Source organism: Adiantum capillus-veneris, chromosome 11 (genome assembly GCF_014529385.1).
Source record: "Adiantum capillus-veneris isolate H3 chromosome 11, ASM1452938v2, whole genome shotgun sequence".
NCBI classification, from domain to species: Eukaryota; Viridiplantae; Streptophyta; class Polypodiopsida; order Polypodiales; family Pteridaceae; genus Adiantum; species Adiantum capillus-veneris.
The window spans coordinates 65128702-65200790 of NC_140941.1; the positions used below are offsets into that span (position 1 = coordinate 65128702).

At 44.2% G+C, this 72089-nt stretch overlaps 1 protein-coding gene across 1 annotated transcript; it reads left to right on the forward strand.

The window, feature by feature from the left end:
- Positions 1 to 15217: 15217 nt before the first annotated feature.
- LOC147447361 (SEC12-like protein 1) lies at positions 15218 to 59017 on the forward strand. The gene is made up of 10 exons (XM_086523184.1): positions 15218 to 15552; positions 56873 to 56964; positions 57165 to 57300; positions 57465 to 57556; positions 57634 to 57739; positions 57844 to 57916; positions 58007 to 58127; positions 58211 to 58327; positions 58425 to 58495; positions 58580 to 59017. The coding sequence occupies exons 1-10, from the start codon at positions 15337 to 15339 to the stop codon at positions 58759 to 58761; spliced, it is 1206 nt and encodes a 401-aa protein (XP_086379310.1). The 5' UTR covers positions 15218 to 15336; the 3' UTR covers positions 58762 to 59017.
- Positions 59018 to 72089: the final 13072 nt, after the last annotated feature.

The window sequence follows — 72089 nt, forward strand, 5'->3', positions numbered from 1 at the left end:
TTTTTGAAGGATATTGTAATGGAATTGATATTTTACTATATATTGCAGCTGATAGGTGGAAAAGGCTTAACCGATCTAGGCCTATATGAACGGATATATCTTTTATGTACATTTTATTATTCAAGTGCTCTTTTATGAGCTTTGGCCATTTATGACCAGCCAGCTAGTTTTTACTCACTTTGACCATTCAAAAAATCTATAAAGTAAATACGTGCAAGAGGGAAATGGTCACTCTTGCACAAGGGGAGATTGCACCCAGTGTTTGTTTCATTCTTCTCTCCTCTCCTCTCTTCTCTCTCGTTGCGCCGACGTAGCACTCCGCTCTAGGAGGTGCGCTTGTACGTGCCTTCTCGCTCTCTCCCTCTGTGTGTGTGTGTGTGTGTGTGTGTGTGTGTGTGTGTGTGTGTGTGTGTGTGTGTGTGTGTGTGTGTGTGTGTGTGTGTGTTTGTGTACATCATTGATTATGTGCTACAGGATTTGCGAGGTATGCATATTTGCTAGTTTTATGGCTTGCAATAGATTCTTCTCATTATTTTGTAGGGACACAGCGCCTCCGTTTGTAGCAGTGGTATCAGAGCATAGGCTACGCTCCAAAACTAAAGATTTTGATCAACAATGAGCTAAGTATTTTGCTTCGTATGTTTCTAGATTACATTAATTGCTTCAATTTGTAGTTAGTGATTTTTGGAATTAAAGAGAGTCGTTTCTTTATTGTCATAATATAATGATTGCTAGTGTAATTATGTTAGTTAAACATAATAATAATAAGGATTAAACTAAATCATACGGGAATATTCAATTACGAAAAAGAGGAATAGTACATAGCCCTAGATGGGATATTACGAAGAGAAGAATCCCGTTCAAGAAGACCGAGTACAATTCACCTCATAGGATGACGAGGAGGAGTTTAAAGATTGTAGAAAATTGAACCTAGATGAGAGTAGAGGGGATGAAAGAACAACAATTGAGGATGACAGGGTATCGCAAGAGAAAAAAAAATTAGCCTCCTTCAAACCATCCTAAAGGCAAAGAATTTCCATGGGAACGAACTCCAAAAGGGTTATTTTCAATAACCCTTTGTTCTGTGCATACTGTATCGCAATACATGTGGCACCCACGTCGACAATCCAGTGCAACGTGCAGGAGCAGGAGCAGGAGCACTGCAACATTGCTCATCACAAGCAATGTTCGATAGGCACCATTGAAGCGCCATCAAAACTTACCCATTTGCATGGCGGTGTGATATTTTTTACCCGAGCAGCAAATTGAGCACCAACCAACGAGCCCCCACCAAATGCACTCAACTTTGTTATCCTTTGTATGAACCCCTTACCCCTCGCGTATCACACTCGACCACTCTCGACTGCTGCATGACATCTCACCATGTGAGGCCAGTCATTGTAGCCGCCCAATGACTAAAGTTTCACTTTCCTTCTACATTCATGTCTATTACCACTGAATGTAACCAAGGGCCCGTCAAAGGCTGTTCACAACAGCCTCCCTTGGTCCACCCACCCAATCACCCAGTGATCATCATGCAGTGTTCGATGGCACCGTCGACAATTTTCTGCAGTTCCATCCAACTCTCTCTCTCTCTCTCTCTCTCTCTCTCTCTCTCTCTCTGTGTGTGTGTGTGTGTGTGTGTGTGTGTGTGTGTGTGTGTGTGTGTGTGTGTGTGTGTGTGTGTGTCTTTACACATTGTTCACTATATGAACTCCCTATGGTCACAACAAGCTCAATATCACTAACTCTAATTTCCTAGCTACTCTATGATAGGACCCCTTGCCAACCTTAGCTAGGCAACCTAAACTAACCTAGTTACGACTTACCAAGGGATTTTTGTATAAATAAAAAAAAATCAGGCTTGTCTTACTGTGGCTTTGTCTATAAGTGGCAAAAGCCAACTTGCCGAAACAGAATTTCTGTTTTGCAGTACAGACAATGCGTTGCAACAGCGCTTCTACCACCATTTTCTGTGGCTGGTCCATGCTCTGACTTGGTGGTCCCGCAATATCGAGTGGCGGTTGCTCACTGCGTCGGTTTCTTTCTGCTCCACCATGTCTGACGCGGACTCAATGGGGTGTATCTTACTATGTGAGGAGGAGGGTAACCTACCTGGCTATAAAAGGTGAGCCTCAGGCTTACTTAGCTTTCATTCAAATTTTTGCTCTGTACTTCTTGTTTGCTGCGTACTGTTTTCGTATTGCCCACAAGCATATTACAACCACCACTGATGGCTCCTCACAAAAAGGCAGTTGTTGAACCTTCTGAGGTAAGATGCACATCATATTTGGTTTGGCATTACTGGTATGGTAGAGATTTTGAAAGAGATAATTCTACAAGGTACTTGAGTAGAAAGCTTAGATACGGTTGGTTACTGTTTTGTATTATCAGAGCTAATCACTAATGGTTTGCCTGTATAGAAGTGACTCGCTTCGGTATGGGTCTGCAATTGGCAATAATCTTTAAAGGGCTTTTATATATTTGTTCTTGGGTTGACCTTTCTTTCTCACAGTACAAAGCCTTGCCATGGCTTGTTTTCCTGACTCACACATAAACATTGTCCTCAATAAGTTGTTTGACTGGATATAGCTGTCTAGATCTATACTGCTAAAAATGGTCAGAATAGGATGATTAGTTACCTACACTAACTCCTCTGATGGCTCATAACACTTCAAGTGGGTAGAAAGGTTAAACCTGCTATAATCTGCTTACGGGTTGGTGTGATTCCTGGCACTAACATCCCACTGTAGATTCTTATCTTTTCTCGGGTTACATAACTGTATATTTTGAAATAACTTTGTTGGTCATCATAACTGATTCAGGACAGCATGCTAAAAATAGTTAAAAAAAAAGAAAAACACTAACAGTATCTGTTTGATTGCATAAACTCTGAAATATCTGACTGGACACCAGTGGGGCTAATAGATTATTGAACTGCGAAGTAATATGACTTCCATATGTGGTCTGAATTTGGTATGGTTATGGATATCTAACAGGCAGCAGACAGCCTCTACTTTTTCTTATCTTTCTTACAGCAAGTAGGCTCTGGCTATTATCTGTGATAATGGAAATCCTTCAAAACTATTGAGGTTTCTAAAAAGGACTTTACCTTGAAACTGGGTTGCAGTAAACGGTAAGATACGTATGGTATTTGAGAGTGCTCTTGGAAATATGTAACATAGCTCTATTATCTCACATTTTTTCCAGTAGTAAACTAGAATATAGACTAACTTACTCGTTTATTTCTAGATGGATGGTAACAAAAACAAGCTTGGGTTTGGGTTGTATGTATAATCACACACCTTTACTGACCTCTGACTTAGGCCGGGTGACTATGCTACTGCAAATATCATGAGTATGTCTTTGTACTTATGCATACTCCTTTCTATTGATTCACAGCATAGTGGTAAGGCTGGGAATGCTGAACCTGGTACATGCTGGATTGGGTTGTTTTTCTGGGAACAAACACCCGGATTTTTTCTTTTTCCTTTCTTATGCTACAACACCTGTTGTTCTAGTCTGACCTTTTTCTTCCTTTTGCTGGTTCATGACAGCAGGACACAAGTTCTTTTGGAACTATACTAACTTTCTCTGATCTTTTGCATAAAACAACTGAACTATTTAGACTTACCAACAAGGGGGTTACTACACCTTTGCCCTACGACTTAGTAGAGTTCACATAAGAGAATGCTTTCTTGTTTGGCTGAAGGTATCTGACTCCGGATACCAGACAACGGCTGTTGGTCTTTTTAGTTTTTGTATAAAATTCTGTTTATTCCTGAGATTAGAGGAAAGCGTGGAAAGGATTAGCACACACTTATATACAGAGTTGAGATAACTCTGGTAAAACAACCCTTTTCTATTTAACATAGTTTTAACATGTTGTATCATAGATTGCTAAGTAGTAGCCTGCTGGTTTGGGATGTCCGTATCTGCCACATCTCAACAAAGAACTGACATTCTGCTGGACAGGGTTTAAGAATGCTCAGTGTAACTTGGGACTAATGAGTTGGAATGAGGAGATTCCTAAGAGGACTTTTTTTCACTTATCACCCTTTAAAGAAAGAAAAAACACAAACATCATTTTTTTTCTTCTTCTGTTTGCTACCTTGGTGACATGGATGACAACTAGATCACCCTAGTTACCTGCAATGCTGTTTGGAAGCTAACCGCTAGGTTGTTTTCTTACCGTGGATGCAGGTAAGGGTGCTCTCTCCTTGGCTGCTGATTGACAAGAAGACATGCTGTCCTTGTTACTGTCTACCTTTTACAGGACCTAATTTTACTTTTCTCGGCCTGTAACTTTGATGTATATTTTTGGATAGATTGTCCAATGAATACATGACTGTCACTAAAACTGTAGTCTATGGTCTTTGATGGATGTCTAATGTGCTATGTATATTTTTTAAAATTAGAACTTTTTCTCCCTACGCACATGGGTGCTCTTAGGCCAATTTTTGACCTCAGACACCAAGACCATTTCTACAGTATTCTTGACCTTAGAGGAGATGGCTTATAGTTATATCTTCTAAGGCTGGGGGTTTACCACACAACTGTTATGACCTTTGTCTTGGTTGGTTTTAAGTTGGTGTACCTACCTCTATCTTTTTTCAGACTTTACTTAACTAAATTTATTGTATGCTACTTCAGATTATTCCTATATCCTTGGCTTTTGAACCCTCCACTCTACCCTTTTCTCCGGCTTCCCTTCTCGTGATTAAACTAATCCGAGATCCCTCAGCCATTTCCCTCCTAAATCTCTATTCTAAAGTGACGGAGACACATGACTCCATCATGAATCTACTGACTTTTAACGACTGGGTGCTGATCCTTGCCAATCTAGTTGCGGATTCGAAGGAAGGTTTGATCCATCTTCAGAAGTTAGCTTCTAACCTCTCTGCTATTGAATCAAGTCATAAAGTAGATCTGTAGGAGTTTTCAGCTAAAGGAGTTGACCTCTCCAACTTTATCAGGAAACTCTGTGGCCTTACCTCTTGCTTTGCCACCACTAAATCATTTGATCCTGCTAAGGCTCCTAAAGGCCTTTTTTGCAGGGATGACGCGGCTTTGGAAGTAGTTAAAAGCTTTCAACAGGGACTTAGCTCATCGAGTGAGACCTCCTTACTTGAGCTAGTTCCGAAGGTTTCCAAGTGCTTTCCCTTCCTCCCACCTAGGCAGATCGCCATTGAAGGAATCGAACTTGACCATCAGCTATGGGAACTTCAGAACAAAGCTTATGTTGCACCCATCTCGATTGAAACCTAGGTATTCCTTGCAGCTCTACCAGCCTCTACTAGTGAAGACTGTCACCTAGAAACCCTCAATGGGATTCAATTCTTGGATAAAGGTGATGTTATAAAAGACCCTTTTAGTATGCACTTCTTGGATTCTAGGAAATGTGCAGCTATGTCTGGCATTTATGTTAGAACCAAGGGAACGATGACCTTTTCAAAGCAAAGCAGTGAGTTCTACTCGGAGTCAATTTGGAACATCTACCGACCCTACATCAAGTGCACCTGCAAAGCTCTCGATGCTAAAGCTGATTGTGAAAGTAATATTCTCTGGTTTGATCATGCAATCTGGTTCTTACTCAACCATCTGGAAGACCTCTTTCCTTCTCGATCAGAGGAGCACTTCCTCCCTATGATCTGTTCTTGGCTTGGAGACCAAGCCAAGGAAGCCGTGCAAGCACACATCGCCTATCTCCATTTTAGGAATTTCATGTATGAAGCTCTGAATGAATTGAAATTGGAAGCACCTAGCCACTTATTATCAAATCTCAGTGCTGCAAAGGGTATCAAACATATTCTGTCCCTTCTCAAACCTTCTCTAGATGTAGAGGAAACTCCCACTTTGAAAAGGCCTTTGCTAACTAGTACCGCCTCACACTCTATCACCTCTTTTTTATCCCCTTCCTCTATACCTGGGTCTTCTGAAGGCCGTAATAAAGCTAGAAGCTATGTTAAAGGAAGAGGGAAGAATCTTTCGATCAAGAAAATGTTTAACTCTTGATTATCTTTATCTTTCAGATCAATCGAACTACTTCCGGGAAGCTGTTTTTATCCAAAGATGATATTCTAAAGAAGCGGATTGTGCACTGTCATTTTACTAATCGCATTTTTTATTTCTTTACTCCAAAATGTCTGATACATCATGCTTTTCAATAGGTGTTTGGCAATACTTGTAAGTTGGATGAACTAACTTTTGGATGGACCTTTGATCCACCACTAAAGAACTTTGTTTATTCCACCGACTTTCTTACATCGGACAAACAACCACCTTGTACGTGTTCTCTGTTTAGAAAATATTGCTCTGATTTTCATGATCTTCGACAACATGTAATTACCACTGACCTTTCTTTATTAAAGTCACCTGAAATCAAAGACCTTTTGGGAAAAGGCTTGAATCATATCCCACTTCAACCTCTAAACCCACACTTGGCGTTTGCCGCACTACTAGCTTGCTTGGCTGACATAGCCAAAATATTGGATTTAGACAGCCTACAACACGCTAGGCTTTCGGATTCATTGTCCTCCTATTTTCAATCATGCATTGAAGCAGTTCCCCCTACATGGATAAGCCAAGAAACATCATGGCTTTCCCCTTCTCTCTTTTCTTTGATTAGTAAAGTAAAAAATGATTGGTTTGTGGTAGGACTTGACAAAGCCCCACATATATCGACTTTCATCTGCAAATATTTAGCTAGAAAAGCGACTGACAATAGAATTAGGGGACCAGAATTTTTACTCTCTGAAATGGATCCAGGAGAAGCTATTCGGTACCTTGACGCTTCACTTAGCTTCTTTAAACTAGACACTCATAGCTCTAAATTACCGATACTCTTTCCCACATATAAGAGTCATAAGCACAAGTTCCGTTGGATTTCCGATGCCTCCAACTGTATTATGTTACATGCTACTGGTAATATCACTGCCTGTCTTAACCTCATTCTTACAGATTTCAGTAGCATCTGTGAAAAACGATTCATGGAGGTTAAAACCTTTACTGGACTTGAGGTCAACAATTTTTGGCTGGTAAAAAACGCTTTGGAGGTTTTTATTAATCTTCCAAAATACATTTTTTCTATGTTTACGGCAGATATTACTCAATGTTATGAAAACATCTCTCTTTTTGACTCTTTTGGACTTTTCTCTGTCCTACAACAAATTGGTAATATGGTGTTTGATAGGAGGAAGAGGATGGGGCAACATGCTATCTCTCTTACTAGAAGTCCTAGATGGATAAAAAACACGCTCAAGGGACCACCTACATACTATAACCTAAATACTTTAATGGATCTCATTGAATGGCTCTTTCAGAACTGTTTTGTCCAACTAGGAGACAAATGTTTTCAACAAATCCATGGCATCCCTATGGGTTTTTCTTGCTCACCTGTTATGTGCAATCTATACTTAGCTTTTTTTGAATTCAAATGGATACAAAAACAATTAGAGGTAACTGTTAACACTACTGATCTGACTCTTTTTTATCATACATACAGATATATGGACGATATATTAAGTCTAAATAACCCGGACTCTGCTCAAAGCCTTCCTCTTATCTATCCTGACAATCTTAAGATTGAACCAACATTCACAGAATGTATGCTGGTTGCTGACAACAACTTTGTGACTAAAACTAATTTTTTGAATTTGGAACTATCACTTCTCTCTCCCTTTTCTGGAGGTTTTGTCATTGAATTCTCTTGGAAATGGGATAATCTGCATTTAGGACAGATTGAATATGTCAAGAGGAAGAGTAATCGTCCTCATAAGATAGCCCTAAAAACCTGTCTTGGCCTGGTCTATCTCATTTTATACTCTTCCTCGGATTCTTTTATTGCATTCCGTGCTATTTGCCACCTTATAAAGAAATATAGATTGAATGGTTTCATACTAAAGAAACTACTTGGCACTATTAAGAATTTTCTTAGCAAAGGTTCTTGGCCCCTTTGTGTAGCTAATAAAGACACTATGATTGAGCTTATGAACCTCGTACAATAATTTACTCGTTGTAGGGGCGGTCTCATCACCTGGTGATGACCCCCCTCACCAAGTGATAGATCTTCCCTGGGTAAGGGTGGGTCTCTCTCTCTCTCTCTCTCTCTCTCTCTCTCTCTCTCTCTCTCTCTCTCTCTCTCTCTCTCTCTCTCTCTCTCTCTCTCTCTTTACACATTGTTCACTATATGAACTCCCTATGGTCACAACAAGCTCAATATCACTAACTCTAATTTCCTAGCTACTCTATGATAGGACCCCTTGCCAACCTTAGCTAGGCAACCTAAACTAACCTAGTTACGACTTACCAAGGGATTTTGGTATAAATAAAAAAAATCAGGCTTGTTTGACTGTGGCTTTGTCTATAAGTGGCAAAAGCCAACTTGCCGAAACAGAATTTCTGTTTTGTAGTACAGACAACGCGTTGCAACAGCGCTTCTCCCACCATTTTCTGTGGCTGGTCCATGCTCTGACTTGGTGGTCCCGCAATATCGAGTGGCGGTTGCTCACTGCGTCGGTTTCTTTCTGCTCCACCATGTCTGACGCAGACTCAATGGGGTGTATCTTACTATGTGAGGAGGAGGGTAACCTACCTAGCTATAAAAGGTGAGCCTCAGGCTCACTTAGCTTTCATTCAGTTTTTTGCTCTGTACTTCTTGTTTGCTGCGTACTGTTTTCGTATTGCCCACAAGCATATTACAACCACCACTGATGGCTCCTCACAAAAAGGCAGTTGCTGAACCTTCTGAGGTAAGATGCACATCATATTTGGTTTGGCATTACTGGTATGGTAGAGATTTTGAAAGAGATAATTCTACAAGGTACTTGAGTAGAAAGCTTAGATACGGTTGGTTACTGTTTTGTATTATCAGAGCTAATCACTAATGGTTTGCCTGTATAGAAGTGACTGGCTTCGGTATGGGTCTGCAATTGGCAATAATCTTTAAAGGGCTTTTATATATTTGTTCTTGGGTTGACCTTTCTTTCTCACAGTACAAAGCCTTTCCATGGCTTGTTTTCCTAACTCACACATAAACATTGTCCTCAATAAGTTGTTTGACTGGATATAGCTGTCTAGATCTATACTGCTAAAAATGGTCAGAATAGGATGATTAGTTACCTACACTAACTCCTCTGATGGCTCATAACACTTCAAGTGGGTAGAAAGGTTAAACCTACTATAATCTGATTACGGGTTAGTTTGGTTCCTGGCACTAACATCCGACTGTAAATTCTTATCTTTTCTCGGGTTACATAACTGTATATTTCGAAATAACTTTGTTGGTCATCATAACTGATTCAGGACAGCATGCTAAAAATAGTAAAAAAAAAAGAAAAACACTAACAGTATCTGTTTGATTGCATAAACTCTGAAATATCTGACTGGACACCAGTGGGGCTAATAGATTATTGAACTGCGAAGTAATATGAGTTCCATATGTGGTCTGAATTTGGTATGGTTATGGATATCTAACAGGCAGCAGACAGCCTCTACTTTTTCTTATCTTTCTTATAGCAAGTAGGCTCTGGCTATTATCTGTGATAATGGAAATCCTTCAAAACTATTGAGGTTTCTAAAAAGGACTTTACCTTGAAACTGGGTTGCAGTAAACGGTAAGATACGTATGGTATTTGAGAGTGCTCTTGGAAATATGTAACATAGCTCTATTATCTCACATTTTTTCCAGTAGTAAACTAGAATATAGACTAGCTTACTCGTTTATTTCTAGATGGATGGTAACAAAAACAAGCTTGGGTTTGGGTTGTATGTATAATCACACACCTTTACTGACCTCTGACTTAGGCCGGGTGACTATGCTACTGCAAATATCATGAGTATGTCTTTGTACTTATGCATACTCCTTTCTATTGATTCACAGCATAGTGGTAAGGCTGGGAATGCTGAACCTGGTACATGCTGGATTGGGTTGTTTTTCTGGGAACAAACACCCGGATTTTTTCTTTTTCCTTTCTTATGCTACAACACCTGTTGTTCTAGTCTGACCTTTTTCTTCCTTTTGCTGGTTCATGACAGCAGGACACAAGTTCTTTTGGAACTATACTAACTTTCTCTGATCTTTTGCATAAAACAACTGAACTATTTAGACTTACCAACAAGGGGGTTACTACACCTTTGCCCTACGACTTAGTAGAGTTCACATAAGAGAATGCTTTCTTGTTTGGCTGAAGGTATCTGACTCCGGATACCAGACAACGGCTGTTGGTCTTTTTAGTTTTTGTATAAAATTCTGTTTATTCCTGAGATTAGAGGAAAGCGTGGAAAGGATTAGCACACACTTATATACAGAGTTGAGATAACTCTGGTAAAACAACCCTTTTCTATTTAACATAGTTTTAACATGTTGTATCATAGATTGCTAAGTAGTAGCCTGCTGGTTTGGGATGTCCATATCTGCCACATCTCAACAAAGAACTGACATTCTGCTGGACAGGGTTTAAGAATGCTCAGTGTAACTTGGGACTAATGAGTTGGAATGAGGAGATTCCTAAGAGGACTTTTTTTCACTTATCACCCTTTAAAGAAAGAAAAAACACAAACATCATTTTTTTTCTTCTTCTGTTTGCTACCTTGGTGACATGGATGACAACTAGATCACCCTAGTTACCTGCAATGCTGTTTGGAAGCTAACCGCTAGGTTGTTTTCTTACTGTGGATGCAGGTAAGGGTGCTCTCTCCTTGGCTGCTGATTGAAAAGAAGACATGCTGTCCTTGTTACTGTCTACCTTTTACAGGACCTAATTTTACTTTTCTCGGCCTGTAACTTTGATGTATATTTTTGGATAGACTATCCAATGAATACATGACTGTCACTAAAACTGTAGTCTATGGTCTTTGATGGATGTCTAATGTGCTATGTAGATTGTTTAAAATTAGAACTCTCTCTCTCTCTCTCTCTCTCTCTCTCTCTCTCTCTCTCTCTCTCTCTCTCTCTCATTCACAACTGTCAATTTTCGTCCTTTGGTCCCCCAAGTAATCTAACCACCCATCTCCATCTCATTCCACAAGCCGCCCTCTACACCCGTGCCTACCTCAACCAACTTGTAGCTCACCATGCAGCAGTCAAAAGCACCCCAACCAACTCATAGCTCACCATGCAGCAATCGAAAAGCACCCCAACCAACTCGCAGCTCACCATGCAGCAATCAAAAGCAACTCACGGCTTGCCCATAAATTGTTTTTTTACTATTATTTCATTTTTGCTACTTTCGCTAGCATGGAGTGGTCGTCGTTGTGCCTTTTTTTGTGTGATTGATGTACCGCCTTCCATCTACAAAATCAACAAAAGCCTACTCTCTCGATACAGCTGCCATCAGACTCTCTCTTTCTCCCTTGTTTACAGTTGCAACACACACACATCTACACACACAGTCAGACCAAACTATATCACACTCTCTCTTTCTTTCTGATTGCAACAATCGTATGGCGTAACATCTACCATTCACTTTCAAATTCAATTGCCCTTGTTGCTCAATCTTAGGATCTTGGATATGAGACGTGAGCCATCCGCTTCAGCTTACAAGGGAGCTGCAACAAAATTTCTCTCTCCCCCTCGTCTGCTGAATCTGACACCCACAGAATAGTGATCGGTCCCCGACTACTTGCAGAATTGGACATTGACGAGATCTTTACTGACTAATGCAATACTTCCTCTGACCGCCTCCCCGATCCTCACGAGTTGCTGTTGTCGGTACTCGACAAGCCGGCCTCTTTGTAGTGATTCGGCTGTATGTGTGCTTCTAGCCGCCCCTTTTGTGGCCGCTATAGGCTACCTAGCTAGCCCACTTTCGGTTAAGCAGCTACAAAAATTCACTAAATCCAAAACAAATTTATCATGGCCCTACACGACATTTGGATTTCCATCCTACAGGATTATGCCATCCGCAATGACATATGTTGGGGTATCGAAGTTTGTCGATATTTTCCCAATGCCCGATCAAGTACATACTATTTGCTACCCAACACCCTACGTGCCTGGCATGAATACGTTGAACGGCAACCATAATTTTGTGGCCTCCAAACGTCGGCACACCCCGCCCAAGCAACATCGAGTGGGCTAAAGCAAAACTTCGCATGGGGGAAATACGCATCACAAATAAAATCCTTTACATTAATGCATTTGACCTACTGCACTCACCAACGGTCGAAACCACTCAGGCTCGTAAAGTACTTACCCTCAACCAACAATGGGACCGCTTTCCATTATTATGTTTAAAGTTTGGGACATGTCTGTCAAGAATAATGTATATCAGTCTTTTCATTTTGTACCACTTGACCACTTTCACAATGTATTTGGTAAAACTTTATGTAATAACCCCCACCATAACCTCATCATGTATGATAACTACCAAAAACCACGTATGTCTGCGGACTTTTGGGACGTCTACATTCAGAATCGATGGGATGACCAATCACCCTATCTATTTGACCATCTATCGGAGAAAAGGGTAGAAATCCATGCACGTGAACACATACCAACTACAAATCTTACCTTACATGATGCTTGGTACGAAGACCATAAACCTTACTTTTCTTGCCTCGAATATGGGCCGTGGATGTCTCAAGACCCACAACACACCCGCTCCGGATGGAAAGAGACGACTCCATTCGCTTTAGGTTACAACTGGGAGGCAGAGGTTCACCGTATCTATGGTGATAAAAAGCCCATATAAATATTTCAATTGCAAATTTTTAAAGGTTTTTTTTTAATGACCATAGAATAACAAGCATCAAAATGTCATTTTTAAAATTCTCGACATCGACAGCTCACGGGAAATGATAACCTTTTGCATTCGCATTTATCCGTCTCATGGCGATCCTAGGTACTTATTTTGGGATGCACTAATAACCACTACCTTTCATCACAATACAAGCACTTAGTATTCAAAACTTAATAAAAAAAATAGGGGACAATGTAAACAATCATGGGCAATCCAATTCAACATATAATACTTTATATGGTATCCCTCGAGAGGCCAAGTAGTACTACTATTCTTTTGACATAAATTGACTTATCTTTAACATGCTAAAATCTTATTTTGTTTTCGTACAAAATAAACACATTTGTTAACTATACTCCAGCATAAGTTTGACAATTGCAGCTTTCTCTTACTTGTGACTCTTCCCACACGCACACACTGGAATCAATATTTTCAAATGCAGTATACCATCCAGGTGCTCACATAAGCTGAAGTGCTTTGAGTTAGTGAACAACACTTTGTAAGTACTTTTGCTACTCCACTATACTCCAATGTGGTGTCACATAGGTAGTAAAATGTTTTGTTATGTCTTGTTGGTCACATGCACACAGATTTGCCGATTTAGGCAGTGTGTCGATGCTCATCGTGGTGTAGATTCGCCAATTTAGGCAACACTAGTTGTCCGTGCAGATCCGCTGATTTAGATAGTACACCGAAAAATTGCAGATTCACCATTTTCAACAATATTGTCGATCCACCGATTTAGGCAGCATTAGTGCAGATTTATCGATTTAGGAAACACGTCTTATTGGTGTAGATTTGCACCGATTTAGGCAACACCGATCATGAAATCATGCTACAGTGGCTAGCCACCGCTGTCCTTAGTATGATTTTGTTACCCGGGTATACAAAATGAAGTATATTTGGATTTGGATTTGAAATGGGTATATGTTGGCAGATATTTAGATTTGGATATGGAATATGATGCTTTTTTGTTGCGACAATATTTATGGGATTGGATTTGAGATTGATGAGAATTGATTAATGAATGATGAGTATGACCAATGATATCCTACTTCATCAGGGTATGACATATACTGCTTATTCTAGTGATATGGGACACTAGAATAGGTAGTATATGGATGAAGCCATGCATAAACAACATTGTTTAGTTTAATAGATTTGTTCTTTTATGAGATGTTCCTAACACAAAATACTATCACTATTTTTGACCAATATAGTTTGCACATTCTTATCTTTGCAACTGAGGACAATTGCTTTCTGACGGAGAGGTATGTAATGGAATTGATATTTTACTATTTATTGTAGCTGACACGTGGAAAAGACTTGACCAATCTAGGCCTATGCGAACGGATATATATTTTATGTACATTATATCATTCAAGTGCTTTTTTATGAGCTTTGGCCATTTATGACCGGCCGACCAGTTTGTACTCACTTTGACCATTCAAAAAATCTATAAAGTAAATACGTGCAAGAGGGAAATGGTCACTTTTGCATTGGGGGAGATTGCACCCAATGTCTGTTTCATTCTTTTATCCTCTCCTCTCTTCTCTCTCGTCGTGCCAGCGTAGCACTGTGCCTTCTCTCTTTGTGTGTGTGTGTGTGTTTGTGTGTTCGTTCGCGTACATTGTCGATTATGTGTGTGTGTGTGTGTGTGTTCGTTCGCGTACATTGTCGATTATGTGCTACGGGATTTGCGAGATATGCATATTTATTAGTTTTATGACTTGTAGTAGATTCTTCTCGATATTTTGCAAGAACACCGCGCCTCCGTTTGTAGCAGATATGTCCCAAACGGGAAGAGCAAAAGGTTTTGTGTTGTATTTAGGGGATGCAAAGTGAGGGCATCTATCCAAATGCAACCACCTATGGATCTTGTCGCCTTGGAATCATGGATATATGTTTTATATTTGCTCATGCCAAATATCTCTCATTACGAATTGATGGCCCCATTGCCTTTTACTTTGTCTTCTTTTGTGTTGTAGACTAGGATGTTTTCAAGGATCTTACACTCCTTATCTAGAAGTCCCCAGTGCTAATGGAAAGGATGGCACATCTTTTCATGATTATTTTAACAGTGGAGAATAATGCTACTTCTCCCTCCACACTTGTCTAACAATTGTGCGTACGATGTGTTTATATTCACTTGTAGCATTGAGTAGAAAACATATATGTGAGTAGCATTGAGTAAAAAACATTGAACTATTTCCACTAAAATGGTGGTTTTGTTGTTTTTGTCTACAAGGAGAAGAACACAACATACATTAGACTGTCATACAACAAAGACGTAGCCTCTGCAAGATTATGTACTATCAAGGTAGGAACCTCTCTATCCTAGTGTAGCGCTTCAGGGCACTAGTAGTTGGAATTTCCTAGGTTTATTAGCTGCTCCTTTTTTGGGAGAACATTAAGAGCATATTCCCTAATGGGTACAGGCACATAGTTTGAAACCCGAGGCACATAGGGACATCGTTAGAAGCACAAGTCCATTTTTTACGCTCTCTCTCTCTCTCTCTCTCTCACGCACGAACGCGCGCGCGCACACAGCTTCACGTTGAGTTGCTCGTTGGCTTGATTCTGAATTCTGTGTATCATGGCCATGAGCAGGCGGCCGCGCACCCGCCACCTTAAAGCCCAGAAAGAGGGGAACTCTCCTCTTTTTTGTGCTGCTTGGGCGTCCAGCGGCCCCAATTCTCGGAAAGAAGACATTTCTTACGTTCTTTCTGGAAAAATCGCAAGTGACACAGCTTCTGCTAGTATCCTGGAGCTCACGCGCTACGACTTCAAGGAGGATCTTCTATCAGAGGCGGTGAGTATTTCTTGATTAAGGGTTTTGGTTGAGAGAGAGAGAGAGAGAGAGAGAGAGAGAGAGAGAGAGAGAGAGAGAGAGAGAGAGAGAGAGAGTGTGGAGACTGATGGGTCCAACTAAGGAAAAGATTAACGAGTGGCAAGAATGGAGGAGAAGCCAGTCGTGTGTGAAAACCCCGTTTGAAGAGGTAAAATAGCAAGCAGCCAATTAAGCTTGTTAGCATTTTGTGACGCTCCTTAGCTTTGCACTGATGGTGAATTTCACCAGAAACAAGTTGAAGTTGAAAGGCGTCCAGGGAACTTGGTGAAGAAGTCTGCCATTTTGCTTGACGATGTCATTACTTTACTCAAGGACCGTATTACAATAGAAGCATATTGGTGACAGCTTGACCGTCTTTTTCTCCATCTACCTTCCTCAGTTCGCTGTTAAATGATGCAGATTCAGGTGGATTTCTGTTGATTAGTAGCGCACTGTCTTCTTGTGATTTTCACGTGGAAGAAGCTAGTTCCAATGGTGTTCGGCCCAGCCATTTTCTTGTTTCTACAAGAAAAGCAATACTCCAATGCATTTACGATTGCTTTTTTGACTTCGACAAATGTGACAACTAATAGCTATGAAGTTAAATTAATAAGGTGGAGGTGTTCTTATTCCAGATTCACAAAAGATGTTGACTTGGTGTGAAAGCCACAAAGTGTTCTTACATTGGAGCATTTTCAATATTTGTCAACGTATGTCTCATGCTAGAGTGGGATACCATATCACGAGAAAGGAATTGGTCTTTCAGAACAATCCTTCAACACATCCACATCAGAACACCACTTTTCGGGCAAACAATTCATCATCAACTCACCCACTTCATTGTCAACTCACCCACAACAATCTTTTTGACCTTCACAAAGACACCGACTCCGCATTTCCAGTTAACCCCTTAGCAGATGGCCAAGTACAGAGCTCAAGGGAAGTGTTACACTTGTGGCCACACCGGACACATTTTCAGAGAGAGTACTAATACCAATGGAAACAACAACATCAAGAGGCCTCGCCCTTTGTTGGATTGGTTCCAGACCTAGTAGGAGAGCCTGTACATGATTCGTGAGGGAGCATGGGGACGAGTTCGTAACAAGGGCGCTCTAACCTTCTTTGACGGTGGTTGTGCCAAAAACTCTATTTTTGTAGAACTTGTTGCAAAGTTGGGCATAGATGAATACGTGAAGCGCATAAGCTCAATCGGCAAATGGCACACCATTAGTGTCACAAGTGATGGCGTGGCAGTTGACGCGCCAGTTTTTGATAGAGGTGAGATCTGAGACGATGACATGGCTCAACGTACGGATTTGCCAACGTAACGTCCCGAAAAAAACGGGGGGGGGGGGGGGGGGGGGGGGGGGGGGGGCATGATTTGCATTCGGCAGCCCTTACACAAGTATAATCCCAAACTGCTGATGTGTCAAGCCATTGAAGACCTGAGCTGACTCGCAGATCTTGGCTAAGGGGCCTAAACCCTAAGTGGAGAAGCAAGAGAAGAAAAAGCAACAGTAGAAGAAGTTTTACCAACTTGCAAAGTCTTCGCAAGTGGCCAAATTTTAAAGAAGAGTTCCCACCAACTTACGGGACCCCGTCCAATGGGGCCCAAGTGCTTAGGGGCATTAAAATAAAGCAGGACCACACACACACACTCAATCTCTGCACAAAAACGTGATGATGTGGTAGTTGTACAGACACCCATGATTCGCGTCGATGACGTGGCAGGCGATACGGAATTCCGCGAAACGCGCTGACTTTTGATGACGTGGCAGATCCTCTACGCTAGCTTTTGAGCGGTAGCTTTTCATGTAATTGCTTTTGAGAGGCCAACGACCTTTAAATATGTGCCATGCTCAGTCTCTGGCACGTCTCCACGTGGGATTGCAGAGGACAATTAACCAGCTTGTTGAGTTGAAGCAATATAAAGAAATACAGAAAGGGGCGCTAGGGTTTGGGGCCACTGCTCTCTCGGGGTGGAACTCTGTCACATTCTGTCTTGTCTGTCGTGCATTTGTTTCAGTTCAATTGTTTTTGAAGCGTCTAAAGTCTGTTTAGTCTGTTCTTTTCCATTGGCACGTAATATCCATCATGTTACAGTGGTATCAAAGCTCCAATCGTGTGCTTTTCTGAAAGCATACCGGTCCTATCAGAGAGGTGACATAGCAAACCCACTCTTTCAATCAAGTCTCAACCATGCAAGAGCTCATGGACCATGCCGCGGTCGACTACAAATTGATGAAAGGAAAGCTAGAGTTTACTACAGAAGCAACTCCGGCCAATAATCGGAACTCTTGGCAACAACGAACAAATTCTCGAGATTCTTGTGAAAGTCAATCGCAAAGGCCTCGTTTGACACCTCAACAACGAGCACCTTATTACAAGAAGGCCGATACTTTAAATGCTTTCAAATAGGGCATAACTATTTTGGTTATCCCCATCGCATTGACAAACTAGAGGAGCCGACGCCTGCGTCGACGGTTGATACAACCCCAGGACCAAAACGAGCTAAACCGGCCATTGGCCTTGTACCTGACATCTATGGCATATGCCTAGAAACGCCTAGAAAGTATAAAGGAATTGTGTCGAGCATATGGCAAAGTCCACGGCTTCAAAGCTCTAAATTTTTTTGACCGAGGAGCTACCAAAAACTTCATCCATCCAGAATTCCTGAAGTAGATGGACTTTGATTATGATCCACAGGGTGGCGAAATTGAAGCTGAGTTAGCCACCGGTCAGACCTAGAAGGTGGTACCTCTCATCGGTGCTCTTTCACTGACCATCCAAGGAGATCATAAAAAAGTGGATTTTCACATTATGAAGTTGGGCAACTATGACGTTCTCTTGGGCATGCCGTGGCATGACAAGAATGACAACACTCCAGATTTGGAACAATTACCTTGTTGCAGAAGGACAAGCCAGTTGTCCTCAAAGTTCGACTGTCGGAACAAAAACCCGAATGATTTTTCTTATATATACTGTTTGAAGTTTGTTTGAAATGGATGGTATCTGTTTCAAACCTGTCTTGGTGCCGATTTGAATTGTTTAGACTCTGGTTTTAATACTGCTTTCAATGATTGGTGATTTACTCCCGGGAGGAGTACTGAAGAAATTTAAATGTTTGAAAAGGGTTGTTTTTTTACTCATGGCTTGAATCTGGATGGTTATTACGGGGAGAGTATTAACTATTAAGAAGTCTGAGTAGTGGTTACTCTCAGCACCTCCAAAGGACGCAGGTTGCGGGGTGGTTTGGTTGTAAAAGGCCTCTATATCTCATGGCCTGTAAGGTGCAGTGGAAGTGAATGTTGAGCTTTGCTCAAGATGAGTGCTCCGAACTGTGCTCAAGGGTTCCTTTTACTTACTGAAGGGAGAGCCTTCCGTTCCTTTAGTGAGAATGCAAATGATCATAAACAAAGTGGGTAAACACTGTGAATGAAGGTGCTGAGACTGAGAGAGAAAGAGAGAAGAATACCACACCAGATAGTTGTCAAACCCTCCTCCGAAGGCCCCACTCTATGGCAAGAGCGGTTTGCTATTGATTGCACAAATCTCTACAATGCTATGGACTTGCCGACGATTCGACGACGAGACGGGTTTAAATCTGAAAACGCTAATGGCTGAAACCTGCAAATCTTTTATTTGCTGAATTCTGACTCTATGTCGGTGACGACAACGATTACGACGATGCGCTGAAAACGCAGATGCTGAAATCTGCGTTTTCCGGCCTGAATCTACAAACCCTAGCTGATCTGACTGTGCGGCGAGGATCTGTTTGCAGGAAGGTGAGATCTGCGAGGTTTGGGGGCTGCGGTACGGAGTCGATATGCTGAAAATGCAAAATGTTGATGTAGGAAAGGTGATGACACCAGAAATCTGTAAAAATGCTAGGCTGAAATGCTGTCCAAAAACGCTAGGCTTGTTCTTATGTCTGTAGCAAAAACGCTAGGGATCTTGCTGTGTCCTACTGTCGCCAGGTTGATCTGCAAATGCAAAACGCTGGGCTAATCTGCAATGCTGAGAAAACGCTGGCTGGTCTTGGTAGCTTGAAAACGCTAGGTCTTCTTGCTAGTCTTGCTGAGAAGGTGCACTTGGTCTGCTATCTCTTTTGCGAGAATACACTAGCGCTAGCTTTTCTTATATACTGGCTTGGGTAAATTGCCCTACCCAGTTTCCCAACAAAAGTCACTTAATAATAACAATTGAAAAATGGCTAAAATAGGGAAATTAGGTTTGTGCATTGTGAAAATGGTCCTGATGGGTTCTAATGGTAATCTGATGATCATGCTGTGTGCAACCAAAAGGATATGCATCTACTCTAAGTGCCTGGACATGCACGATCTGCGAACAGACTCACAAAAGTGCCAGAACACTTCCTAAGCTAGGCTAACTGAACTGAACCAAACCCTAGTCATGAAGTAGCTTGTCCACGTACACATAGGGTTAGATGTGCACGTGACATCCCCTCCTTTTTAAAGCGAGGTACCGATACCGAACTGTATGGCGTCGAGAGAGATCACCAAAAACGTTTGGAATCCTGGAAAGAACTCTTCGCCGGCCCACTCTGATGTGTGGGTCATGCGATACTTGAACTTCATAAAGGTCTGTAACGCTTGCTTCTTTTTGGGCCGCACCAAAAGCGGCACAAAGTCATCTGTGGCTCCTTCAATGCTTCAACTTCGTCTATAGTCATGCGTCTACCTTCTTCAAGAATCTCCCAAGGATGAAATTTTTTGAAACCATGGAAAAACATGAACATACCCATTCCATGTAAAGTGACTATAATAGACTTGGACACTCCAAGTCGAGAATCTACCGCGACAGCACCAAATAACCACTTCAAAAGAGTTCACAGTTCACAATTTATTCGACACTAGCCCGGCGGAGTTCTGTGCCTAGAGTTATTGGCCCAAAAGACTGGCGCTCCTTTCGGTATTTCTTTTTGAATTAATCTGAGTTCAAAATAGAAGAGTGCGGGTAGGCACACAGACTCTGCGTCCATATGCTCTTAGTTGTGAGAGGCCTGCTCACGAATTTAAAGATTACAAGGGATGCTAAAAAGCAGAGCCCCAAAAGCTGATAAAAATCAAAAGCTTAGGTTTCTAAAAGCCTTCATAAAAATAAAGCAAAGGCTATTTCTCTCTCTTAGGCTTTAATAAAAATAAAGCATAAGTTCTCTGTCTCTCTCTTTAATAAAATAAAGCAGAGCTTCTCTCTCTCTCTCTCTCTCTCTCTCTCTCTCTCTCTCTCTCTCTCTCTCTCTCTCTCTCTCTCTCTCAGCAATTGCGTAGGAAAAGCATTGCTTAAAAGCTGCCAAAAATTCCCGCAATCAGCGCCGTAGAACGCGGAGATCCGTACACGTTGCCACGTGGCATTCTTTCTACAAAATGCGGGCCTGTCCGTATTGCCAGCCATGTCAGCTTGCAATTTCTGGGGCTTGTCCATGTAGGGCAAAGAGTGTGTGTGAATGGGCAGCCACGTCCCATTTTGTGACATACCCCGCTCTTGAAAGCATTGCAATCGCCCTCGATTATGCCTGCAAAACAGATAGAAGCCATAAACTGTCTTAGCAGACACTGACTGTTAGTACCGACGCACTAGGAACACACATCTACCACATGTACCAATCGACAGTCACATCACACGACATCACAGGACATCACATGACAAATCACATTCAACATTCATTCGGATCCTAGACCATGATTTATCGGCAATGCAGTTAGCAATCGCATCTAGATCCACTCAGGACCTCACAGAAGCCTGATTGACTAACCCCTATTGCAACCATGTGTCACAAAGACGGGCACCACATGCCAATAGAAAAGAACAGACCGAATAGACTTTTAGCAGAGCACACGCAACACGGAGTAGCGGAATTCCACCCCAGAGAGTATTGGCCCCAAACCTTGGCGCCCCTTTCGGTATTTCTTTATATTGCATCAACATAGTACAAGCCGGTACTCCAGACTCTGCACCTTCTCCAGGAAGCATGCCAGAGAATGAGCCCCAACCTCATATGTAAAGGCCCTTGGCCTGAAAAGCAGTTATAGTAAAAAGCCTTTAAAACTCAAAAGCTTCTAGTCCAGAAAGCAATGCCAAAAGTTGCTAGCATGATTTACAAAAACCCGTACAGCCTGCCACGTCATCATGCCAGCGCAATTTTCGAAAATTTGCCACGTCATGAGTTTTTGCGTGTGTCCGGATGATCTTGCTTTATTTTCTTCCTTTCTGTCACTTGGGGGCCCATCGAACGGGGTCCCCATAAGTTGGTAGGACTTCTTCTTCTGTTACTTGTTCTTCTTAGGGTTTGGGTCCCTCGGTCGGCATCTGTAAGTTGGCTCCATTCTTTAGGCTTTGATACGTCAGCAGTTTGTTACACCATGTCTATTCCAAATCATTTAGACCAAAATGCTACAATCATTTCGTCTATCAGTTCCTGCACTCAAAAAGAAGTCAAGAACAAATCAGTTTCATATTCAAGAATTCCATTTCATAAAGTCATACAACAGAATATTGTCAGCTCTCAGTATCCCTGAATTTTAAAGAGACATCAGTGACTCTAGTATTCAAAAATCGAGGCATCTGTTGACAAAGGAGCGGAGTAACTCCCCTCTTGTGCAAACCCACTGCACCAGATCTCCGGCCAAGCTGAATTCTGGGTTCCATTTGAAATAGACTATGCTAAACCAAAAGCTTCAAGGTAAAGATTCCGAGGAATATCTGCTAGGTCTTCCTCCTCCATTTGCTTCGCATCCATTGCGAAGTAGGTCTTGAATTTAACTAAGAACCGTCAGTTCGCTTTACCTTCTTTCTTTCTTTCTGTGCCAATTTTTGTTCTGGAACGAGTATTTGCTCTTTTTCGTCCAATTCGGGTTGCACCTTTGGCTTCCCATCATCAGGCACATCGCCTTCAAAAGGCTTTAAGAGACTCACATGAAAAACATTGTGAATCCTCCAAGTATTCTGGCAGCTTCAGTCCAAAGGAGATATCATTTATCTTTGCGGAAAATTTGAAAAGGTCCACACTATCTCATGCTAAGCTTTCAAGAAAGCCGCTCCTTTCCCTTTTTTCTTTCTCTAGCGTGCCTTCTCAAAACATAAGAGCACCCAATCATCCTCCTTCAATTTCAAATTTCGACGATGGCGATCTGCTACCTTTTTCTGAGATTTCTCGAAAGCCTTCCGGACCAAGTCCCTCGTGAACTGATCGGCTTCACAGAAAAATCTTATCTTTCGTGCTAAGGAAGGGTGGAACCTTTGTAGCAAATTCAATAATGTCGAATGACACCTTCCCCATCAAAGAGTTAATCGTGTTTCCGTAGGCATATTCCACCAAAGGTAAACACCTTTCCCATGTAGTCTTCTGATCCAACATAGAAGAATTCAACAAATTCAGTACCACTGAATTAGCAATCTTTGATTGCCCGTCAGTCTGCGGGTGGAACGATGATGAGAACTACAACCACATGCCTATGTTCTCCCAAATACCCGTCCAAAACAAACTCATGAACCTTGGGTCCTGTTGGAGACAAGTTGCCTTAGGCATGCCATGTAATCTGAAGACCTGGGCAGTAAACAATCGTGCCCACGCTATGTTCTCGGGAGGTGAAATCCATTGCAATACTTTCCTAGGTTCGGTGGGTATGGGTAAAGGCTGTAACAATCCCTGTGCTTTATGCCTATCAAACTTGACCTTCTGGCATACCAAGCAATTGCGCACAAACTCGTCCACATCCTTCTTGAGTCTCGGCCAAAAGAAGTCTCTCTCTACCCCTTCCAAGGTGGTAGCAATGCCGCGGTGACCCATAAAAGGCAGACTGTTGTCACAAAGTGATGACGTGGCTACCGACAACAGAAACCCTAATTTTTACCAAAATCCTGCAAACCTAATTTATGCCAAAAACCCTAATTTTTGGAAACCCTAGCCCTAATTGCTGGCTGAAACCCTAAGTGGCTGGAAACCCTAAAACTTGGCGGAAATTCCGGAAATTGCGAAGGTTGAAAAAAGAAGAAGCTAGCGACGTTATTTGGCAGCTTTTTGGCTACGCAAGGGAATTGGAGAGGGAGAGATATTTGATCTGCTTTATTTTTTGGCTATCTCTTGAGAGAGAGATAGATTGCTTTTGAACTGGAAGCTTTTTGGGGCTCTGCTTTTGGGCATCCCTTGTAATCTTTTTATACGCGGTGAGGGCCTCACTTCTCAGAGCATCTGGACGCAGAGTCTGAGAGTGAAACCCTAACCGCTCTTTGTACTTTGACAATTGATTTAATACATAAAGAAATACCGAAAGGGGCGCTACTCTTTGGGGCCAATATCTCTAGGCACGGAACTCCGCTGGGCCAGTGCAAATCTATTGTGATCTGTGAATTGTTTTGAAGTGGTTATTTGGTGCTGTCGCGATTGATTCTTGACTTGAAGTGTCCAAGTCTGTTACAGTGGTATCAGAGCACGACCGATTTCTCTTCTGCGGGAAATCCGATCCCCAATTTTTTTTCCGCGGCACCTATGGCTTCACACAAGGATCAGTCGTCTCCCTCTGCATTTGGAGATGCAAGCACGGATCACAACGAAGATTCCGGCAGAGAGTATGGCCCGTCTCGGCCTACTCAGGTGGAGCAAAGAGAGATGAAGCGTCGTCAATTGATCGGCGATGCAACAAAGATGATGCTCAGTTTTGCGAAGGATCCAAAGTTGGCAAAATATATGAGCGAGACTTCTTTTCAAGAAGTGCATGCGCAGCGACAGAAAACCACTACACCACCTCTGAAACCCGCTCTCAAGAAACCTTCTGATCACAAACAGTATTCAGAGAAGGAATTACAAGAGGTGGTTGATGCACGGATTGCTCAGCTTTTTGACGTGCAAAAGAAAGCCAAAAAGCACGGCAAAATCAGAAGAAAAGCATTGACTTCCTGGGATATTTGGGTCGTCAGTCGACTTTGACAAGGCAAAGAAACAGAAGAAGCGTGTTCGATTTGAAGGAGTACCCAGTTCTTCTTCTTCTTCTTCTTCTGAGAGTTCTTCTAGCTCTTCAAATGCGAGCGAAGAAGACAGAAAAGATAAAAAGCAAAGCAAGAAACAAAGCTTCGGAAATGGCAAGAAAAAGGCAAAGAAGGCTAAATCTCGCCCAGAGACTGACAGTTCTACTCAGGACTCGTCTACAGACAGCTCAGATTCCGACGACGGAAACTTATATGCGAACAAGAAGAATTTTTACAAAGCCAACTAGTATGACTTTCTCGAAGATAAAAGCAAGAAAGTCCGAGAGTTTAAGGAAGGTGGCCACTCGATCAAGTTTGATACTTTTTCAGGATACTCAGATGCTTCGAAGGCTGTGTCTTTTATAAAGTAGTTTGACATCGCTTTCGCGGGAAGACGCTATTCAAAGCACTCCAAGATTCGGAGAGCTGTCTCTTACTTTAAGGGGAATGCTCGTACTTGGTGGTCCACGCTTCTTTTAAACAAGACAGCGCCAGTTAAATGGCTGAAATTTAAAAAGCTTTATATTTCTTCTTGGTTGACGCAAGAATATGAATGAGATATACGAGCTGAGGACTCGTCTACAGACAGCTCAGATTCCGATGACGGAAACTTTTATGCGAACAAGAAGATTTTTTACAAAGCCAACCAGTGTGACTTTCTCGAAGATAAAAGCAAGAAAGTCAGAGAGTTTAAGGAAGGTGGCCACTCGATCAAGTTTGATACTTTTTCAAGATACTCAGATGCTTCGAAGGCTTTGTCTTTTATATAGCAGTTTGACATCGCTTTCGCAGGAGGACGCTATTCAAAGCACTCCAAGATTCGGAGAGCTGTCTCTTACTTTAAGGGGAATGCTCGTACTTGGTGGTCCACGCTTCTTTTAAACAAGACAACGCAAGTTAAATGGCTGAAATTTAAAAAGCTTTATATTTCTTCTCGGTTGACGCAAGAATATGAATGAGATATACGAGCTGCTTGGAACCATCTTCGGATGAGCAAGAAAGATACAATCAATGCTTACTGTGAAAGATACTGGAGCTCTTTTCTACCCGCCTCTTCATTCAAGAAGATCTCGTCCAGAGAACAGATTGAGCGGCTCACCTTGGGTCTACCTACAGAGATCCGAGATCACTGCTTGGAGCAGAAGTTAGCTTCTATTCAGGAGTTGATGAGTCATGCGAAGCGGGGGCTTTGCCATTCACTCTGGCAGTCTGACCTACCCCACAGATGAGGCCATGACACAACGAGCCGAACGGACTTCTGGGAATGAAAGTAGAAAGAAAAAGAGCAACACAGAGAAAAAGGATGCACGACCCAGGCTTACTCCTCAAGAGCGAGCTCGATTCATCAAGGAGGGGAAGTGTTTTGGATGCGGGGAACATGGACACATCTCCGCGAAGTGCCCTAAAAAGGCACAGAAAGAACAGAATGATAAGGACGACGACAGGCCTGAGAGTTCGAGAGCGGCTGAGGAACGTGGATGAAAAGGCAAGATGAAAACAGGACTGGTTCTAGATTGTGTGGGACCGATCCCAACACCATGGACGAGAGTACAGAACTTTGCCGAGCTTGGGGCAAAGTGAAAGATCAAGAGGCCCTGATCTTCGTTGATGGAGGAGCCAAGGCCAACTTCATTTCACCGGAATTGGCAGCGCGGCTCGAGATTACTCCCGATCGGATGGGACCACTTGCGTAGGCAGTTCTAGCGGCACCCGGTAGGGACACCCGTCATTGGCAAACTTCGGTTGCATTGTCAGGGGTATTTGGGGCAGGAGGACTTCTTCATAATGCCTTTGGAGGGTTGTGATGTTCTCTTAGGGATTCCGTGGTACCACAAGAACAATGCCGTGGTCGATTATCCGGCGAGAAAAGCGACTTTGACTACAGAATAAGGCATAACAATTGTACTTGATATTAAACTGAAGGGCGAGTCTGTCCCTATTGTATCGGCTTCGGCCATTTCAAAATTAATGAAATCCAGTCTGTTTGTTTACTCGATCTTTATGATAGAATTGAGCGATAAGGATAGGACAAATGTGTCTAAACTTGATAAAGAACGCCAAGATTTTCTCCACTCTCACGCCGATTGCTTCTCAGAGGGCCTACCAGGAGAGTTACCACCTGCTCGTCGTGAAGATCATACCATTGATCTGATACCTGGAAGCACACCACCGAACCGGCCACCTTATCGTGTGAGCCGAGCACAGAATGAAGAGATTATGAACCAAGTGAAAGACCTTTTGGAAAAGGGTCTTGTCCAGCCTAGTACTTCACCGTATTGCTCTCTAGTGTTGTTGGTTTTGAAGAAAGACGATCTTGGAGGATGTGCATCGATTATAGAGCTCTCAACAAATCACCATCAAGAACAGATTTCCGATTCTTAGGATCGATGATATACTCGACAGGTTACAGGGATCCTCGTGCTTTAGCAGGATTGACTTGAAGAGTGGATATCATTAGATCCGAATCGCGTTGGGAGACGTCTACAAAGACGGCCTTTCGGACGACTTTTGGGTTATTTGAGTTTTTGGTGATGCCATTTGGCTTAACCAATGCTCGTGCGACATTTAACCGGATGATGGACATGATTTTTCGAGAGTACATGCTATTTGTTGGCACTTTCTTTGACGACATCATTGTTTTCTCCAAGAATGAGGCAGAACACAGAGATCATCTGCTTCAGGTCTTTCAGGCATTACGGATCACAAGTTAGTGATTAATGCAAAGAAAAGTGAATTTTTCCTACCAGAGATACACTTTTTGGGACACATTGTCTCAGCAGCTGGAGTGCAAATGGACCCGGCCAAGATAGAGAGTATACGTGATTGGCCCAATTTGAAGAATGTCCATGAAGTGAGAAGCTTCTTGGGACTGTGTTTGTACTACAGGCGGTTCATGCAAAAGTTTGCAGAGGTTGCTTCCCCTTTGCATGTCTTTACACAGAAAGGAGTCCCTTTCTCGTGGGGATCCACAGAGGTGACTGCCTTTCAAACATTGAAAGAGAAATTGACTACGGGACCAGTTTTGACTTTGCCGGACTTGCAGAAGTCATTTGAAGTATATTGTGATGCTTGTGGTCGTAGTCTGGGTGCGGTCTTGATGCAAGAAGACCATGTCATTGCTTACGAGAGCCGATTGTTCTCTAGGCCGGAGATGACAACACAGATATATGAGAAAGAGCTTTTGGCGGTTATCCATGCTCTTACGTAGTGGCGGCATTACCTACTCGGAGCGGATTTTACTATCTTCACAGACCATCAGAGTTTGCGCTACTTCTTGTCACAGAAGCAGCTTTCGGAAAAGCAGATGCGGTGGGCGAACTTCTTGTCACAGTTTCACTTCCGGATTGTCCATGTGCAGGGACAGAAGAATGTGGTGGCAGATGCTTTGTCTCGGAAACCGTTGGTTCTAGCTATTTCCGCAATACATCATAGGAGCTTCGAGGATATGGTCGATCAGTATGCCACAGATACAGATTTTGCAGATATTTTCACACGGATACGGGATGGGGAGACAGTAGCTGGATACTCCCTTCGGGAAGGCTACTTGATGAGAAAGACTATGTGTGCGTTACACAGCCGTTGAGGGAAAAGGTTATGACTGAATGCCACTGTCCACCTTTTACGGGTCACCGCAACATTGCTACCACCATGAAGGGGGTGGAGAGATACTTCTTTTGGCCGAGACTCAAAAAGGATGTGGAAGAGTTTGTGCGCAGTTGCTTAGTATGCCAGAAGGTCAAGTTTGACAGGCATAAGGCACAGGGAATGTTACAGCCTTTACCCATACCCACCCGCCCCTAGGAAAGTATTGCAATGGATTTCATTTTTGATCTCCCAAGAACACAGAGTGGTCACGATGGTATCTGGACTGTTATTGACAGATTTAGCAAACAGGCTCGTTTCATTCCAGTGAAGAAAACAGTCAAGCCGGATCACTTAGCGAGACTGTTTGTGGCCCAGATCTTCAGATTACATGGCATGCCTGAGACGATTGTCTCCGACAGAGACCCCAGATTTACGAGTTTGTTTTGGAAGGCAATTTGGGAGAACATTGGCACGCGGTTGCAGTTCTCGTCATCGTTCCACCCGCAGACTGATGGGCAATCTGAGATTGCAAATTCAGTGGTTCTAGATTTATTGAAGTCTTATATCTCTGATCAGAAGACTCAATGGGAAAAGTACTTACCTTTGGTGGAATTTGCCTACAATAACATGATACACTCTTCGACGGGGAAGGCGCCATTTGAGATTGTTGAAGGTGCTGCGAAGGTTCCACCCTTCCTAAGCACGAAAGATAAGATCTTTGAAGCGGATGAATATACGCGAGACTTGGATATGGCTTTTGCCAAGGTTCGCGAGACTTTGCAGAAGTCTCAAGAACGACAGAAAAAGGCAACGGATCGCCATCGTCGCGACTTGAAATTGAAGGAGGATGATTGGGTGCTCTTACGTTTTGAGAAAGCACGCCTAAGAAAGAAAAAGGGAAAGGAGAGGCTTTTTCCAAAGCTCAATATGCGATACTACGGACCTTTCCAGATCACTGAAAAGATAAATGATGTCTCCTTCCAATTGAAACTGCCAGATACTTGGAGGATTCACAATGCATTTCATGTGAGTCTCTTGAAACCTTTCAAGGGTGATGTGCCTGATGATGGGGAGCCTGATGAGCAACCCGAAGTGGAAGAAAACGAGGAGATCCTTGTTCCTGAACAGATTTTGGCACATAAGGATACGAAAACTAAAGGTAAAGTCCGAAGGCGGTTCTTGGTTAAGTTCAAGAACTATCCTGCATTGATGCGAAGTGGATGGAGGAGGAGGACCTAGCAGATACTCCTCAGATTGTGAAACTTTACGTCGATGCTTTTGGTTTAGCATAGTCTACTCCAAACGAAACCCAGAATTCAGCTTGGCCGGAGATCCGGTGCAATGGGATGCACAAGAGGGGAGTCGCTCCGCTCCTTTGTTAATAGATGCCTTGATTTAGATACTAGAGTCACTGATGTCTCTTTGAGCTTCAGGGAATACTGAAAGCTGACAGTATTCTGCTGTATGACTTTAATGAAATGGAATTCCTGATTATGATACTGATTTGTTATTGACTTCTCTTAAGCGCAGGAACTGATAGACGAAATGACTGCAGCATTTTGGTCTGATTGATCTCGAATAGACATGGTTGCAATAGGGGTTAGTCAATCGGACATCGATGAGGTCCCGATTGGATCTAAATGCGATTGCTAGCTACATTGCCGATAAATCATGGTCTAAGATCCGAATGAATGTTGAATGTCATGTGATGTCCTGTGATGTCTAGTGATGTCCTGTGATATCTGTGATGTGACTGTCGATTTGGTACATGTGCTAGATGTGTGTTCCTAGTACGTAGGTACTAACAGTTAGTGTCTGCTAAGACGGTTTATGGCTTTTGTCGGTTTTGCAGGCGTAATCGCGGGCGATTACAATGCTTTCAAGAGGGGGGTATGTCACAAAGTGATGACATAGCTACCGACAGTAGAAATCCTAATTTCTGCCAGAAACCCTAAAAATCCTCCAAACCCTAAATTTTGCCAAAAACCCTAATTTTGCAGAAACCCTAACCCTAACTGCTGGCTGAAACCCTAATATTTGGCGCCAGTGCCACGTGGCAGCAGGTACGGAATCCCGGAAATTGCGGAGGTTGAAAAAAAAAGCAGCTAGCAACATTATTTGGCAGCTTTTTGGCTACGCAAGGGAATTGGAGAGAGAGAGAGATTTGATTTGCTTTATTTTTTGGCTCTCTCTTGAGAGAGGGAGAGATTGCTTTTGAACTGGAAGCTTTTTGGGGCTCTGCTTTTGGGCATCCCTTGTAATCTTTTTATACGTGGTGAGGGCCTCACTTCTCAGAGCATCTGAACGCAGAGTCTAAGAGTGAAACCCTAACCGCTCTTTGTACTTTGACAATTGATTTAATACATAAAGAAATACCGAAAGGGGCGCCAGTCTTTGGGGCCAATATCTCTAGGCACGGAACTCCGCCGAGCCAGTGCAAATCTATTGTGATCTCTGATTCGTTTTGAAGTGGTTATTTGGTGCTGTCGCGATTGATTCTTGACTTGGAGTGTCCAAGTCTGTTACAACTGTGGCATTCTGTTAGAACCTTTTCCCTCGACGGCTGTCTAACGCATAACATGAGTAGACACAAACGCCAGAGATTGTGAAGAGGGGGCGATCAATCCCCCATGACTACCATGAGCAGAAGACATTCTATACAATCAGATGTGTGTTCTTTGTGAGATGAGAGATGTGGAAGTGGGTACCCCCCGGGCCCCATAATAGGTGCCCAAGGGGAGGTAGGGTAAGGCATGATAAAAATCCCCACTACCCAACAGACAAATGATATATAGAAATATATGTGGGCACCTGGACAAAAGTGGGCGGTCGGACCAGAAGCAACCTAGACTAGGGTGGCCAGCCCGGAGACATACTAGCCGTACAAGTATGCCCTAGACCTGTGAAGCAGCAGAGTGGTGTAAGTCTAACACTCCCTCTCAACACCTGATGCTGAACAAACCGGATGAGCCGAAGATGTGAGGCAAATGCTGAAGATGTCTGCTGCGATGTCCAGTGAAGGACAATACTTCGGGAAACTCCGCAAGTGTAGCAGCAGTCTGGGGTGTCTTGATTGTCAAGAAATCTCCGTGGAAAGATGATGTCACGAGCAGTGTAGCAAACTGTTATACTCCGCCGATACAGGGTGGGATACTGCGTGAAGGTCCCGAACTGAGTGTGGAAACAACTCATTGTCATAAAAGAAGTGCCAATAGACTTGCAAGTTTCTTGCCCAATAGGATCTGTGGTGTCTGTAGTCAAAACGTGTGGAGAAAATGGAGAAGCCTAGGAACCGTCATGAGAATGATTAGAAGCCTGTCAATGCATGAACCTGACCGAAGGTGGTCAGGTGGCTAAGCCGCTAAGCTGTGAAAAACTCCAGGAAGGCCAAATGTAGCAATCTGCGCCGTAAACGTCCTCCGAAACAAGGAAAGCCTGACTAAACAGTGTGCTCTGTAGAAGTTATCGTAAGTTGCAGCAGTCATCGGTAGACTGCACGGACCACCACCGTAGGGTGTCCTGTCAGTAGGTAGGGTAATCCAAGATGAGGGGAAAGCCAGACTTAACAGTCTACGCTGTGAACGGCCTCTGAAAAGTGGTGTGGTCAGACCAATCTGTCTGCACCATAATCATCCTGTAGAAGTATGGAAGCCAGATTGAGCAGTTTGCGTTGTGAAGATCCTCTAAGAAGAGGAAAGGCCAGACCAATCTGTCTGTGCCGTCTTGCCTGTATTCCTGCCTCCAATCCTCCGGTGTCAACCAAAACAGAATCTGCACCAACAACGCCACGAAATCGCAACTCGGTGTGGCTCTCAAGGTAAATGAGCTGGGATCGGCCTATTGCCCAGGTCGGGGGATAAGTCTGCTGTAAGGTTACCAAGGGTGAGTGTAAGCAATGCTGAAGGTAGCAATCCAAATGATTAGGAGTGTAGAAGAGCAACTGCACTACTGTAACAGACTTGGACACTCCAAGTCAAGAATCAACCGCGACAGCACCAAATAACCGCTTCAAAACAATTCACAGATTACAATAGATTTGCACTGGCCCGGCAGAGTTCCGTGCTTAGAGATATTGGCCCCAAAGACTGGCGCCCCTTTCGGTATTTCTTTTTATATTAATCAATCATCAAAATACAAAAGAGCGGTTAGGGTTTCACTCTCAGACTCTGCGTCCAGAGGCCCTGAGAAGTGAAAAAGGTTACAAGGGATGCCCAAAAGCAGAGCCCCAAAAGCTTCAAATCAAAAGCAATTGCTCTCTCTCTCTCTCTCTCTCTCTCACAGAGAGTCAAAACATGAAAGCAAAAGCATTCTCTCTCTCTTTCTCATTGAAGTAGAGAAAAAGCGAAATTTGCGTAGCTCATCATTTTCCAAAATTTTTTTTAAAAAAATTTCAGCCTCTGCGATTTCCAGAAATTAGGGTTTCTGGCAAAATTAGGGTTTGCAGGAATTTTAGGGTTTTTGGCAGAAATTAGGGTTTTTGCTGTCCGCCACGTCATCACTTTGTGACATACCCCCCTCTTGAAAGCATTGTAATCGACCGCGATAACGCCTGCAAAACCGACAAAAGCCATAAACCGTCTTAGGAGACACTGACTGTTAGTACCTACGTACTAGGAACACACATCTAGCACATGTACAAAATCGACAGTCACATCACACGACAGCACAGGACATCACCAGACATCACAGGACATCACATGACATTCAACATTCATTCGGATCTTAGACCATGATTTATCGGCAATGTAGCTAGCAATCACATCTAGGTCCAATCGGGACCTCATCGATGTCCAATTGACTAACCCCTATTGCAACCATGTCTATTCGAGATCAATCAGACCAAAATGCTGCAGTCATTTCGGCTATCAGTTCCTGCACTCACAAGAAGTCAAGAACAAATCAGTATCATAATCAGGAATTCCATTTCATAAAGTCATCCAGCAGAATACTGTCAGCTCTCAGTATCCCTGAAGCTCAAAGAGACATCAGTGACTTTAGTATCAAAATCGAGGCATCTGTTGACAAAGGAGTGGAGTGACTCCCCTCTTGTGCATCCCACTGCACCAAATCTCCGGCCAAGCTGAATTCTGGGTTCCGTTTAGAGTAGACTATGCTAAACCAAAACATCGAGGTAAAGTTTCACAATCCGAGGAGTATCTGCTAGGTCCTCCTCCTCCATCCACTTCGCATCAAATGCAGGAAAGTTCTTGAACTTAACCAAGAACCGCCTTCGGACTTTACCTTTCTTCGTATCATTATGTGCCAAAATCTGTTCAGGAACAAGGATCTCCTCGTTTTCTTCCACTTTGGGTTGCTCATCAGGCTCCCCATCATCAGGCACATCACCCTTAACAGGTTTCAAGAGACTCACATGCAATGCATTGTGAATCCTCCAAGTATCTGGCAGTTTCAATCGGAAGGAGACATCATTTATCTTGTCAGTAATCTGGAAAGGTCCGTAGTATCACATACTAAGCTTTGGAAAAAGCCTCTCCTTTCCCTTTTTCTTTCTTAGGCGTGCCTTCTCAAAAGTAAGAGCACCCAATCATCCTCCTTCAGTTTCCAGTCGCGACGATGGCGATCCGCTGCCTTTTTCTGTCGTTCTTGAGACTCCTGCAAAGTCTCGCGAACCTTGGCAAAAGCCGTATCCAAATCTCGCGAATATTCATCCTCTTCAAATTTCTAATCTTTTGTGCTCACTCAGGATGGAACCTTCGCAGCAGTTTCAACAATCTCACATGGCGTCTTCCCCGTCGAAGAGTGTATCGTGTTATTGTTATTGTAGGCAAATTCCACCAAAGGTAAGTTCTTTTCCCATTGAGTCTTCTGATGCGAGATACAAGACTTCAATAAATCTAAAATCACTGAATTGGCAATCTCAGATTGCCCGTCAGTCTGCAAGTGGAACGATGACGAGAACTGCAACCGCGTGCCAATGTTCTCCCAAATTGCCTTCCAAAACAAACTCATAAATCTGGGGTCTCTGTCGGAGACAATCGTCTCAGACGTGCCATGTAATTGGAAAATCATCGTGATCATTCTGTATTCTCGGGAGAGAAAAAAAAATGAAATCCATTTCAATATTTTCCCAGGGGCGGGTGGGTATGGGTAAAGGCTGTAACAATCCCTGTGCCTTATGCCTGTCAAACTTGACCTTCTGGCATACCAAGCAACTGCGCACAAACTCTTCCACATCCTTCTTCAGTCTCCGCCAAAAGAAATCTCTCTCTACCCCTTTCATGGTGGTAGCAATGCCGCGGTGACCCGTAAAAGGTGGACAGTGGCAATCAGTCATAACCTTTTCCCTCAACGGCTGTGTAACGCACAACATAGTCTTTTTCATCAAGTAGCCTTCCCGAAGGGAGTATCCAGCTACTGTCTCCCCATCCCGTATCCGTGTGAAAATATCTGCAAAATCTGTATCTGTGGCACACTGATCGACCATATCCTCGAAGCTCCTATGATGTATCGCGGAAATAGCGAGAACCAACGGTTTTTGAGACAAAGCATCTGCCACCACATTCTTTTGTCCCTGCACATGGACAATCTGGAAGTGGAACTGTGACAAGATGTTCACCCACCGCATCTGCTTTTCCGAAAGCTGCTTCTGTGACAAGAAGTAGCGCAAACTCTGATGGTCTGTAAAGACAGTAAAATTGGCTCCGAGTAGGTAATGCCGCCATTGAGTAAGAGCGTGGATAAGCGCCAAAAGCTCTTTCCCATAGATCTGTGCTGTCATCTCCGGCCTAGAGAACAAACGGCTCTCGTAAGCTATGACATGGCCTTCTTGCATCAAGACCGTACCCAGACTATGACCACAAGCATCACAAAATACTTCAAATGACTTCTGCAAGTCCAGCAAAGTCAAATCTGGTCCTGTAGTGAATTTCTCTTTCAATGTCTGAAAGGCAGTCACCTCTGTGGGTCCCCACGAAAAAGGTACTCCTTTCTGTGTCAAGGTATGCAAAGGGGAAGCAACCTCTGCAAACTTTTGTATGAACCGCCTGTAGTACGAACACAGTCCCAAGAAGCTTCTAACTTCATGGACATTCCTCTAATCGGGCCAATCACGGATAGTCTCTATCTTGGCCGGGTTCATTTGCTCTCCTGCTGTTGACACAATGTGTCCCAAAAAATGTATCTCTGGTAGGAAAAATTCACTTTTCTTAGCATTAATCACTAATGTGTGATCTCGTAATGCCTGAAAGACTTGAAGCAGATGATCTCTGTGTTCTGCCTCATTCTTGGAGAAAACAATGATGTCGAAGAAAGTGCCAACAAATAGCCTGTACTCTTGAAAAATCCTATCCATCATCCGGTTAAATGTCGCAAGAGCATTGGTTAAGCCAAAAGGCATCACCAAAAACTCAAATAACCCAAAGTCGTCTGAAAAGCTGTCTTGTAGACATCTCCTGGCGCTATCCTGATCTGATGATATCCACTCTTCAAGTCAATCCTGCTAAAGCACGAGGATCCCTGTAACCTGTCGAGTATATCATCGATCCTAGGAATCGGAAATCTGTTCTTGATGGTGATTTCGTTGAGAGTGCTATAATCGATGCACATTCTCCAAGATCCGTCTTTCTTCAAAACCAACAACACTGGAGAGCAATACGGTGAAGTACTAGGCTGGACAAGACCCTTTTCCAAGAGGTCTTTCACTGAGTTCATAATCTTTTCATTCTGTACTCGGCTCACACGATAAGGTGGCTGATTCGGTGGCGTGCTTCCAGATGTCAGATCAATGGTATGATCTTCAGGCCCTCTCAAAAGCAATCGGCATGAGCGTGGAGAAAAAAATCTTGGCGTTCTTTTCTTCAGGTCAAAAGATATTCAACTTTTATCCATGGTTCAGTTCTCCCAAAAGAATGAGTAAGAAAACTGAAGTTCATCAAGTACAATCTCTAAGCCCTTCATTTATCAAAGTCGCTTTCTCGGCCCGGTAGTCAACCACGGCGTAGTTCTTGTGGTACCAAGGGATCCCGAGTAGAACGTCACTCACGTGCCCTGAACACCCCTGTCATTGCAAACGAAGTTTGCCAATGCTCGGTGTAATGGCAACATCCCATCCGGGTGCCAGTCGAACTACCTCCGCCAGTGGCGTCAGTCTGTCGGGCGCAGTTCCAAATCGAGCCGCCAATTCCAAGTGAAAAGAAGTTGGCCTTGGCTCCTTCAAAAGAGCTTCTTGATCCTTCACTTTGCCCCAAAAAAAAACGGCAAAGTTTGTACTTTCATTCATTTGATTCGGTGCAAGTCCCACGCCATGTGGTACCAGTTCTGCTTTTCTATCTGCCTTTTCTGCCACATTCCTCAGCTGCTCTCGAACTCTCAGACCTGTCGTCGTCTTTATCATTCTGTTCTTTCTGTGCCTTATCAAGGCACTTTGCGGAAATATGTCCATGTTCCCCGCATCCAAAGCACTTCCCCTCTCTGATGAAGCGAGCTCTCTCCTCAGGAGTAAGCTTGGGTCGTGCATCCTTTTTTTTCTCTGGGTTGCTCTTTTTCATTCTACTTTCATTCCCAGAAGTCTGTTCGGCTCGTTGTGTGATGGCCTCATCTGTGGGGTAGGTCAGACTGCCAGAGTGAATGGCAAAGCCCCGCTTCGCATGACTCATTAACTCCTGAACAGAAGCTGACTTCTGTTCCAAGCAGTGATTTCGGATCTCTGTAGGTAGACCCAAGGTAAACCGCTCAATCTGTTCTCTGAACGAGATCTTCTTGAATGAAGAGGCGGGTAGAAAAGAGCTCCAGAATCTTTCACCATAAGAATTCACTGTATCGCTCTTGGTCATCCGGAGATGGTTCCAAGCAGCTCGTACATCTCGTTCATATTCTTGAGTCAACCAAGAAGAAATAAAAAGCCTCTTGAATTTCAGCCATGTAACTGGCACAATCTTGCTTAATAGAAGCGTGGACCACCAAGTACGAGCATTCCCCTTAAAGTAAGATTCCCCTTAAAGTAAGAGGCAGCTCTCCGAATCTTGGAGTGCTCTGAATAGCGTCCTCCCGCGAAAGCGATGTCAAACTGTTTTCTAAAAGACACAGCCTTCGAAGCATCTGAGTATCCTGAAAAGTATCAAACTTGATCGAGTGGCCACCTTCCTTAAACTCTCGGACTTTCTTGCTTTTATCTTCGAGAAAGTCATACTGGTTGGCTTTGTAAAAATTCTTCTTGTTCCCATAAAACTTTCCGTCATCGGAATCTGAGCTGTCTGTAGACGAGTCCTCAGTAGAACTGTCAGTCTCTGGGCGAGATTTAGCCTTCTTTGCCTTTCTCTTGCCCTTTCCAAAGCGTTGCTTCTTGCTTCGCTTTTTACCTTTTCTGTCTTCTTCGCTCGAATCCGAGGAGCTAGAAGAACTGTCAGAAGAAGAAGAAGAAGAACTGGGTAGGTCTTCAAACTTGACGCGCTTCTTCAATTTCTTTGCCTTGTCAAATGTCGACCGACGACCCAAATATCCCGGGAAGTCAGTGCCTTTCTTCTGCTTTTTGCCGTGCTTTTTGGCTTTCTTTTGCGTTTCAAAAAGCTGAGCAATCCGTGCATCAACCACGTTCTCCAGTTCCTTCTCCGTATATTTCTTGGAGGCAGAAGGTTTCTTGAGAGCGGGTTTCGGGAGTGGTGTTGTGGTTCTCTGCCACTCCATGTGTACCTCTTCCAAAGAGGTCTGGTTCATATATTTTGCCATCTTCGGATCCTTGGCAAAATTGAGCATCATCTTTGTTGCATCGCCGATCAACTGGCGACGCTCTATCTCTCGCCGCTCCGCCTAAGTAGGCCAAGGCGGGCCATACTCTCTGCCTGAATCTTCGTTGTGATCCCAGCCCGCATCTCCAGATGCAGAAGGAGTCGACTGATCATTGCTTGAAGCCATAGGTGCCGCGGAAAAAAAATTCGGAGATCGGATTTCCCGTAGAAGAGAAATCGGCCGTGGTCTGATACCACTGTAACAGACTTGGACACTCCAAGTCAAGAATCAACCGCGACAGCACCAAATAACCGCTTCAAAACAATTCACAGATCACAATAGATTTGTTCTGGCCCGGCGGAGTTCCGTGCCTAGAGATATTGGCCCCAAAGACTGGCGCCCCTTTCGGTATTTCTTTTTATATTAATCAATCATCAAAGTACAAAAGAGCGGTTAGGGTTTCACTCTCAGACTCTGCGTCCAAATGCCCTGAGAAGTGAGGCCCTCACCACTAATTTAAAGGTTACAAGGGATGCCCAAAAGCAGAGCCCCAAAAGCTTCAAATCAAAAGCAATTGCTCTCTCTCTCTCACAGAGAGTCAAAACATGAAAGCAAAAGCATTCTCTCTCTCTCTTTCTCATTTAAGTAGAGAAAAAGCGAAATTTGCGTCGCTCATCATTTTCCAAAATTTTTTTTATTAAAAAAAAATTTTTGCCTCCGAGATTTCCGGAAATTAGGGTTTGCAGGAATTTTAGGGTTTCTGGCAGAAATTAGGGTTTTTGCTGTCCGCCACGTCATCACTTTGTGACAACTACCATCCAAGCCAAGCTCCAGGTGACTCCGGATGTAGTCGCGGAATGATGCTTGATCTCCCGCATCTCGTGGGTAAACTCTCCAAGAGAGTCCAAAGCACCGAAGTCCCACTCCAGTCTGTAGATCCAAGAAATGAACGTGTCCAGGAAGAGATCCAAGATCCTCTCCCTAAGTCCATGTAGATGCTCCTGTGTAAGCAAGTGATCCGATGTGTCGAGGTCAAGTGGTAAGTGTCTGTCCACCCAAGATGGTGGTGTGTTCTCTGGGAATGTCCGAATCCCATATGCCATGAGCATGACCATATCTCGTGTGAACTCCTCTGATGAGTGCATAGGTGTGTCCAAAACAAACCACAAATCACCACCTCCTCTGGAGTGCGCAACCGCCGAATGATGGCTGGAATGAATGGATCTCCCAAGGATCGTACGCCCGTAGATGATCAAGCCGATGTCGAAGATACCGTGTAATGCAACAGTCACTAAGAGACCGCACCGACCACCTCCAAGGGGTGTCCTGTCAAGAGGTAACTTCATCCTTTGTGAGAAACACAAGCCAAGTGTCTGCTGTCCACCCAAAAACGCAACTGCGAGGCGATGAAAACGCTGCTGTCCAGCGATTTTCAGAGTGCTCGTATGCTCCCGGCAGGGTCCAGAGTAGTGCAGAGGGTGTAGAGAAGATGGTGAATCACTGTCACTGCCCCAGATGGGCTGAAAACAGAGAAAACAGCAAAGGGTAATGGCAGAAATCTGTAGATTTGAAGAGGAACTTCGCCGGCAAGGCACCGGATGCCAAGGCCGGGTAGATGGTGGCAAGATCCGGGGTCCAGAAGCTTAGCATTGCCCTCTTGCTGCAAAAAACGCAGGCCATTGTGCAGCCCACTTTTGCTGCACTTTTTGGCACCAAAACCTTCTGTTTGCTTAAAAAACAAAGGCTTGATGGGTACCCTAGGTGCCCAGTAACTTGTGGAACGTGTCAACAACACAAAGTGACAATAAAACCGCCGAAAATGGGCTGAAAACTCAAAAACACAGATGAAGGTCAAGAACGCAAATGGATCTGGAGGGGTTTTCCGCGACAAAGATGTCCAGAAATGGTAGCGCTAGTAGGGAAATCAGCAGATCTGATGTTTCTTGCAAAAAACGCAGGTGGCAAAGCATTCCTTCGCGATGGTAGCTGTCCAAATGATGGCGCCACCCCCTCTTGCAGGTAGATTTGCAGAAATGCTGATGCTTTCCAAAAACACTGGCTGTTGTGAGTCCTTGGGAGGAGAACCTTTGCAGGTGATGAAGTGCTGGTCCCATGGAGAGCTTGAAGCTGTTGATACCATGTGCCTTGGCGATTGATACCATGTGAGAGTGCGCGTGTACGGAAGCGAGAGAGAGAGAGAGAGAGAGAGAGAGAGAGAGAGAGAGAGAGAGAGAGAGAGAGAGAGAGAGAGAGAGAGAGAGAGAGAGAGAGAGAGAGAGAGTAAATGTCACCAGCGTGTGACTACTATCTATCCTTTTTGTTGATTTCTTTCTTATTATTTATTTACTTTCACTTTTTGGAAACACCCCTCGGGAAATCTAACTGCCCTGCATTGCATAGCTAGTGTGGAACTGTCCAGAGGGAGTCCAGGCCTGAGGGCAAGAGAGCACTAAGGTTGGACAAGGACTATGGTTAGCCAAAAGGGGATCATTGACTAGCCAAACTGGAATCCTTTGCTACAGATGCTACATTTCAATTCTGGGTGTGGCTGCAGTGTACAAAGGGGGTCGGATGACCTAGAAAGATACAATGGCAGCATCTCCTAAAATTTAGGGAACTGCTATTTTGGGACCTGAAAATGTATTCGCGTCATTACCTCCGGAATGACAAGGGGAACATTTTATTACTCTGCCGTGAAGTCAACTAGGCAACCGGATGGGAGATTTTTAGACGGCAACCCTGAGACGGGAAAATGCTTGTAAATGCGCCAAGTGGCACATTTCTGTGCACTTGCCTCCGCAAGGAAGAAGTGGCGCTGAATTTATAGCTGGGAGGCTCATTCTGCAAGTTTTTGTCACAGGTTAAGAGCTATGGAGTGCTTCCTTTCCCTCTTATGTACAGTGCGGTGCGAGGAGTGATGCCCTGCACGCTACGCACTGCCCTCTCTCTCCTCTATGGCAGTATGTTATGCCCCTCTAGTCTGAGGGCAAGAGAGCACTAAGGTTGGACAAAGACTATGGTTAGCCAAGTGGGGTCATTGACTAGCCATACTGGAATCCTTTGTTACAGAGGCTACATTTCAGTTCTGGATGTGGCCGTAGTGTACAAAGAGGGTGGGATGACCTAGAAAGATACAATGGCAGTATCTCCTAAAATTTAGGGAACTGCTATTTTGGGACCTGAAAATGTGTTTGCGTCATTACCTCCGGAATGACAAGGGGAACATTTTCTTACTCTGCCGTGAAGTCAACTGGGCAGCCGGTTGGGAGATTTTTAGGCGGCAACCCCGAAACGGGAAAATGCTTGTAAATGTGCCAAGTGGCACCTTCTGGTGCACTTGCCTCATGCAACAAGAGATTTTCAGTTTTGTCACAGGTTAAGAGCTATGAAGTGCTTGCTTTCCCTCTTATGCACAGTGCGGTGCCAGGAGTGATGCCCTGCACGCTACGCACTGCCCTCTCTCTCCCCTATGGCAGTATGTTATGCCCCTCCAGTGGGCTCTTCATTTGACCAATGTACAGTTGTGTGGGTTCATGCGCGATTGCCGAGGCAAGAGCCTCTTGCACAGGTACTAGATTAGCTAGCGGCTAATCCCCCGCAGGTACAGGTGATTCGGAGAGGTTTCACGCTGGAAATCTCGTCCGATTCAAAGGGCAAGTAGCCCTACACGTGCGGGAGCTCGAGGACTTGCTACGGATGCGACTGGCACGCGAAACGGAGCCCGAAACAGTAAATTACAGCCTGCTGTGTATTTTTGCAGGTTTAGGGTTTTGGCCCTAAACGGACCCTAATACCCCCAGGAGGTTCGGGGACACAAGGGGACCGTTGTACAGGCGATCTGGCGCATTTTCAGGGCTGAAAACAGAGAATTCAGCGTGCTGCAGATTCTCGCCAGGTCTTGCAAAGTGCCGGTATGCGTCGGGAAAGTCACTCAATGTGTGGGAATACTGACTGTGAAGGGTCCTAGTACAGTTATGCTGCCGAAATCAGGCCAGAACAGCCAAAATTCAGCCAAGGTTGTGCGGGGTAGCTTGGAAAGAACCACAGCGTTTATTCCCTCTTTTAAACAATAAAGAAATACCGAAAGGGGCGCCTAAGTTAGGGGCCAATCTGGTGTCGGTCTACTCATACAGGTGCAATCTAGCAGCCTGTATCCCTCTTCCCTTTGTTGTGTCTTGAAAGAACAGGTAAAATAGACGACTAATAATGGGTGAAAGCTAAATCAAGGTTTAAAGTAAAGTCTACCGCCCTTTTTGGATTGAACAGGCCGGTTACATTTCATGCCAGAAATCTTGTCCGATTCAAAGGGCAAGTAGCCCTACAGGTGCAGGAGCTCGAGGTCTTGCTACGGATGCGACCGGCACGCGAAACGGAGCCCGAAACAGTAAATTACAGCCTGCTGTGTATTTTTGCAGGTTTAGGGTTTTGGCCCTAAACGGTCCCTAATACCTCCAGGAGGTTCGGGGACGCGAGGGGACCGCTGTACAGGTGATCTGGCGCATTTTCGGGGCTGAAAACAGAGAATTCAGCGTGCTGCAGATTCTCGCCAGGTTTTGCAAAGTGCCCGTATGCATCGGCAAAGTCATTCAATGCGTGGGAATACTGACTGTGAAGGATCCTAGTACAGTTATGTTGCCGAAATTGGGCTGGAACAGTTGAAATTCAGCCAAGTGTGTGCGGGGCAGCTTGTAGGGAACCACAACGTTTATTCCCTCTTTTAAGCAATAAAGAAATACCGAGAGGGGCGCCTAAGTTAGGGGCCAATCTGGTGTCGGTCTTCTCATACAGGTGCATTCTAGCAGCTTCTCATACAGGTGCATTCTAGCAGCCTGTATCCCTTTCCCCTTTGTTGTGACTTGAAAGTACAGGTAAAGTGGGGGACAAATTAAATGGGTGAAAGTAAATAAGGTTTAAGTTTAAAGTCTACCGCCCTTTTTGAATGTACAAGCCGGTTGCATGGTTCCATTCCGGGATCAAATCACTTTTTCCCATAGAAGTGAGCCTTGGTCAGTTTGGGCTTGAAGACACAGGGGATCATAGACCAGACACAGGGAATTGCAATTATGGCTGACAGACCAGATGATGTGACTGAAGAGGTTTCCTCTTCACAGGGTCGACAGACACATGTAGTGGGTGAGTCTTCAAGACCACCACAGAAGGATGATGATATATTCAGGACCCAGTTGGCTACTGCTGTGGCTATGTTCACACAAGTAATGCAAAACCCGGGGTTTTTAGCCTTTTTGCAACCTCCTCTTCCATCTCAGCAAGTTGGGTCACTGGATCATATTCAAAAGCTTGTTAAGGCTAAAGCACAGGTGATTCATACTGCAGAGTCAATGGAAACACTTGTACACTTGACGGAGAATATGCAGTCTCCACAACCTGTGCCTAAGGTGCAAGAACAGGTGGCTGAGATGCCAGTCTTTCAAGCTATACCAGTTCAGCCAACCACTTTTCAGCAGCCTACAGTTGGTTCTAATGGGCAGGGAAGCAACCTACAGGCTATGCAACAAGTCTTCCCACCACCTTCAGTACACCCTGGCTATTTTGGAGGTGGATCGGTATTCCAGAGCATGGCTGGTCATGCACCTGGAAATCAGTTTTACACGCCAGGAACAGTGTTTGGGGGTGCTCAAACGATGATGCCTAACCCCATGTATGGTGTCACAGGCATGTTACCAGGATTTCAAGGCACTCAGGGCCAATTTGGGATGCCACAGGCAAATTTTGGTATGGCTGAATTACAAATCAGCAGCCAAATATGGCATTTTCAGATCAACTTAATTGTGGTCAGGGAACACAAATGAACCCTAAGAGTGTTCCCATGTTTCAGTCACTTCCATATGACAATTTAACGCCGCTAGAGAGGCAAGCTCCGTACAAAGAAGGTGGCAAAGGTGTGACATTCACGACCTTTACAGGGTTTGATGACAGGAAGAAGGCTCTCTCATTCCTCCAACAGTTTGACAAGGCCTATGCAGGGGGAAACTTTACAGAGGCTTCAAAGGTCCGCAAGGCAGCCACTTCTTGACAGGGAATGCAGGACAATGGTGGACAACTTTATTGCTTCAAGGCAAGCTCCGTCCACATGAATTTACTTCAAGCAAATTTTTGCAGCAGCATGGTTATCTGATGACTTTGAAGCAGATGTCATGACAGAATGGCACCAGCTTAATGCTGCCACTTGCAAGAATCTCGATGACTACAATCGGAAGTTTTGGAAAGCTCTACTTCCAGTAACTTCTTATAGTTTTGTGCCATTGATAGAACAGATTGAAAAGTACTGTTGTGGCCTACCCAAAGGATTGAAGAAGTACTGCACGAAGACCAAAGTCACTACGTTTGCTCAAGGGAGAAGAGTGTGAATTCAATACTCGCGTTAAGGAAGGATCAGCCAATAAAAATTCAGCGAAGAAGTACGTTCCCAATGAGGTTCCTAAAGGGACTCAGGAGCCAGCCAACGCAGGGAAAGGCAAAGCTACCGCTGAATCAGAAAAGGGACCAGCAAAGAAATGGAAAAGACGTTTTCCTCGCAAGTTGGAAGAGCAAAAGAAGGTCCTGAGGTCAGAGAACAAATGCTTCATCTGTGAGCAGCCTGGCCACATTGCTTACAATTGTCCTACAAAGAAAAGGCCAGCTGATTCTGAAGACAAGGAGGACAAGAAAGGAAAGAAGCCCATGGCTGGTCTAGTTCCAGATACGGTGGGCGACAAGCCAAATTCAGATGCAAGTGAGCTTTGCAGAGCATGGGGAAAGGTCAGGGATCAAACAGTGCTTATCTTCTTTGATCCAGGTGCCAAAGCCAACTTCATTTCCCCAGAACTAGCTTCAAAGTTGGGAATCAGACCTGAAGAGATGGGGTATACAGTAGAGGCAGGTTTGGCATGTCCTGGCCATACAGAGGCTGTGACACCCATCATCGGAAAGTTGCGCCTACATATCCAGTCCTATGTAGATGCTGAAGAATTTTACATCATGCCACTGGACGGATGTGATGTGTTGTTAGGTATTCCTTGGTTATTTCGTGTACAGGGAATCATGGATGCCTACAACAAAAAGATCACTGTACAGAGCAGGGGAAAGACTCACATTCTCGATGTAAAGCTTAAAGGGGAGTCTATTCCCACTATATCAGCTTCTGCTATTACTTCTGTAATGAAAAAGCATCTTTCTACGTACTTGGTTTTTGCACGTGAAGTGTCAGATTGTGATGAATCAAATTTATCTGTGCTAGATAAAGAAAGGTCAATGTTTTTACAACAGTATAGTGACTGTTTTTCCGACTCATTACCGTCTCAATTACCGCCAGAGAGACCCGAGGACCATGCGATAGATTTGGTGCCAGGCAGTAGCCCACCAAATAAGCCTCCGTACAGGGTTAGTGCGGCTGAGCAGAAAGAGATAATGAGCCAAGTACAGGAGCTGTTAGAAAAGGGGCTGATTCAGCCCAGTTCATCTCCATTCTGTTCTCCAGTGTTGTTGGTGCCGAAAAAGGATGGCTCATGGCGTATGTGCATCGACTACCGTGCACTGAACAAGAATACCATCAAGAATAGGTTCCCTATACCTAGAATTGATGATATTCTGGACAAATTAGGAGCAGCAGCTATGTTTAGCAGGATAGATCTAAAGAGTGGGTACCATCAGATCCGCATTAGATCAGAGGATGTGCACAAGATTGCTTTTAGAACAACGTTTGGCCTTTACGAATTTTTAGTAATGCCCTTTGGTCTCACAAATGCTCCTGCTACGTTCAATAGGATGATGGACAGAATTTTCCGTCCACACCAGCAGTTTGTTGGTACATTCTTTGATGACATGATAGTCTACTCAAAGAATGAAGAGGAGCATAGGCATCACTTGGCCATTGTGTTCGAAGAGCTACGCAGTCATAGGTTGCTCATCAATGCAAAGAAAAGTGAATTTTTCTGGAAGAGATCCACTTTCTGGGACACATTGTCTCAAAGGATGGTGTCAGAATGGATCCTGCAAAAGTTGAAGCGATCAAGTCATGGCGAGATTTGAAGACGGTGCATGATGTCCGAAGTTTCTTGGGACTATGCTCCTATTACAGAAGGTTTATCCGAAATTTCGCTGAGATTGCTTCACATTTACATGCTCTTCAAAAGAAGGCAGTCACCTTTAGATGGGCACAGAAAGAGATTTCAGCTTTTAATCTCTTAAAGGAAAAGATGACTTCAGATCCAGTCATTGTGTTGCCAGATCTTAGGAAGTCATTTGTGGTCCAGTGTGACGCCTGTGGTAGTAGCATTGGTGCAGTGCTAATGCAAGATGGCAGGGTAGTAGCCTATGAGAGCAGAATTTTGCAAGGGCCAGAGATGACCATGCAGGTCTATGAGAAAGAGTTACTGGCTGTGATTCATGCGCTCTTAAGTTGGAAACACTACCTGCTAGGTGCAGATTTCGTTGTCCAAACGGACCATCAGACCTTGCGATACTTCTTGACACAGACAAAGTTATCTGAGAAGCATATGCGATGGGCAAATATCTTGTCCATGTTCCATTTTTAGATTGTGCATGTGGAAGGCAAGAAGAACGTTGTGGCTGATGCCTTGTCAAGGAAGCCACAAATTTCAGCCGTGTCAATTTCTTATCATCATAAACTTGATGATATGAGAGAACAATATGCAAATGATGAAGATTTTGCAAGGGTCTTCGAGCAGCTAATGGATGGACAACGTCATGAACACTATCTTCTCAAAGATGGGTTCATGATGATGCATGGCAGATTGTGTGTCACAAAGCCATTGCGACTCAAAGTTATGGAAGAGAGTCATGTCCCACCGTATGCAGGGCATCGTGGTATCGATGCTACAGTTAAAAGCGGTTGAGACATTCTTCTACTGGCCTACATTGAGAAGAGATGTGGATGCCTTTGTGCGAGAATGCTTAATATGCCAAAAGGTCAAGTTTGACAGGCAAAAGGCACCAGGGTTATTGCAACCACTACCTATTCCAGATAAACCATGGGAAAGTATTGCTATGGATTTTATCTTTGATCTTCCGAGAACGCAGACAGGAAACGATGGTATTTGGACCATCATTTGCAGATTCAGCAAGCAGGCTCATTTTATTCCTGTCAGGAAGAAGATAAAGCCAGATCAGATGGCACGCTTGTTTATGAGCAATATTTTCAAGTATCATGGCATGCCACAGTCGATTGTTAACGACCGTGATCCACGCATGACAAGTTTGTTCTGGAGAGGCTTGTTTGAGAATATGGGCACAACGCTCAAATTCTCTTCGTCATTTCATCCTCAAACAGATGGGCAGTCAGAAGAGGCAAATTCTACTGTCCTAGATTTGCTGAAGTGCTATGTGTCAGAACATAAAGGAAAGTGGGAGCAGTATTTGCCATTGGTGGAGTATGCATACAATAATACAGTGCATTCATCAACTGGCAAGGCACCTTTTGAGATAGTTGAAGGTGGCAAGAAAGTTCCTCCCATACTGCATACAAAGGACAAGATATTCAAAGCAAATAAGTATGTTCAGGACATGGATGAAATGTACAAGAAGGTCAAAGTGGCCTTAGAAAAGACTCAGGCAAAGCAAAAGAAAGCAGGTGATCGTCACCGTCGTGAAGTGGTATATTCACTTGGTGATTGGGTGCTTTTACGCTTTGAAAAGGCAAGGTTAAAGAAGATGAAGGGCAAGGAAAGACTGTTTCCAAAGCTCAGCATGCGTTACTATGGGCCTTTTCAAGTGTGCGACATAATCAGTGATGTTGCATATAGGCTGAAATTGCCTGACAGTTGGAAGATTCACAATGCGTTTCATGTGAGTCTTCTCAGACCCTATGTGGGTGATGTGCCAGAAGATATGCCAGCTGAAGATCAGCCGGAAGTCGAGGAACTTGACGAGATCTTGGTCCCGGAACAGATTTTGGCACATAAAGAAAGAAAAGTGAAAGGCAAGGTTGCTAGGCGTTACTTGGTAAAGTTCAGAAACTATCCACCAATGGATGCTAAGTGGATGGAAGAAGGTGAACTTGCAGAGTCACTAACTGTGTTATCACTTTACCTTGAAGCCTTCGATTTGCAACCTACCTTGACCCCTTGAGTTTCAAAGCTACATGGATTGTCAGTGTGACAATGGCTTTTGAAACAAATGATGTACATGGTATTTAAAGTGAGCTCAAATCAAGTACATGTTACATGAATGTTAGAGCTGTATAGATTGTCAGTTTGGCAATTGCTCTTATGGAATGTCCAAAAGTTTGGTTAGTGCTATAGAAGTGAGTATTTCTTGTAAGTTTGTCAAGGATACAATAATTGCTTCTATTAAAGGGTACATGTGTAACTGCATTCTTAAACTGTCGGTTTGGGTATGCTCAAAAGTGTTACTGGGCCCAACGTGTACTATAAGACAGTGGCAAAATGTGTAGCTACCATTTTGTCATTGGAAAGTTAGTGACTCAAAGCAATGGCAGAGTGCGAAGCTACCACTATGTCATTGGGACAGGGTTCACACAGGCAATACATGTGTCGACGAGGTGTTGAATACACCAGGGTTGACAATGAGCATGTATGTGTCGTACATGTGTCGACAGGTGTTGAATACATCATGTGAGAATGGCGATGGAGAGAGAGAGTGGGTAAACGGGTTCCCAATGGAACCTCTCTACTATCGTAAGTGTACAAAGATGATGAATACATGTGGGGTGGGCCTAGCATGGCCCCAAGGCCCCCACGACCTCATGAGATAAAAGGCCCCACGACCCTCATGGGAAAAATACCCTAAGGTATAAAACCATCCAATGTGGGTGTGGTGAATGGAAAAAGGAATGACCATGTGCAATGTGCACATGTGACCCTAGGCTAAGTGCATGACATGGGTGGCCAACCCAGACCATACTAGCCGTACAACATGAAGTGTGAAGCAGCCGGAGATGTAACTCTAACACCCCCTCTCAGCACCGGATGCTGAGCAAACAGAAAGAATGCGGTGAATAGAAGCCAAAGTCTGCTGGGAAACAGCCTTGGTGAAGATGTCTGCAGCATTGTCCGCCGTACGGACGTACTCCAATCGCAAATCTCCAGCCAGAATCCTCTCGCGTACATAGTGATACTGCACCTCAATGTGCTTGGTCCTCGCATGGAAGACCGGATTCTTGGCGATGGCGATGCAACTCTGGTTGTCGCAGGAAAGAAGTGTCGCTGCAGTCTGTGGGAACCCCAACTCCCCCATAAGTCTCCGTAGCCAAATGCCCTCGCACGCAGCGTAGCAAGTTGTGCGGTACTCCGCCTTTGTAGATGAGAGCGCAACGGTAGGTTGCCTCTTGCTGCTCCATGAGATAGGTCCTGAGCCAAGTGTGAAAACGACTCCTGTAGTCGAGCGCCGAGTGTCGGGATTGCCAGCCCAATCCGAATCGCACCATCCACGAAGTGTGGGACCGCCTGAGCGACGATAGAAGATCCCCAGATCAATCGTGCCAGAAATGTACCTCATCGTACGAAGAGCACACTTCCAGTGTCGCTGCCGAGGCTTGGAGGAAAAGGAACTGAGAGTAGAAACAGCATAGCAGATGTCTGGGCGTGAATAGGTAAGCCACACTAAACAGCCTACAACATTGCGGTACTGAGTCTGGTCAACCCGAGCTGAGGGATCATGGATAGAAAGGTTCTCCCCGGGCTCAAGTGGAGTGCCTATAGGTCTGCACTGTCCCATTCTGTGTCGGTCAAGTATATCCGTAGCATACTTCCACTGAGAGAAGAAGATGTCGTGAGGTGTCTGGTAAATCTCAAAACCCAGGAAGAAGTGTAGCAAGCCCAGATCCGTCATCTCAAATGTCTTTCCAAAGACTGCATGATGGAGCGGATCCTGACTGTCCAAGAACCTGAAAAAATCAAGTCATCAACATATACAATAACAATAGCAATCAAACTGCCTTCTGATGCTACATAGCAGTTCGCGTCACCATGTGTACACTTCAGCCCGAGACTAATGAAAAACTCATCAATCCTCTGATACCAGGCCCTGGAAGCCTGCTTCAGGCCGTATAGCGCTTTGTACACTCGACAGACGTAGTCCTCGAAGCCAGGTTTCGCAAAACCCGACGGCTACTCAACATAAATCTATCCTGTAAGAGTACCGTTGAGGAAGGCACTCTTGACGTCCATCTGATAGATAGGCCAGCCGTAGTGGGCTGCTAAGTAGAGTAACATCCATATAGTAGTCATCCGAGTGGTCGGAGCGAAAGTCTCGTCGAAGTCAACGCCAGGGCGTTGTGCATAGCCCTTGGCCACAAGTCTCGCCTTGTGCTTCTCGATGGAACCGTCGGCTTTGAACTTCGTCTTGAAGATCCAGCGCGCCCCAACAATCTTCCGCTTCTTAGGTCGAGGAACAAGCTTCCAAGTACCATTCCGCTCAATAGCGTCGAGCTCCATAAGCATCGCACGCTTCCAAGAGTTAGACTCAAGGGCCTCTTTCACTGAAGAGGGCTCTGGGGCCGCAGAAGAAATCCGCGTCATGAGAGCAAAGTTCACGAACTTGTTGCCCTCGTATACCTGCCTTCGCTGCTGAAGGCGTGCTGAGCGTCTAGGTTGCCCAGGCTCCTGCGCCTGTGGTAACTCCGTCAATCCAGAAGAAGAAACTGTCGAATAAAGCCAACCAGGAACAAGTCGCTCCCGAGGTGCTGCCGCTACGTCCTCTGGAGGGTCCTCAGCATCATCTGCAGACTGGAAAGAGTCGGTGTCAGAATCAACATGATCCAAGGTAGGTACTGGCTGCTGTGGTAGAGGTCTAGGTAGTGGTGGAGGTGGAGGTGGAGGCCTGACTGGTGCGGGAAGGGAGAGAGGTGTCAATGTAGAAGGTCCGAAGTAGACGCCCCCTCTGAAGAGCCGATGAACTGCTCATCAAAGACAACATCACGACTCACTGTAGTGGCCCTGGTGACCGGATCATGAAGGCGAAATCCACTGGACTCCTGACTGTATCCAACGAAGATCATCTTCGTGGACTTAGGATCCAGCTTCGTCCGCTTCTCCTTCGGCACATGCACGAAGGCCGGACACCCAAACACGCGTAGGTGTGCCACAGAGGGCTTGCGTCCATAGTAAGCCTGATAAGGGGTCATAGATGCTACTGCTGATGTAGGCGACCTGTTCTGAAGGTAGACCGCTGTGGAACAAGCTTCTGCCCAGAAAACCCGAGCCAGAGAAGCATGCTCGAGCATCGTCCGAGCCATCTCAACAAGAGTCCGATTCTTCCGCTCGACCACTCCATTCTGAGATGGAGTGTAAGGAGTAGTCAGTTGGCGCTGTATGCCCTCCGACTTGCAGAACTGCGCGAACTCCTTGGTAGTGAACTCACCTCCGTTGTCTGAGCGAAGAGAGACAATCTTTAAGTCCTTCTCCTTCTCCACCATAGTCTTCCAATCCTTGAAGTAGGATAGGCACTCCGACTTGAGTTTCAAGAAATAAACCCAAGTGTACCTCGTAAAATCATCCACTAGCACCAACATGTAGAGGGCTCCGCTGAAGGAAGGAGTGGCTTGAGGGCCACTAATGTCGGTGTGGATCAAGGCTAGTGGTCTCGAAGCTCTGGTTTCAGCCTGCTTCGGAAAGGCGTCACGATGTTGCTTGCCCATCTGGCAAGCTGTGCAAACACCCGTAGGAGAGCGAATGCTAGGAAGCCCATCAACCAAGGACTCCCTGGATGCCTGCTGCATGTAGGAATAGTTCAAGTGGCCATATTTGGCATGCCACAATGAAGAAGATACCGAGCCATGTGATAGTAGTGTTGTGAGCTTGAAGAGGGCGCCGTCTCGCTCACCATGGGCTAGCACTGTGCCAGTAGCAGAGTCGGAGATAACAACCTTACCTCCTCCAAATAGTACTTGTGCCCCCTGTGAATCAAGTGAAGCCATTGAAAGGAGGTTGAAGGCTAAGTCAGGTACATACAAAGCCTCCAAAGCACTGTATCGTGGGTCAGTCGAAGATCTGAAAATGGGTATGTGGCCTGTACCAGAGACCGGTACCGTGTGGGAATCACCAAGAGTGATAGTCTGATCTGACGTAGCTGTAAGGGAACTGAACCAGTCCCTCATAGGAGTCATGTGGGCGGTAGCACCGCTGTCCACAATCCATGCTCCAAACTGAGTAGAAGTCAATGCCGCACCGGTAGCAGCAACAAGAGAAATCCCCTCAGATGGCTTGGCAGTCGTCACCGCCGTGGAAGCTATGTTCTTCTTAGCTTTGTCAGCCTCGGCCCGCTTCTTCTTCTGACACTCCGCTTGCTTGTGCCCTTTTTTCTTGCAATAATGGCACTCGATGTATTTGTTGTTGTTGTTCTTCTTCTTCTTGTCGTCCGACGTAGAAGGTTCGCCCGAATCTGATGTCTGGGCCTTCTTTCCCTTGTCCTTGCCCTTAGCCAGCAATGCACCATCCGCGCCAACAGCTCCTCCGGCCCGAAACTCGGAGTGGCTCTCAATCTGCATAAGCTCGGGAAGAACCTCTTCCCAGGTAGGCGGGGCTGCGGGGCGTGAGTGTATGATCCCCTGGTAGTAGGAATCAAATCGAGGAGGGAGTTTGAAGAGCAAGTGCTTGGCCATCTGCTGTGTGGTCATGCTGCCTCCAGAGGCAACGAGGTCGTCCCAGATCTCCCGCATCTTGCGAGTCAACCCCAGAAGTGAGTTGAACTGGCTGAACTGCAGGAGGTAAAGCTCCCGCTCTAGCCGAAGACACCTGGCGACTGATTTGTCCTCAAACAATTCCGTAATGCGTTGCCAAAGCTTGTGTGCGTGCTCCTGCGCTTTAACTTCCTGTAGAACCGTGTCAGAGAGGTTCATAAGGAGAAAAGTGTACACCCGACGGTTAGTGTCGACCCATGAATCAATATTTGCCTGTGAAACAGATCCTGGAGTAAGAACCGGCTTCGTAGCCAATGTGCTGTCCTAAAGCCAATCCCAGAATCCATTGTAGGTGATCAGGGTCTTCACCTTCGTCTTCCAAATGTTGGAATTATCCAGCTTGGAGGTCTCTGCAAAGACCGTAAAACCATATGCTGCAGGGGCAGCCATGTCTCGTCAATCTCCGTGCAGAAGCGTATGTCCAGAAAGCAGAGAGATCAAGTCGATGTGAGGGTACCGTGAGCAACCGTGCTAGAGGATAAGTGCCAGGCAAGCTGTCTACCCAAGAGCAACTGCTAAGGTGCTGAAAATCACTGCTAAAACAGTAAAAAACAGCAAGCTTGTACGTCTCCGAACAAGATGGAAACGCTGCAGAAGCGGATGTTGAGTAACTCTGTGTATCTCAGCCTATGAAGGCGCTGAAATGAGAGAAAAAACAGCGAGGAAACTGGTCCAGAAACTGCACCGGAAGAGGGGTAAAAACACCCGAAGTAGAGGGTACCGGGGAACCAACAAGATCGCTGAACCTCACCTCGTGTGTGCGAAGAAACGCAGCAAACCTGTAAAAAATAGCAAGCTGAAAATCGCTGTCCGCTGAGGTTAATGCCCGGCCGATGAGGGGCAATGAGGGGTAAAGATAGGGAATGAAGGGGAACTCTGAAGCCAACTGCAACAGACGAGGGACCCTTCAACTGTGTTGATGAGATAACACAAGCACCAATTGAGCAATGAGGGAAAAGTCAGACCAATAGAGAAAAAAAACGTTGGAGTTTATCTCTCTGCCACAAAGCGATGAAATGAGGAAAAAACACAAGAGTTAATTTCAAGATAAAACGCAAGGGGTAGGTGCTGAAAACGCAGCAAGTAGAAAACGCAGCTGCCTTTGGAAAAAAATGCAAGCACTCCTGTTGCAGATCCTTGGCGATGAAACACAAGGGGGGGATGAGCGCTCGCTACTGATGCCTCAAACGCTGATGTAGAGATGCTCCCAGCCTAGGCTCTGATACCATGTGAGAATGGCGATGGAGAGAGAGAGTGGGTAAACGGGTTCCCAATGGAACCTCTCTCCTATCGTAAGTGTACAAAGATGATGAATACATGTGGGGTGGGCCCAGCATATATACTAGGCCCCAAGGCCCCCACGACCTCATGAGATAAAAGGCCCCACGACCCTCATGGGAAAAATACCCTAAGGGATAAAACCATCCAATGTGGGTGTGGTGAATGGAAAAAGGAATGACCATGTGCAATGTGCACATGTGACCCTAGGCTAAGTGCATGACATGGGTGGCCAACCCGGACCATACTAGCCGTACAACATGAAGTGTGAAGCAGCCGGAGATGTAACTCTAACACATCAGTGTTGACTGTGAGCATGTACGACATAGATGCAAACGAGGACGTTTGAGATTTCAAGAGGGGGGTATGTCACCAGCGTGTGACTACTATCTATCCTTTTTGTTGATTTCTTTCTTATTATTTATTTACTTTCACTTTTTGGAAACACCCCTCGGGAAATCGAACTGCCCTGCATTGCATAGCTAGTGTGGAACTGTCCAGAGGGAGTCCACGCCTGAGGGCAAGAGAGCACTAAGGTTGGACAAGGACTATGGTTAGCCAAAAGGGGGTCATTGACTAGTCAAACTGGAATCCTTTGCTACAAATGCTACATTTCAATTCTGGTGTGGCTGCAGTGTACAAAGGGGGTCGGATGACCTAGAAAAATACAATGGTAGCATCTCCTAAAATTTAGGGAACTGTTATTTTGGGACCTGAAAATGTATTCACGTCATTACCTCCGGAATGACAAGGGGAACATTTTATTACTCTGCCGTGAAGTCAACTGGGCAACCGAATGGGAGATTTTTAGACGGCAACCCCGAAACGGGAAAATGCTTGTAAATGCGCCAAGTGGCACATTTCTGTGCACTTGCCTCCTCAAGGAAGAAGTGGCGCTGAATTTATAGCTGGGAGGTTCATTCTGCAAGTTTCTGTCACAGGTTAAGAGCTATGGAGTGCTTCCTTTCCCTCTTATGTACAGTGCGGTGCCAGGAGTGATGCCCTGCACGCTACGCACTGCCCTCTCTCTCCTCTATGGCAGTATGTTATGCCCCTCTAGTGGGCTTTTCAATTGACCAATGTACAGTTGTAAGAGTTCATGCGCAATTGCCGAGGCAAGAGCCTCTTGCACAGGTATTGGATTAGCTAGCGGCTAATCCCCTGCAGGTACAGGTGTATTCGGAGAGGTTTCACGCTAGAAATCTCGTCCGATTCAAAGGGCAAGTAGTCCTACAGGTGCGGGAGCTCGAAGTCTTGCTACGGATGCGGCCGGCACGCGAAACGGAGCCCGAAACAGTAAATTACAGCTTGCTGTGTATTTTTGCAGGTTTAGGGTTTTGGCCCTAAACAGTCCCTAATACCCCCAGGAGGTTCGGGGACGCGAGGGGACCGTTGTACGGGTGGCTGAAAACAGAGAATTCAGCGTGCTGCAGATTCTCGCCAGGTTTTGCAAAGTGCCCGTATGCGTCGGGAAAGTCATTGAATGCGTGGGAATACTGATTGTGAAGGGTCCTAGTATAGTTATGTTGCCGGAATCGGGCCGGAACAGTTGAAATTCAGCCAAGTTTGTGCGGGGCAGCTTGTAGGGAACCACAGCGTTTATTCCCTCTTTTAAACAATAAAGAAATACCGAAAGGGGCGCCTAAGTTAGGGGCTAATCTGGTGTCGGTCTTCTCATACAGGTGCATTCTAGCAGCCTGTATCCCTTCCCCCTTTGTTGTGACTTGAAAGTACAGGTAAAGTGGGCGACAAATTAAATGGGTGAAAGCAAATAAGGTTTAAGTTTAAAGTCTACCGCCCTTTTTGAAAGTACAGGCCGGTTGCAGTAAACACAAACGCCAGAGATGGTGAAGAGGGGGCGATCAGCCCCCCATGACTACCATGAGCAGAAGACCTATCTATACAATCAGATGTGTGTTCTCTGTGAGATGAGAGATGTGGAAGTGGGTATCCCCCTGGCTCCATAAATAGGTGCCCAAGGGGAGGTAGGGCAAGGCCTGATAAAAATCCCTACGACCTAGCAGAAAGAGGATATATGTGGGCTCCTGGACAAAAGTGGGTGGCCGGTCCCAAACTCGGGTGGCCGGACCTAGACTAGCCCGGAGACATACAAGCTGTACAAGTATCCCCTAGACTTGTGAAGCAGCAGAGTGGTGTAAGTCTAACATGCAGGTCGTGCGAACAGGCTCGGATTCTAGACACTCCTATCTAGTAAGAAGGGGAAAATTGGCTCTGGAAACCGATGAAGCATGTCCATGTGGCACACAGAGCCATGTGCAGGTGACAAGATTAGCCACAGATTGTGGCAAGCAGCTAGGAATCTTTGTATGCTGGGGGGTGCTTATAAGCAGGAAAAGTTGCACATGTGAGATAAGGATGCCAAGGGGCAATCGAGGATGCTTCAATGGAGCTTCAAGAGCAATGTCTCATGGAATGTTTTAGAAGTTCTAGAAGGGAAAGGGCTTTTCGTGTATAAGCAAAGGTTGGGTGGAGAGTTACACACACCACGCTCTATTTTCATTTTCTCACATTTTTCTTTACAAGATAGGAGAGTTCACGAGTTCACTATCGCCATGAGAGCAAGTGCGTCTCACACCACCAATCAATTCCTGTGTGGAAAGAGGGAAATTTGATCCTGTGATAACTGATGTTAGTCACATTCATTAGCTGCTGCTTGTGACAACAGCTATATTTTTAAGTTCCATTGATGCATGTTGTAGAGATTGTTTGTAGTCGTTTTGATGTATGCATGCATATGAACTATTTGTGATGAAGAGTATTTTCAGTGCATTATAAGTTGGCACACTACTATCTGTTACTGTCTGTTGGCAGTGAGCGTGCTATAGCAAGCACTGTCATAATAATGGCATGCTCATTGTCTTCATTCTCTGTATGTGTTTTAGATGTGCAAGTATTGGAACTTGACAGTTTCGATTGGTATCTCCAGTTATAATGTGGGGATGCAAGATCTTAGACATCATTAGGTACGCTGTAGGAAGGTAAGGAATATCCCAAGGCGTCTATTGCAAAACTTGTTCTTGTTGTGAGGAGCTGAATTCCTATTAACAACTGAGTTGATAGTCATTGAATCCGTGATTTTGTTCAATCATGCAGATTCAGCAAATTACAGAGGATGATTCGCCTCAGAGTATAGCAGTTCATCCAGGAGGGGATGGTGCAATATGCTCATTTTCACGTTCTTGCAAGTAAAGGCATGCTTATCCATTGTTTTTTTGGTTCCTGCAAGGGGCACGTGTATCCATTTTTTTTGCTTTCGCAATGGGAGCATTTATGAAGCCAAACATTCTCGAGTCTTCTGTATCCGTAGAAGTATCATTGGTTAGCTTTTTAAAAGTCACATGTGAGTGACAAAATTGTTTGCACCTTTTTTATGTGCCATCTGCAGGTTGTATGAGTTGGGAAAAAAGGAGCATTTTCAGCTCAAAGCTTCTGATCAGAATCTGGTTTCTTTGAAAGGCATTGGATTGCAGGTGGCACTTGTCTTTAGTGCTGATGGATCTAGACTTGCAGCTGCTGGAAAGGTTACGTGAAATTCTGGAGGATTAGATTCATTCACCTGTCTCTAGACTTGAATGCTCTCTTTGAGGGGTCCTGATTGCTGTTTTGGTGTGAAGCTTGGGATTGGGCTCCTTGAAATGTTACTCCAGCATTTTGAAATTTGGCTTTGGGATTCTTCTTCCTGCAGGATGGACATCTCCGAGTCTTCGAGTGGCCAAGTTTAAATCTTTTGTTTGATCAGCCTGATGGGTGCGGGTTACTCAGCAGTATTGACATCAGGTTTGAATCTTGTGTAGTTTCCGTATAAGAAAGCTAGAATAGTGCCTAGTCCTCATGCTTGTAAAAAATGTTATCAGCTTAGATGGTGCTTTTCTAGCTGCCATACCAGCCACTGGAAACTGTTGCCGTGTGTGGGAAATCGAGAAGTCAACAATAGTAGCAACAATTCAGCACACCGACAAGGTATTGATTCACCTGTTTCTCTCTAAGTTCGATATCTTGAGGAGATTCATGGTGCGTTATTTTCTCAGAACTCTTTCTGGACGTGCTCTCTGTTTCTATGGCAGATGGAAGTGTTTGGGTCATGCAGATTTTCAAGAGATGGAACAAAGCCATTCTTGTTTTTGACCTTGTCAAAAGGTTAGCAACGATTACTTTATTGTGTATTGAAGAGCCATACCAAGCACCCGCACCCTTCAAAACATTTGAAAAGCTTCTTGTCTAAAACAGGCGGAGTAGGTGCTATCGGTGTCTGGGTTATGGATACCTGGAACAAGGTGGGCATAAAGACATTTTCAAAAGATCCTATAACATCGTTTGCCATCAGTGATGATGGGAAATGGCTGGCCATGTATGTCATGTGTATATGTTGCATTTCAAAGGCCATCAACAGACTGTATTGTTTCCCTTGACCCCACCATTCTTCAAATGCAGTGGAAGTGCTGCTGGGGCTATACATGTTATTGAAGTGAAAAAAATGCAAACAACTCAGCTTTTGAAAAATGCACATACGTCAGGACTGACATTTCTGGGATTTTCTCCGAACGGCAGGTGAGCTTCTTTTTGTAGTAAATGAGTGTAGAATGTTGATTGATTAATACACGGTGTATTTTTTGCTTTACTCTCAAGGCATTATCCTTCAATGCAGAGCTTTATTGTCGTTTTCGTCCGATTCCTCTGTAAGGGTGACCAAACTTAACATAGGCAGGGTGTGGAAAGGTACTTCCACTTTGCAAAAGTAACATAAATTTTACTGCTTTGCCATCCAAACTGACTAGTTTCTTCTCCTCTGGTTGTTGGCAGAGTGGCAGATTTATGCGCTGCTATTGAGCCTCATTTTGGCTTCTGCCGTTCTTTTCTATATATTTTTTGAGCACTCCGATTCTTTTTGGAATTTTCCTCTTGGACGAGATCAGCCTGCACGCCCGCCTCCGGAGGCAATTTATGGGAGCATGGCTGACTTTGATGGAGGGGAATTCATGTAAACACGTAATTTTGTGCACAAGTTGACAACATTGTGCTTCTAGTTTCCTAGTGCATCATTTCTTTAGCTTCAATAAGCAACCAGAACTATGCAAGAGATTTGATACGGCTCTTTCAGGGCAAGATTCCCTATGTGACACAAAGCCATGTAAAAGGGTCTATATCATTGATATACTCTTTTGTACTCAGTTTGCAATTTAATAGGTAATGGGAATATGGTGCTAGGAGCATGCAGGTACGCACCAGGCTTAGTTATCAGTTCAGTTTTAAATAACAAAACCTCATGTTGTAACTCTGCCTTTTGCTTTGTAATTATCTCACACGACATCACTGAATTTCCAGGGCTTGGCTGTACTAAGCCATGCACGCCAGCATTGCCTAAGCTACGGTAAAACTCTCTCTCTCTCTCTCTCTCTCTCTCTCTCTCTCTCTCTCTCTCTCGCTTGAGTTCAACTCTATTCGTCAGATAGATCTTGAAGGTCTCTTCTTCTCGGGTGTATGTGTGGGTATGTGTGTGTGTGCGCTAATAAGAAGAGGAAAATGGTATAACCTTTCTATCACCTAAGTGTGGTAGATTGGTTATGCCATTTCCCTCTTGAGTAACAGGTCTTGAGTTCAACTCTCCTCGTCGGATAGATTTTTAAGGTTTCTTGGGATAGTTTCCTCTGACGTTAAAATTCTCTTCTTCTTCTTCTCGGGTGTGTGTGTGGGTGTGAGTGTGTACGTTAATAAAAAGAGGAAATGGTAGAACCTTTCTATCACCCAAGTGTGGTAGATTGGTTATGCCATTTCCCTCTTGAATAAGAGGTCTTGAGTTCGACTCTCCTCGTCGGCTAGATCGTTAAGGTCTCTTGGGATAGTTTCCTACGACGTTAAAACTCTCTTCTTCTTCTTCTCTCTCTCTCTCTCATACTTGCAAGGGTAGCTCAATTGAGGATATCAGGCCTTGGAAGAGAGGCCACAAACCTGTTCTACTGGCTCAATGATTTGTCCATATTTGTGTTTGTTATTTTAGTGTTTGTTACTTTAGTCTTCTAAATGAACATTTCATTCCATCTCTCTCTCTCTCTCTCTCGCATGTGTGCATACACACAATCATATTGATCACCGAAAAGAAACGTTCATTGTCAATCTACCAGCCAAACAATTATGTACAAGGCTAGAAGTCCAATATAGGGCATAAATTTGAAAAGCCAATCACCAAAATGGCAAACCGATTGTGCTAGAGAATTGAGCAATGAACGTGGCCGTCGAGATATCATCCTCCAGGTCTGTGCATTTGCTTCAGAAAAGATCCCAGTAATAATGTGTGAAGAAACATTCCAAAGCAATCTGCCTCAAACTTGAGTACATTCTATTGAACGCCACTTGTAACATAAATAATAAAGGCAGCACTCCTCCTGGTCTATAACACCAAAGAACCCTTGAAATAAAGCAAATCGAAAAGGAATTGAAAATGCGGAGGATGATGAGCATGAGAGCTCTTTCCAAATGCTTTTGTCCAATAAGCGAGTGCTTTTGTCTGGTAATGGGTCATTTGGGAGCTCATGCAAAGAAGAAAGACAAGCACGACGTCACTCCCAAATACCTCAATATCCATGAAGGATATGCTATTAATATTGCACTCGACAAGAAGAGAAGAGTTGGTTGTGTTGCGGCAACATGGTATAAGAGAGGTAAACAATACCAAGGCTTGATATACGGTTGAACTGTTGGTGATGTAACATTTCTTTTCTAGAGGTGGCAAACACCTTAGATTGTAGAGAATTTGTTGCCTATGTACAAGAGGGTGGCTTCTAGTAAGCAAACTTCAATACCTCTTGCCATGAAAGCACCCACATTTGAGCAAAGACGACTACTTACATTTGAATGGCTGATTCGCATTTGTACTTTGCCACCATGGTGCCTCCATCAGAGTCTTGGCATGTTTGGAAACCTGTCTAAGATATAAAATACGTGGCAATAGAAACCCACGGTTGCATGGAATCAACAGACATATCCTTAAGAAGGCTTCAACTTTTGGATAAAATATGACGGTACATGGGGGCAACACCTTCCTGGGAGGTCATCCATCTTGTGTCCATACATTGAAAATTGTTGAACCACCCATTCCACCCCAACTCAACTGAATGTTTGGTTTGTGACCCTTTTAGCAGGCCACTTCTTATTCTGTTATGAAATGACCTAGTCCACCACATTTAAAACGATGACCAGCAAAAGCACCCCATTAATCTTTAAAATACGTTCCATGCCAACCCAATGGAGCAATGTGAAACCAATCAAGCTTCTTTTTAGAAAGCATGAATAATCTATTCTTGTTCGTTGTTCGTATGCCAGATGGAACAAGCACATTAACAAAATGTTATATTAGTGGGATACACTAGCGGTCAGTACATAGGCGGCCAATTTTGCAATTCTAGCCATTTGAAGCATTCTTGTTTGAGGATTGTTTGAAATTCAACTAGAGAACACTGCAACCGTATGCACGAGTTACCACTCATACAAAAGGGACGTGTTGCAACACATCGTCACAAGATTGCACAATTCAAAAAGGCACTTCATAAGACTCCTCCCATGCCTATTAAAAATGTTTTTCACAAGATCTTTGTAAAGGAGATTATTTAAGCCACCACCGTATGAGAAAGACACGGGGTGACCTCCCTGTAAAGAAGAGGATGCAAGCCTATCCTGCAAAGGCATGAAGGGCCTCTTTTGTATTGATTGAAGTTTGTAGAACATCATCTTCTTCATTGATCAACTTCCAAAGCATGTATTTCAGTATGGTTGTATAGTAGGGAATTATTAGCAAACTCTACAAGTGATTCACAATGTTCCTTGAGCCCACCTTCACCTTCATCATTTGCGATCAATAAGGGATGATGCATAATCTCGAGTGAAGAAGTTGCAATGTCCATAGGTGTATCTTTGATGTGAATTGCTTGTGGTTGTGTATTAAGCATCAACAAAGATTGGGGTGTCATGCTTATCTTGCTGTATGACACAATCTCTACTTGTATTTGAATCTTCTTCATCACCCACATCTGCATCTGGCCTCTTCATGTCAACCATATTTGAAATGAAATTTGCATCCAAATCCGAAGCCATTGTAGCAAATTTTCCCTCTCTCTCTCTCTCTCTCTCTCTCTCTCTCTCTCTCTCTCTCTCTCTCTCTCTCTCTCTCTCTCTATTTCAAGAATCGCAAAAGCCAAAATCAAAAGTTGCGAATCCTAATTTAGTGCTTACAAACTCTAACTATAGACGCTTCATAGAAAATTTTTCTCAAATAGCAGGACCATTGCATGACTTAACAAAGAAGAACATTAAGTACTCATGGATTGCTAAAAAATGCTTTCAACAAGCTCAAAGAGAAGATTACCTCCCTAACAGTCCTTATGCTTCTGGATCTCTCAAAACCACTTGAGGTCCAATGTGATGCTTGTGGTGATTGCCTTGGAGTAGTATTGCTTCAAGAAGGGCATGCCATAGCATATGAGAGCCAAAGGCTCAATGCCAATGAATGGGTCTTGGGAATATACAAAAAAGAGCTTTTAGCTGTTCTACATGCCCTAGACACATGGGAGCACTATCTATTGGGGACTCCATTTATTTTGTGAACGGACCACCAAAGTCTCAAGTACTTCATGACACAAACCAAGCTTTCCGACAAACACATGAGGTGGGAAAATTTTCTTTCGCAATTTTATTTTCATATTGCTCACGTTGTTGGTAAGCACAATCAAGTGGTCGATGTACTTTCTTCACGATGATCAAGAGTCAATGCGGTGTCTATAGCAACTCACAATGATCTATCTTCTATGATAGATGAGCATGCTACTGACCTTGGCTTTAAAGACATAATGTCAGATCTTGCATTGGAGAAGAAAGAAGAACCATTCACCTTGCAGGATGGTTATCCTCTCCATGGCAATAGGCTATGTACCCACTTTCTTCGGGAGAAAGTCATGTATGAATCCCATGCTCCTCCCTATGCGGGGCATAGAGCCATTCAACCTACTCTTCGAGGAGTACATACATACTTCTATTGGCCTACCATGAAAGTAGACATACAAGGGTGTGTTTCAAAATGTGTGGTATGCCAAAATACCAAATATGATAGAGGAAAGCAACATAGGTTACTCCAACCATTGCCAATCCCTAATTCACCATGGGAGAGTATATCCATGGATTTTATCTTTGGATTACCTAAGTCTATCCAGAGGAATACGAGAATATGGACAATAGTCGATAGGTTTGGTAAGCAAGTACACTTTATTCCTGTAAAAAAGACTATTAAGGCACACCAAATGGTTGTTACGGCATATGCCGCACAATACGGATCTTGCGGATGTGCGGACTCTGTGGACTAGGACTTCATGCGGCTACGGACAGTTCTTCACGGGATACCATGGGACAGGAAGGGTTTGCACCGTTCTCGATTTGCACTGGAGCAATGGGTGTATTTGGGGGCCATACCAGTCATTGTGGGGATATATCAATCAATCAATATATCATTCTCATGTAATCATGTGTTCTGCTGTGTATCAATGAAGAAGATGGTGTTCTTTCTCTATGTACTGTTTATTCTGTCTTCTTATACATTGTTGCTTCATATAATGTAAGGAAGTGTGAGGGTATCCATTCCCGTAGTGCTTATTGCTCCATTGCGGAGCCATAGGTATTACATATGGTGACCACGATGCGTGATGGGCGACTTGCTGTGAACATGCATACACACTAGGTTGCAGGCTTCCAGTCGTGGGTAGACGACGGAGGAGAGGCGGTTCGGATGAATTGATTTTTTCCACACCCCAAGCTGAGAAACATGTGTCTCCGTCGCCAAGTCCGGTTCGTGGTCGGCGTGTTTGGCATGCGTGAACTAGTCAGCATAGTCAGTCATGTCCTCCTACCGTGCGCTCTCCCTCACCAACTCATGTCGCTCCACCACCGACTGCGATAAGCAGTCCAGAGGTTATCCCGCCATCGTCCCCGCTTCCTATTGTTCGACAACTCTTTCCCGGAGGGGGCACAGTTGGCCAAGGAGCTATGGCGCAACCAGTGTGGCGGGTGGTCAGATTAAGTATATTCACTTTTGAGGTCGCTCAAAGAAAGACCTTGATGCACATTTACGACAATTTAACAAGGTGTATGGGTTGAATCATCCTGGTGCAGTGATTCCTCTCCATCAACAATCGGTGTTTGAGTCCACACTTTCAGGGAAAGCTGCAAAATGGCTGTTAGAGTATCCTATTGATCACTTTCAAACTTATGTCGAAGGTTCCAGAGCGTTCTTGTGTCGATTCAAAATGGAAAAGACGGTCCCTCAACATTTGGAAAAGCATCAAACGTTCCATCAAAAGTCGTTGCCAGTGGAGGATTATGCTACAAAGTTTTGGATGCTCTTGCAGTGGGTACCTCAGGCACAATGGCTAGCAGCCAAGGTGTTGAATGATCTCAGAACGGCTATGGCAACAATGGATAAGGTAACCACTCCACTGGATAATGTTATTGCACGGACTGTTGTAGCAAGTGAAGCCTTAGAAGATACGGAGTCACCAAGGAAATCAAAGAAAAGGAAATCTCATCATAAATCTTAGGAAAGTGGCGATGATAATTCGGAGTTAGAGAGTATAGACTCAGAATCCTCAGATTCAGGCAGCAGTAGTTTGGTGAAAGAGTTGGAGGAGGCACCTCGAAAAAAATCCCAATGTCAAGGAAAAGGTGTTTCATCCGGATCTGCAAAATCTTTTGTGATGGTAAAGAGTCTGAAGGAGCTATGGTGTACTCAGTGCCAAAATCCTAGACATGCCGCTCAAGATTGCGCAATGAATCAAAAATTATGTGCAATTTGCAGAGCTAATACCCATAATATAGTGGAACGTTATTACAATGGTCGTGGCCGTAGGAGTTGGGATTCTTCTACATGGCAGTCCACAACAGGTAGGACAAGAGCCTACGGTGGTGCTAGCTCACGCTCATGCATCAGAGGTACCTTTTCCAGGACCAGCCGGTTGACGAGGTCAAGGGGGGAGTCGTGGCTGCGGACGAGGTGGCCGAGATCCAAATCGACCCAAGACCTACCTTTTTGGTTTAGGAGAGGGGCATTGGTGGTCGGAGTGTTCAGAAGCCTTGGAATATGATTGAAAGAAACAGGAACGTGTTGCCAAAAAGCAGCCTAGTGTAGCTATGGTTCAGATTGAGGGATTGGAGTAGTCTGACCCAGTGGTTTTGCTGATTACCCGTTCTTGAAAAAATGTGGTATCAACAACAAATGTTAAGCTTCCGGATTGGTCAACTCAAGAGGATGTATGCAAAAAGATTGTACCATGGATGCTACAGTTAGTGCCGTCGTTGCAATCACTAGGATCTTCCACGAGCTCTTCGGAGAAGAAAGAGGGAAAAGCCATAAACAGGGCAAGTACCATGGAAGAGGATAATTGGGATTCTGTTTGGAAGAAGGCACTAGAATCACCATTACAAGTTTGATTGGGATCTTTATTGAAACTAGTTCTGAATTTTCATAAATCTTTGCTGAGTCAGGAGTTCAAAGGAATTAAAGAGATGGAAGTCAATGCTGCGCGGCAGTTGAGGAAGTGCAGGATGATTCAGTCCCATTGCCTGCAACTAGGATTACGGATACATGCATTTCCAGAGCTTTCAATACGATATCATGGAACGTATATAGACAAAGTCCTATTAGATGGAGGTGCGGGAGTTAATATTATTACTCAAGCGGCTTGCGAGTGCTTTGGTCTTGGTGATTGGAAACCTGGTCCCTTTGTAGTTTGCATGGCGGATCAGAGAAGAGTATAGCCAGTAGGATTGCTCAAAGGAATTGTGTTGGATGTGGCCGGTCTATCCTTTGCTATTTCGTTAGTGGTATTAAATATTGAAGATTACAATCAGGATTATCATAATATATTGGGGAGACCTTGGCTACGCCAAGCCAAGGTAAAGCATAGTTGCCTTGGCTACGCCAAGCCAAGGTAAAGCATAATTGGGAGGCAAACATGCTCACATTAAAAAAGGGTTGCAAGAAAGTTCAGGTGATGTTGGGTACCTACAGACAACCACTTCAAGTAGCATGGCGTGTGATAGTGGAAACAATGAATATGGTGGAAGGACTAGAAGAGGATGAAGAGGAGCAATTCCTGAAGGCTAATCCAAATTTAATTTCTCTTTATCTTGCAGATGTTTCTATGATTTTGGAGGGGAAGTTAGTATGGGATCAAGAAATGGCATCGCCATAGGGGAAAGAAGAAGCCTTGCCTAGGCCAGAACCATTGGAGGAGGTTATTTGGCAAGAACATGACCTTGAAGCACAGATGAGTAAAGTAACAAGGGTGAAGGAGGATGAAGTGGATACAGTCTTTCTAGGAGCTCCGGAGGAGACTAAACCAATCCATATTAGTCGATGACTTGAGGCCCGATTCTGAGAGGACTTGATTAATCTGTTGTTGATGGAATTTAAGGATGTTTTTGCATGGGAGTATGCGGATATGAAAGGATTGGATCCGAAGTTTTATAAGCATAAGATTTATTTAAAACCAGATGCAGTGCCAGTGAAGCAGCATTCATATAGGATGAATCCGAATGTGGCCAAGCAAGTCAAGGTGGAAATTGATCGCTTATTGCAAGTGGGTTTCATTACCCCTATTGATACTCTAGAATGGATTTCTTCTATTGTGGTGGTACCAAAGAAGAACAAGAAAATTCAAATTTGTGTGGATTATAGGAAGCTGAACGTAGCACTGTTCCAGATCCTTTTCTGCCTTCATTTCAGGATTCTATTTTGGATGATGTGGCAGGTCATGAAATGTATTCTTTTTTGGATGGATTTAGTGGCTATAATCAAATTCGCATGGCTGAAGAGGATCAAGCTAAAACAACTTTCATTACAGTGTGGGGTGTGTTTGCATGCACAGTAATGTGGTTCGGACTAAGGAATGCGCCCTCAAATTTTCAAAGGGATATGTTTCAAATTTTTGGTCCTTACTTGACAAATTTTATGCGAATCTTTTTGGATGACATGAGTGTCTTTGGAGCGCAATTAGAGCATTTGAAGCAATTATGGTTATGTTTATGAAATGTCGTGAGGTGGAATTCAGTTTAAATCCTCTGATATGTGCATTCGCGGTGCGGAGTGGTAGATTATTCGGCCATGTGATTTTTGAGGATGGCATTTCAGTGGACCCTGATAAAATAGCAACAATTATGGAGGCACCTCTGTCGGCAAATTCAAAGCAGTGTGTTATATTTTTGGGTCAAGCTCGGTGGCATGGGAGACATTTGCGCTTTGTGGCACATTTGGCAATTCCTCTTAACCAGGCAGCGCATGCCAAAGTTTTTGAACGGACCCGGGAATGTGATCTGGCCTACTTGAGATTAAAAATTCAGCTGTCCAAAGCTCCTATCATGATTCCTTCGAATTGGGGTCACAATTTTCATGTTTTTGTGGATGCTTTTGATCAGGCCATTGATAGTGTGCTGATGCAGGAACAAACTCATGGGCGGATTCGACCTGTCTATTATGCAAGAAGGCTATTATCATCCGCAGAGAAAAATTATTCAGTGACAGAAAGAGAATGCTTAAGGATGATTTACTCGGTGAAGAAATTTTGGCATTATCTGTTGGGGTGACGGTTTTTCTTTCATGTGGATCATTCGGCTCTCTTATATTTGGTGCACCAACAGAATTTGACAGGAAGATTAGCTAGATAAGTGCTCTTGTTACATGAATTTGATTTTGAGGTTATACATCGTCTCGGAGCGCAGCATGTGGTTGTTGATTACCTGTCTAGGCTTGATTCTGGTGAGTCATCGATGGGGGTTGCGGATGAATTTCCGAATGCATCTCTATATTTTATAGGAGTAGTTGCGGATGAGGTTCCAGTTGTGCAATCATCCCAGATGATTCCCAACATTCCCTGGACCTGGTATGAGGAGATGTTTCATTTTCTAGATAGTGGAGAAATGCCTTCATTCTTGTCACTACATCAATGTCACCGGATGGCTATTCGTAGCCGAAATTTTGAGACAGTGATGGGGAAGTTGTATTATCGCACAATGGTGGATGTTCTACTAAGATGTGTCCTACCACAAGAGCAAGAATCTGTTCTAGAGGAGGTTCATACAGACATTGGATCATTGTGAGTTGCTATGGAAACCGCATTCACTCTCGGTCGTCTTGAGAGTGCATCGGCTACTTGATTATGCTTGCCAGCAATGTGAGCAATATGAAAATGAAATTGCGAAAGGAAATTTGCCCACCTCATTTGTTTATCGGAGAGCTTGGTCTGCGTCATGAAGTACTTAAGACTTTGGTGATCCGTTCGCAGAATGAAAGGAGTCCCCAATAAATAGTGCTTCCATGAGTCTAAGGCATGTAGAACTGCAAGGAGTTCTTTTTCGTATATGCCTAGAGCTTGCTCAACAGGGTCGAGCCTTCGACTCTCATAGCCTATGGCGTGCCCTTCTTGGAGCAAAACAGCCCCAAGGCAATCACCACAAGCATCACATTGGACCTCAAATGGTTTTGAGAGATCCGGTAGTGTAAGCACAGGTTGAGAGATAAGCTTTTCTTTAAGCTTTTCGAAAGCATTGTTCTCCTTAGCAGACCATGTATACCTAACACTTTTCTTTGTTAGGTCATGTAATGGTCCCGCAATTTGTGAGAACTTTTCTATGAAGCGTCTATAGTATGCATACATACCTATAAAGCTTCTTAGTTCATGAAGATTCCTTGGTTTAGGCCATCCTTTTATTACCTCTAACTTGGATGGATCCATTTGGATGCCATCTTGAGAGATAATGTGACCTAAATACTGAATCTCTTGCAAGAAAAATTCACTTTTCTTTCGATTAACATAAAGTTTATTCTCTCTTAAAACTTGAAATATTACCTGGAGGTGTTGCTTGTGTTCCTCCAATGAATTAGAGTAGATGATAATATCATCAAAGAACAATCCAGTGAAGGTTCGATGAGGCCTGAACAGCTTCTCCATCAAGCGGTTGAATGTGGCTGGTGCATTGGTCAAGCCAAAAGGCATGACAATGTATTCGTAAAGACCAAATGTAGTACGAAATGCGGTCTTTACAATGTCTTGATCAACTATCCTTATTTGATGATAGCCACTTTTTAGGTCAATCCTACTGAAGTAGGTGGATCCTTGTAGCTTATCAAATAGGTCTTCTACCCGTGGAACGGGAAACCTATTCTTGATAGTGATCCTATTTAGTGCTCTATAGTCAACAAACATACGATATGTGCCGTCTTTCTTTTGCACTAATAGCACAGGTGAGCAAAATGGAGATGAGCTAGGCCTAACCATGCCCTTCTCAACTAACTCATGCACTTGCCGCATAATCTCCTCTTGTTGAGCTTGAGAAACTCTATAAGGAGGTTTGTTAGGCGGTGAACTTCCTGGAAGAAGTTCAATTGCATGGTCATCATTACCTCGTTTAGGAGGTAGCTCACAAGGGATGTCGTCAATAAAAACATCTTGAAACCCCTTGAGAAAATTGGATAACTCTAATTCCTTTTGGTTGCTTTTATTTTCTTTTGCTAAAGCATTAGGTTCATTTTGAGAATCTTTAACAAAAATCATGTACATGGAAATAGAGCTCTTTATTGACTTGTTGAAAGCTGGTGTATGTACAATGGGGATGGTGTTACCCATCTCCTTAGCATCTATATACATGTCTTTTTCCCTGAACTTAAAGGAGATTCTCCTTTCAGGAAATTTAACATCGGCAGCCAGGCGGTCAAACCATGGTGCCCCTAGGATTACATCCTCATGCTTGAGAGGAGAGATAAAGAAGTCCTCTTTGTCCACATAGCCTTGGACATGAAGCCTCAATTTCCCGATTAAGGGAGTGACTGAAGCTTCTTGCCCCTTGAAGGCACTGTCTGCGGGTAGGATATCTCCCATCTCGTAGGATTGTATGCCTAGCTTGGTGGCTAACTCCATAGATATGAAATTGTGAGTAGAACCAGGGTCAAAGAGAATAAAAGCATCATGTTCTCTTACCTTTCCCCAAGCATGGCATAGAGGAGATCCTTTGTGGTGAGTTTGGTGAATCTCCTCCTCTTGGATTTCAACCAAAGAAGCTCTAGGAGGATCTTGGCGGTTGTTCTTTTGGGGACAAGCGCGGTACGCATGCCCTTGTTTGCCGCACTTGAAACACCGGTTATCCTTACGGTAACGCTCAAGCTCTTCAGGAGAGAGTTTATTCTTTCCTTTGTAAACTCCCTTCTCTTTAGCTTTGTTGGAATTGCCCTTAGGAGACTTTTGGACATTGTCCTTCCCCTTAGGCTCATTGGAACCCTTGTTTTCCGGGGGCTTATTATTTCTTTTACTCCCCGTTTGGAAATTGATTCGAGAGGCCACCATAGTATGGTGTATTACCGCCGATATGGTACGTGGCCTTTGGGAGTTGACATACTCCGCCATTTCTTCGGTTAAGCCCGCACAAAATTGTTGCTTTTGCTCTCCAAAATCCAACTTTTTGAAGACAGTGGCTTTGAGTTGTAGGTCCCAAAACTTGTCTACATATTTGTGGATGGATTCATTGGGAGAGAGCTTTAAGCTTCGCCATTCGGTGAGTACCTTGTCTTTGGCATCGGTGGCCAAAAACTGCTTCATAATGGAAGCTCTTAAAGCCTTCCATGTTCGTGGAGCTTCACCGTTGGCTCGTAGGCTAGACCACCATTGTCTGGCAGACTTTTGAAAGTGCATAGCTACGTGGCGTAGCTTAGAGGACTCCGTGAAGCCCTCATCTCCAAACGCCGCATCGAATTGCTGGATAAAGGCCAAGACTTTGTCCGTAGCACCGAAGGTGCCATCATAGGTAAGGAAAGAGATGCTCTTCCCTCCCTCTTTGAATTTCTTCAGCTTGGACGACCTCTTCCATGCGGCATAGGATTTCCTATGGCCTCTTCTTTTTGATGGTTCAAAAGTTGCACCATCACTTTCTTCAGAAGGTGAAGAATTTGAAGAAGGTGGAGAAGAGGGTGACCTCTTTCTCGCCTTTTTCTTGTCTTGATCTTTGTCGTCTTCACCATAGCTTTCATAAGAGGAAGAGGATGAAGAAGATGGAGAAGAGGGTGTCCTCTTTCTCACCTTTTTCTTCTCTTGCTTTTTATCATCCCTCTTTGAATTGTGGTGAGGAGAAGAATACAATGGTCTTCTCCGCTTTGGTGGTGATGGAGAGCGTTTAGCCCGTCGTCTTCGTGGAGCCATCTCCGCCGAGGTGGCGGGAGACTCGCTTCTTTCTCGTTCCTTCGGTGGAGGCTCTTGAGTTCTCCTTTGGGAAGGAGATGCATCATCAAGAAGTAAATTCTTGAGCCCTTCATATGGATTCTCTTCTTCTTCCCAAATCGGAGAGAGACCTCTTTTGGTAGTCTCACTAGGAGGCTTCCTAGGTGTTCTCTCGTCATGGTGATGAGCTTGGAGAATCCCGTGAGCACGGAGCTGCCGTTGCACTTCACTTTGGAGAGATGGATTGCCCATGGCTTGTTGAAGCCTAGAAACAAGATAGTTAACAAGCATTGAAGCATCATTAGTAGCTTGCTCATGAGCAAAATCAAAGTTATCAACATTAATTTCACTCTCTTTACTATTGTCAGCCATTCTAACAACTTTTAGGTGTAAACTTTTTAGATATACTTTGGCACTTCAAGCCCTAGTTGCTACTCCTCTTTACCCCTTTAGAAAAAGCACTCAAGCTACTGTACCCGCGGCTCGAATACCATTAATTGCAAGGAATAGAAGAGAGGGTCTTTCGACACCAAAACAGCACCGGCTCCTGTCAAGCTTCTAATAGCTCAATAGTGGTTAAACCGTAGGCAAGCCCCGTAGGACTCCACTATTAAGACCATAGCTCTCGACGGTGATGCCCCGTTAACTGCACAAAGGCAGGGGCACTGCAAGGCTGAAAAATCCCTATTCTACTTACTCACAGGCAATTAATAATACCAACCATTTGTAGCTAGCTTGAGGACCTCCCTTCTTGAGCAAGAAAAGAGAAACCTTGAGCTCTGATACCAATGTAACATTTAATGGCCTAATAACTTATGTGTAGCGGAAATTAGCATGAACATAGTGGGCATTTCATTAGAATAGATTCCTAATGAGAATTACAAGAGTGCTTGGGTGGAGAGAGCAACAAAAAGCATAACACCTAGTTAGATAGCATCGACAATACTTTCAAAAGAGAGAGAAATTAAGCTATTGACAACAGTTGAGGACCGGATTTGCATGAAGCCGGTCCCCCCTCCAAAAGGCTTTGTATTATGGTTTCTCCCATCAAGAGAGACATTGTACAATACAAT

Excerpts from the sequence above, each read along its gene's own strand:
- LOC147447361 (XM_086523184.1), top strand. The coding sequence starts at position 15,337 with ATGGCCATGAGCAGGCGGCCGCGCACCCGCCACCTTAAAGCCCAGAAA. Across the intron at positions 57,917-58,006 it reads GTTTTTGACCTTGTCAAAAG|GCGGAGTAGGTGCTATCGGT; the intron begins GTTAGCAACGAT and ends TGTCTAAAACAG. Across the intron at positions 58,328-58,424 it reads GGATTTTCTCCGAACGGCAG|AGCTTTATTGTCGTTTTCGT; the intron begins GTGAGCTTCTTT and ends CCTTCAATGCAG.